Below are 72,089 nucleotides of genomic sequence, written 5' to 3' on the forward strand. Positions count from 1 at the left end.
AAATGAGAGAGAGAGAGAGAGAGAGAGAGAGAGAGAGAGAGAGAGAGAGACTGCATCGACAGGAGGTTTGCCGTGATCAAGACACCGCAAGCAATCGAGAGCTGCAACTGGGAGAAGCCTTTCAGAATTGTGAGTTTTTCCACAAAGTGTTTTGTTTTAAAATAGCAAGCGTAACTGTGTGTTCTCAATAAAGCTTGTGAAGGGGCCATTTTGTTTTATTTCTAGGCCACAACGTACCCGAGCTACGATTCAGGCCTGCAACAGTGTTTGTTTGTTCGTCTGTCTACATGTGTGTTACACGTGGGGCTGGAGTGCACTCCACTAGCGTTTATTTTGAATTGAATATATTAGAAGAGTACATATGAGTTAAATACAACTGAAGCATAGAGCTTTTAGTTACTGTTTAGTGACTTAAAAGAAGTTACATTTTGGGGAAAGTATTTTGTGGTTGGAATTGTTTATATTGTATGTACAATTTACTTACCTGCAGTTCATTATATTAGTTTAACTTGAATCCCCATTTATAAAGATTTTTTTTATATAGAATTCAGTACTGTGTGTGAGTGTGATTTTATTAGTTGTATATTGCTCTTGCTTAATTTGCATTTGTTATATGGTTGAATATAAGTTCCTGTGGACATGTGCCAATAATAGGGAAACCACGTGACCATCAGGTGGAGGCATCGCTAAAGAAGAAAAGTAAGTGTGATAGTTTATGTCTGGTAACAGTGTGCAAAAACAAAAGGACCATTGGTTCTGGGATAATAGATAAGAATCCAGGGCCCTTACTGTTAGGTGCAAGGCCTATTTGTGTAGGGGTAAGTGAGACAAGTGTTACTTATATATATATATATATATATATATAAAAAGTACCGTTACAGCCTGTGGCAATGTGCCCCGCCCCTGTGTGCATTTCTGTGTTATATGTTGTGGGTGGTGTGTTAATGTTGGTGTATAGAGATGGCTGCACGGGATATAAATGGGTGTGTGCAGCACGAGTTATTTAAAATGTATAATTGTATTTAGGCACGAGGTTGCACATAATTAATTCACGTGCTGGGATTCAAGTGAATAATTAATTAGTAACAGGCACAACATGCATGTTTGACTCACTCGGGGTTGTGTGTTCAGGGCGAAGGAACAGGAGAGAGTGAGGAGATAAATTAATAGTAAACAATTGCTACGTGGTACGTGTTTGTTTAGTGTTCGTCCCTGTGTGTCGGTGTCTGTTTGTTTTGTTTGTCTATTTATTGTATAAGTGCCGTGTCCTGTGTTTTGTTTTGATCAAACCTTTTATTTTACAATAAACCGGCGCAAGCAAACGCCTTCATCATTTCATCTCACCTGTCCTGTGTTTGTTATTCATTTCCTGGATCTGACGGCACCACTCAGCCAGCAGTGTGACACAGCCTTAGCTAATTTATGTAAGAATAAAAACTTTGTTTTGTTTAAAGTTTGTAGACCTGGATTTTTGGGAGTTGCCTTTTTTCCTTTCTGTGCCTCTATGGGTGTAATGGTACTTTTTTGGTGTATGTGTGTATATATATATATATATATATATATATATATATATATATATATATATATATATATATATAATGTGTATATGTGAAGGAGAAAAGTAATTGATAAACTGAACTCACTATCAACTACTTTTCATTAAGTAACACTTCATTAAGTATTTCTGGTGAGTATCCTGTTGCTGTTTTTGTACTCCTCTCTCTCTCAAATCCACAACCCATAGAATAACAGTCAGTGATGTGTGTTTCTCTCTTGATCTCTCCCAGTTCCCCCAGTCCAGTCCCGTTCTCGTTCCAGTGTCATCTTTGCTCTGGGAGCTGCAGTGTGTGTCTTACTGCTGGCAGTCATCGGCATGGGGATAGCAAGTAAGAACAACGGGTTTATACGGGGTACCTGAGGGCTTCAGTTTGAGATTACCAGTTAGTTCCAGGGCTACTGTTTAAATTCCATACTTCTCACTCCTATTGTAGAAGCTTATTTTTCATTTTCATTAAGCCATGTAATCCACTTATTCTTTAATAGTTCATAAGCCTTCACATGTGTGCATATATTCATATGAACATAATTAATTAAATGTATTGCTTTTCAGTTCTGCAGTGTCAAAGCCATGTAACTGAATTCAGCAATGCAGCTCAACTTTACATGAATGACCTCAGCAAAGCAGAGTAGCAGTACAAAATGAACCTCACTGCAACAGAGAATGAACTCAAGAACGAACGCCGCATCGCAGGGCAGTATAGGAATGACCTCAGGAGGGTGTTTTGCGTGGATCCCAATACTGGCAAACAAGGTAAATAGAAAATGCAACATGAAAGTTCCTGGAGTTCAACACACTCCTTCTCGTAAGTGAAATAAACAGAGCATTGCATGATCACTATGTTAACAGTTTGTCCAGACAATAAGTATCAACCTTGATTAAACTGATATCACTTTTTATTGTTACATTCCCTTGAAGTGTAAAGCAATTTTACAAGCTGCTTTTGATTTAGAACAATAATTCATTCTGGCAATTGCAGTTTTGCTGTAAGTGATGCTTCATAATGTTTGGATTTACTCTATTTTAATTAAATTAATCTGTGTTACTACATATTCTGAATGTTTAAAACTTAATTCTTATTACAATGCTTAGGCAGGCACCTGAAAGTCCTCTATTAACACAAATAAAAATAAATAAATGCATTCATTACAAAAATATATACTTTCTGTGAATAATTAGAAAAAAAACTAGAAAACTTGTAGTTATGCAGGTGGAAAGGTGGGCTGTGGAGCTCACATGGATTTAGCATTTTTATAATGTATGTTTCTCAGTATTTCATAGCTACCGGTAATTAAGATGTATTTTCCTGCACACTCTTTGCTTTGTCTGTCATACAAAGAATGCAAGAAAAACAAGTTCACTCTCAACATGATTAGTGGGAGCCACCAAACACATAGAAACTCTGTTATTAACACACTTCTTTACAGAACCTGTTGTGGTTTAAATATTTACAACATCATTTGAGAAATATAGCTAAACTTTGTTCTGTTATTTCTGGATCTGATGCAGAGAAGCTAATGCATGTCTTTGTTTCATCGTGAATCGACTATTGTAATGCTCTTTTTTCTGGGATTCCAAAGTATTTGCTGTCTCGCTTGCAGCTTATTCAGAATGCTGCTGCAAGAATTCTAACTAAAACCAGAAACGGTGAACATATTACTCCTGTCTTGGCCTCCTTACACTGGCTTCCTCGCAGTTTCAAATTGATTTTAAGATTTTATTTTTAACTTATAATGCCCGCAATGGATTAGCACCCAGTTATTTACAAGAGCTGCTGATCCCATACATTCCTAAGCGGAATCTTAGATCTCAGGATGCAGGGCTCTTGGTTATAAAATGTAACCACCAGGGGGTACCATCCACGATATAAAATCCCATTATTAGTCAATTACATTGCTAGATAGTCTCTATGTTCTACTCTGCTGTAACACAGAATAGAAGAATGTATTTACACATTGTTTCTCTGTTTGTAGAAGAGCAGTGTACAGTCTGTCCTGATGGATGGGTGAAAGGCAGTGGAGTTTGTTACTTTATTTCTAAAGAATCAAACTCCTGGACAGTGAGTCAAGATCGGTGTGCTAAAGCTGGAGCTCAGCTTGTTGTGATTCAGGACAGAAAGGAACTGGTAAGTGTGGCAATCTGGCTTGAGCGGTGACGTCAGACCCGGAAGAAACACGCACAGCACTGCGAGTGAAATGTGAATGCACTTGCTTGCATGTTTTAATAGATAAAAAGATTTAACAAAACACAAACACTGAACAAACAAAAAAGCACAATGGCCAAACGAACAGACATTAACAAGCAAACGAAACAAACAAGTATCGTGCTGGTCCTCCAGCACCTGTAGCAATTGTTTATATCTTTTGATTTTAATTATTTTCACCTCTCTCTCCCGTACCTCCTCACTGTACACCCAACCCACTTCAATCCCCATGACATATCTACCCCCTTATGTGCAGCACACATGGCCTCAAAGGCCACCTCCCCCCCAATAGTCCCGGTAATAGTCCCGGGCCAAGAAAGGAGGCTTCAAGGACCCACAGGTGGCAATGTTGTCAGTGGCCATGCTGTCAGCAGAAATGCTCCTCCAGCCTGGGCAATCCCTCCTCCCGTTGCACTTCTGCTGCCAGTGGCAATGCTGTCAGACGAAAAAGCTGACACCTCCCATGCTGACTCCTTCAGCTGGGGCAATTCCGGCTGTGGAAATGCTACTATGGGCAATGCTGTCAGCAGATGAGCTGACAGCGCCAAGGCTGACTCCTCCAGCAAAGGCAGGTGTGGCCGTGAATAGGATGCCAGCGCTGGCAGCAGAAAGACGGCCACAAACACAATAATATGGACAGGGATGGGACACCCTGCCACAGTAAGGCAGAAAACTGACCGTCCATCAGGCTTACGTATTGGGCTAAATTCTCAAAGCTATTTACTCCAATTTGCCATTAGCACATTTCTTTCAGAAAGGAGAAAAACACCCAATAAAGTTACTAAACCAGAAATAACCAACCAAGACTTTTAGTGTAGAGGCTTAAATGAAGCATTGCACTTTGTCTTATTCATTTTAGACATTTCATTTGTGTTTTTACCATTGAGAACAAAATTATGCTAATACCGATTTGGAGTAAACAGCTTTGAGAATGTAGCCCTTTGTGATCTGTCATACCTCTAGACTCGCTCAGCTCCATTGGTAAGATCGGATTGCTGCAATAAAATATGAATATTCCCAATCAAAGCCCCCCATACCTCAGAAAGACTGGGTGGGGTAAATTAACTTTAAAAAAAAAAAAAAGTGTTTAATATCAAAAAAGGTGTGGTATTATAATATTGCTTTTTCTGTGATAAGCTTTAGTAGCAACACCTGGTCCTGTAACTTTGGATATAATTACACTTTGCTGTTCCCTTTTCATTTTGAATCCATTTAAAAATGTCTTTAATTTGTGTCACTCCTTTGGGTGCTAGAATATCTGTTTGTCTTTCCAGCAATTCCTATATAATAACTTAAATTCTGGGATTTACTGGATAGGACTGCGACGAGTAGGGAGCGAATGGCACTGGGTGGATGGCAGTCTGTTGGATAGAAATGGGTGAGTCTCCCATTTATTGGATGCCTACAGTGTGTCTATGAAATAGCAAATGATATTAAATAACTCATATTATTATGATCTGCAGGCCTGCGAGGCATAGTATTCTAACATGATGCTTTTCATCCATTTGTGAAGTGTGTGTATAAATGGGATAGTTGAGGAGCAATAGGACCCTGAAGAAGGGAGAGCCATATTACTTGTAGGCTCATTTTAAACCAACATGTTAAGAATACACAGCCCTTAATTAAGGTTAATTGACTGAACCCAATATAAGAGGCTGGGATCCTCAGGAGGCAGTGTGGTGCAGTGGTTATAGTCCAGGGGCTTGTATCCAGATGGTCTCCGGATCAAATCCCACCTCATTGTGTGACCCTGCGCAAGTCACCTAACCTCCTTGTGCCCCATCCTGCGGATGAAATGTTAAATCAATGTCCTATTGTAAGTGACTGCACAGTTCACAGTCTACCTCTGTAAAGCATTTTGTGATGGTGGTCCACTATGAAAAGCGCTATATAAAAATAAATACATTATTATTAGTGAGGAGAGAGACCAGTAAGGTTTGCTAGATGAGCGCCCGAAGAAAAAGACTTGTAAAAGAAAAATATTTCTTTGTTCCAGCAAGTGTAAATGTGTTTGATTGTGCAAAGTGCAGCAAAGTTGAGCTGTCTGCACCATTTATGTAGAGATTGTTGTTTAAGTGTTAGTTTATTGTTTTGTTTGTTTGTGTATAATTAAAGTGCCAGCTACCTATGTTCTCATCATCTTCAATAAACCTATAAAGAACTGTTTTGTGTGCCTATGCCATCCTGACCACTAGGGGCACTGTTTCACACAATCCTTAACACAACACAGTTCACAAGTCAGTCAGAGGTCACACAGGCAAAGTGCCCTAATAGGATTGTGGGAAATGTTTGGCCTTTTACAGTACCAAGTCCAATTGATAGGCAATGGGAGAGTAAAACAAATTATAGAGGGGGAAAAAAAGCAGTTTTATATTTTGACAAGCTCATCTAAGCACCTTTTATTTAAATTTTGTAAAACACATCTGTTATAAAGCCATTGTAATTCACCGGAGCACGCGGTGCCTGGTGCACATGATGCTCGGTGCGCACGGTACTCCTGCACTCGGTGCACATGGTGCTCGGTGCACGCGGTGCTCGGTACGCAGGTGTGTGGTACCTCGGTGCAAATAACGCCGTCGGTGCTTGGTGCACATGATGCCTCAATGCCCTCGGCCTGCAGACGGTGCTCCACTCCGCTGTAGGCTTCGCGCTGCCCTGGTTGTGTGACTGCATGTAGTCCAGGCTAGACACCCTTGTCCAGTTGCTGTGGTCGAGACTGTATGAAACAGCTCTCTCTCGAGTTTTCTGGAGTTCCCCTGCAATTTTATTGTTGAAAGCCGGCTTGCCACTTCCCTGGAATCAGAAACTCTGCTTCTGCGCTGCACAACTGCGCTGTGTTTTACTCTTTTTCTTTTCAACAGCCTACATCGCTTGTGATTGTAGTCTGCTTTTCTAACCTTACAGAGCCTGCTGTTTTGTATTTCTAAGCTATTGCAGCTAAAAAAAAGAAAAGAAAAAAGAGACGCATGATCCTCCACCGGACCCCAGCTTTGCCACGCCCCGCTGTGGAGTTGACTAAAAATTCAGTTCATCCGCGTTGCCGTGGTGTCTGTTCTATTTACCCTCACAGCTTTGCTGTTGTGTGCTGTTTTCTTTTACTGCCTTGCAGTTTAAAAAAAAAGCACGATTCCTCTACCGGGACCCGGAATTCGCCGGCTTGTCAGTTACCCATATTTTAAAATATTTTTTTCTACTTTTGAATATAAAGCCATTGATAACCTGTCCCCAGTTTTCAATGTCATTACCGTACTAGACAGTGTATTGCACCCTAGTAAAAATATGCCATTTGAGCATGTGATCATGAAAAGAGATTGTATCATTTCCAACATGGCCACATGGTGAGTAGATCAGTTTCAAACATTTCTTTCAAAAAAATCACTTCAAGTACCTGAAAATCATTGATTAGGTTTATTATACGTCATTACCATACATGCTACTCTGCTATGATTAAATGTTTTACGAAACAAATGATAATAGGTTAGAATTATTTCATGATTTATATGTTCAAGGTTAGGCAAGGTCAGGATGTGTAGGCCTCAGATTTTTATAAATTCATAAAAATGCTTAAAATTGTCATTACAGTAACAGTCATTACTGTAACAACTTATTTTGTTTCGGTAATGATGGAACTGTTATGGACACGAAGTGACAAGCGAATGTTGAGCACCACGACAATATATATAGTGTATATATATATATATATATATATATATATATATATATATATATATATATATATATATATATATTCAGTGTGCCAAGAGGACTTTGCTGCCCTTCCTCTGACATATGGTAACCAGTGGAGTACCACAGGTCCTCTGTGCTTTCTAATCTACATTAATGACTTAGATTCTGGTATAGTAAGGAGACAACCCAAAATAGGAGGAGTGGCAAACACTGTGGCAGCAGCAAAGGTCATTCAAAATGATCTAGACAGCATTCAGAACTGGGCAGACACATGGCAAATGACATTTAATATAGAAAGGTGTAAGGTACTGCACGCAGGCAATACAAATGCGCATTATAAATACCATATGGGAGACTCTGAAATCGAAGCAGGAATCTATGAAAAAGATCCAGGAGTTTATGTTGACTCAGAAATCTCTTCATCTAGACAATGTGGGGAAGCTATAAAAAAGGCTAACAAGTTATTTTAGTGAATATAACTGCAGGAGCATTGGCAGGAGTGAAAATTATCAATGAGTTAAGGGGCTCATATTTAAAAAAAAATAAGAGTTTGGTACAGTTTTAATCATTGCTAACATATTTCTTAATTAAAAATGTCAGTACAAAACCTGATAAAAGTGCCAAAACTAAGTTTAACTTTAATTTTATTAGTCAATAAATATGAAAATCAAAGTTTATCTTTTGAAAAATGAAATAAATATTTTTACTAATGTGTAATGTTATAATGCCAGTTATATAACTTATAACAGTTTTTAGTTGTGTTATGGTAATGACAGATTTATGTGATAAAACGTTTTAGAACACAAATGTAAAAAAATACATTAAAATTTAAGCTCAGCTCGAGTTATGTTATAAGCAGCTAAGATTTTTTCTTATTTAATTTTAGTTGTTTCACAAAAAAAATATCACAAATTTCTCAATTTTCTGGAACCTCAATTTGTCCCCTTTCTGTAGAATGACGTTCGTCCAGCACACAGGAAGTATCTCCGCTTCACCTTTCAGGGGAATGTCTTTGAGTTTTCCGTGCTGCCATTCAGTCTCTCCTTAGCCCCCTGCACATTTTCAAAGTACATGGATGACGAGTGGCAGCTGCAAGGGATCAGGGTGATGAACTACCTGAATGACTCGTTGATCTGTCCCAGTCGCAGGAAGGAGCAGTGAACCCACACAGTGATTGTGATGAGGCTGGGTTTCACCCTCAGCAGAGCCTCTTGGGTCTCTGGCTGGATTCACTTACGATGCAAGCCTACCTGTAGCTGCCATTTGCAACTGTCTGGCCCTGTTCAACAAGGGTTCACAGTACAATTGGTGTTGTGTTAAACTATTGGGTCTGATGGACGCAGCTTCATCAGCCACCCAACTGGGGTTACTCCACATGCGCCAGATCCAAGTGTGGCTCAGTGCCTTTCGGCTATACCCCATCGGCTGACTGTGTCTCGCCTATGCTGGGAAGCTCTATGCTGGTGGAGGCAAGCCTCTCACCTGAGCAAAGGCGTAAGGATGGGAGTGATACACAACCATCAATTAGTGAAGACAGACGCATCCAACTCTGGGTGGGGGGCGGTCTGTGAAAGAAGAGGGGTCCGCGGACCCTGGTGGGGCCACTGGACATCCCTGCACATAAATGCGCTGGAGCTGACAGAAGTCCACCTTTCGCTTCAAAATTTTCTTCCTGTGGTCCAGAACAGACATGTCCTTGTCTGCATGGACAACATGTCAGTAGTGGCGTAGGTGAACCACCAGGAAGGGCTTCAGTCCCCGGGGTTACATAGAATAGCCTTTCGGCTGTAGTTCTGGGCACAGTGGCACTTACTATCCCTCTGGGCTGTCCATCTCCCGGGAGTGGTGAACCTCCTCTTGAGGGAGTGCACACATCTATCAGAGTGGTGGCTCCACCCTCAGGTGATGGAGCGTATTTGGGAATGGTTCAGGAAGGTACTCCCTCCACCGCTTAAGCAGTCCACTCGGCATCTACGCCTTAGCCCACAAGTGGCACAGAATGCTCCTTTACGTGTTCCCACCAATACTGTTGCTCCCAGCCTTCCTAGAGGAGGTCTGGTTAGAGAAAGCAACAGTTCTCCTAGTGGCCCAGGAGAATCTGGTTTTCGACCCTGTGCCAGCTCTTACAAGGCCAGCCCTGGGAGATCCCGCTTCACCTGGATCTCCTCAGTCAGACGAAATGCACTCTGGCATCCAGAACCGGTAGGTTCCAATTATGGGTCTGGTCCCTGAACGGGACCGCAGGTCAGCCCTAAGGCTATCTGACGTGGTCGTGGGCATGTTGCCGAATGCTAGGGCAGGCTCTACTAGGTTGTTATACTCCTACAAATGGAGATATTTTCAGAACTGGTGTCTGATTAAGGGTCATAACCCAGTCTCTTGCCCTATGCCAGTTATCTTGCAGTTTCTGCAAGAACTGCTAGATGCCGGTAGGTCACCTTCTACACTGAAGGTGTACTTGGAGGCAGTTTCTGCATGCCATGCCCCCGTTGGTTCTGTGTCTCCAAGGGGGGGTGTTCTCCCCGAACGGAGCTTTGATATTGTTCTGGACGCTCTCACGAAGGCCCTGTTTGAGCCCATACACTCCATAAAGTTGAAGTATCTGTCTATGAAGACAGCCTTCCTCTTGGCTATCACCTCCGCAAAGCTGGTCAGTGAGTTACAGGCGCTGTATCACTACGTACAAACCCTGCTTTCCTCCCTAAGGTGATCACAGCCTTCCACATGAACCAGTCTGTGGAACTGGAGTCTTTCCATCCACCTCCGTTTTCTTCGGAGGAGGATAGGCGATTGAACTTCCTCTGCCCAGTTTGGGCATTGAGGTGTTATGTGGATAGGACAAGAGCTACACGGTATACAGACCCTAGGACAGCCCCTCCTGAAGCAGCGACTGTCGCACTGGATTGTGGACACAGTCTCGACTGCGTATGATAGTGCCAGCTTGCCCCCACCTGGGAGGGTAAACGCGCATTCTACTAGAGGGTTGGCTACATTTTATTATTATTATTATTATTATTTGTTTATTTAGCGGACGCCTTTATCCAAGGCGACTTACAGAGACTAGGGTGTGTGAACTATGCATCAGCTGCAGAGTCACTTACAGTTAAGTCTCACCCGAAAGACAGAGCACAAGGAGGTTAAGTGACTTGCTCAGGGTCACACAATGAGTCAGTGGCTGAGGTGGGATTTGAACCAGGGAACTTCTGGTTACAAGCCCTTTTCTTTAACCACTGGACACACAGCCTCCATTTTGGTCCCTCTTCAGAGGGGCCTCGCTGTCCGATATCTCTACTGCAGCTAGCTGGGCTACGCTGCATACTTTCTCCAGGTTCTATCGCCTTCATGTGATAGATCCTTCCTTGCCTTCATTAGGCACAAGGGTCCTTGAGGGTGTAAGCTCACATCGCTAACCATTGGGTAATGCGGTTCTGATGCGTCCCTCATATGCTGCCGTTCCTTCTCCCTCGCAGCGGCTCTGGTATGCTTTCTCATGAATATGTTTTGGTGGTCGTCTTCGAATTGAAACGGAATGTTAGGTTACTTACCATTACCCTGGTTCCCTGAAAGAGAAGACGACCACCAACCAGCGAGGTCGCATCGGTCACCCTCATGGGTTAGATGCAAAAAGAGATTATGGCTTCCGTGGGCTGACGGTAGGCAGGACCGAGGACGTCACCCCAGGGAGGGGCCTATCGGCAGCTCTGATATAAAGAGCTCAGTGAATACCTACCAATAGGCAGGCATATCCCATAAGTATGTTTTGGTGGTTGTCTTCTCTTTCAGGGAACCAGGGTTACGGTAAGTAACCTAACGTGTTACTATTAAAATGATGCTAGTATGTATTGGTATAAGAAAAGGGTGTTTTTAAAAAATATCCACTTCAAATATGCAGATGCGCTTGTAGCTTGAACCTCAAACCGCAGTGTATCGATGACAACGTAAATAAACACCAAGCTCCAGACAATGAGTTTCAAACACTAAATGTTAGCTGTTTACAGGCAAGAACTCAACTTTACTATGATGAATATGATAATGTTCAGTATGTTAATTGTTTATTTATTAGTTTAAAAATGTTTAGTAAAACGTGACAGATTTTTTGGAACATTGATAAATAGAGATGCGAGAGTCTGTGCAATGTAATTAAACACGCAGAATAATTTAGAATCAGTAATATATCGTCATTAATTTTGGATACTTGTGTAAAAAGTGGTAATGTATTTAGTTGTTATTGATGTGTATATTTATTTGCACAAAGGTCATTTTGCTGTTTTAAGTTTACTGTTTCAGTTTAAAATGAGACGTTATACTGTAAGTAGACAGAAACCTCAGGTGATAACATTAGTAAATAACACAAGCTATGGTGAATTACAAACAAATAATTTTCCTGTGTTTTGGATACATCAATGTAGTCCATATCCTGCTCTGTCTTTGTCCATTTGTTTGTTATTTCTCCCCAACATTACTGTGATCTCAGGCTGTATACAAATTTGTCAGCCGGGTTCTTTAAACTATGTACCACGTATGTTCACTTCTAATTGGTCAGTTTCCCTAGTTAAGGTGTGTGCAGCTCCAGGATCGGAACAACATTACGGATCAGTGTAGCCTGATCCAGATCCTCGTATTCAAACACCATCTCAGGATCCGGCTCCAGTGATCCCGGATCCGATCCCATGTTTCTTCCCATTGACTTCTATGCTGACTAGTGATTATACCATTACATTTTCGTGAAATAAAAGTTTTAGTACTCCTGCAGTGTGAGGGGGACATTTACCCATCATTGAAAAAGTGAGGAGGCCATGTCCCCCGTGTACATTACAATTATGGTTCCTAGTGCATGTCTGCAGACTGGAGGCTCGTGATGAACTGTACAGCTGAAGATGGTTAAGACGTGTGGCATCAACTGGATTAAAATAAGGTAAGTAGTATATTAATTTGTAAACCTACTGCACGCACATATTTACCCCCAGGCTGTAACAGACCAGTTAGTTAGTACAAACATATTTTAATAGCTGAAAAAATCGCTTAAATATTTTTATATATATTATACTGTATGTAAACTAAAAGATAATTACTATGGAGTTCTTTATGATAGATTTGGTTCGTGGTGTGTATGGTTGGGAAACGTTGTATCTGCCATGTTCAATTTATGTAGGCCTATGTGAGAAATACCTGAATGATCCCTAAATAATAAATGTACAGTGCGATAAAATGTGCCGCACATCACAGTAATGTCAAGGACAGGTATGATCCCACTGCACTGTTGTAAAAATACACATCTATGCAACAAAAACTGATTAATTATTGGCCAAATAAGCTGTGTGTAACACAAGCAAATGGAAACTAACCAAAAAAAACAAAAAAAAGTGTAACACAGCAATCTCAAAATGTAATAAGTAATAAACCCAATTTTTTAATTGAGTTGATGGTTCTCCTCGTTAACTACGTATAAATATATTCGGTATAATACGTTTCCCAACCATGCACACCACAAACCAAATATAAAGAACTCCATAGTAATTATCTATTAGTTTACATATATTATATATGCCCAGTCTGTTACAGCCTGGGGGTAAATATGTGCATGTGGTAGTCTTACAAATTAATATATTACTTACCTTATTTTAATCCAGTTGACGCCACATGTGCTAACAATCTTCAGCTGTACAGTTCATGAACCTCTGGTCTGTAGACATGCATGAGGAAGAACAACAACATCATGAAGGCATGAACAACCTTTGGCAGCACTATCAATTGTAGATGCCCCCTCGTGTGATTGACAATGTTCAAACATAAGCTTTAAAAAGTTCAATTGCCAAATGAAATTGAAAGTTCAACTGGCAAACAGCTAATTTACGATTTAACGTAAGACTTGACAAATTAACTTACAAATTAATTTATAAATTTAAAAATGAATTTATACATTTAAAAAATAATTTATAAATAAGAATTAATTTATGAATTAACTTATGAATTGACAAATTAATTAAATTAACTATTTAATTTTGACCCTTATAATGCTCCATACCCACCTCCTCTTTGCATAGAATGCCTATGTCGAAGAGGCTACACTTACTGGATTGCATTGAGTAGAAAAGGGGGAGACTGGAAATGGCATTGGGTTGATAACAGTGAGCCTGATGAGAAGAAGTAATTCTCCCATCTCGGTTATTTATGTTTTTATTACTTCTACAGGAACCTCAATGAACGACATTAGTGGAATTTCTCAAATGAAAAGCCTTAGTGGCTTCTTCTAACATTCACTGTGGTTTCCAAACTGCTGGTGCTAATGTGTTCTTTCATTGTTTCTGACAGGGTTTCATTTACACCATACCAAAACCAGCATTGTGCATACGTGTACTATGGTTATTTACATTCAATGGAATGTAACTCACGTCAGCAGTGGATCTGTGAGCGGGAGGCTGTGCACGTTTGAGTGAATCCACAGACTCTCCATGTCAGGAACAAAGAAGATATTACTTCATAGGGCTAATAAAAAAAACTAACTGAATTCATTCAAAATTGTAATTATATAATGTGTATGTGTGTGTATGTAATTTAATACATTTTACATTGTATACTGTTTTAAAGTGTTGAAACTAAATGAATGAATGTAACACATTTAGGACAGAGTTGGTTTTGTATTGAATTAAATTTGTATACATATTCCTAGCAGTTAACATGTATCGAGTGCATATGCTTCAGTAGATTGTAAACCATTTTATTGTTTTTTATAATTATATGTGTTTTATAAACACTTACCACTGAAGCTGACACAGACAGGTATTAAATGTATGTAAATTAGAGTTTGTTTTGCATTGAATGAAGATTATATTCTGTATTTATATTTCAAGTACTTCAGGATTGTATCTAACACAATGCATTTTAATTTTACATTTTGCATTTTACTATACATATAGCTGTTAATGGTTTCTTTTTATAATGCTCAGCTAACATATTCATGTAATAAAATAATGTGTGTGTGTTTCCTGGTCACTAATAATGCTATTTAGCCTGTAGGAAGAATGAAATGGGTGGAAATACAGTTGTGGCCACATGTGTATTGACAGCATGTCAACCAGTATATTACCAGCCATTGAAATACTGGAAAACAGAGCACTGAATGAATAAGGAATGGCATCTTAAATCATCTCCAGCACCCTGTAGTGTTTAGAACAGACTAGTTACTTACTGTTACTGCCTCCTGTGCTAGGCCTATCCCTTCAATATCTTTACCAACAGAATAATCATTGCTTTTAGATCTCTTATTCACACACAGTGCCCCAGGTCATTCATGAAACCCATCAGATTTCCCTGCATACGCTGGTAGAAATGATCAGCCACTGGGAAACAAGGCCACTGAATGAATAAGGAAAGTAATCTTAGGGTTCTGGAGGAGAGCATGTTCCCATCAGCAATGTTTCTCTGCACAGATGGGGATTTCATCTCTTCTATATGGGTCTATAGGGATGACAGGGCACCCTGCTACAAGGCATAGGACAGGAGGTTTGCCTTGTTCTATTACATGTCATTGTGGTGAGCTGCTGGAGTCTGCAAGCATGGAGCAGGAAAAGGCAGAGAACCTGTGATAACACCAGAGACTTGTGTTGATTGATTGGGAGGGAACAGCAGATCAGATTACTAAAACAGGTTTAAGTACAACAGTCTATGCAATGGCTATATTACTATCCAGTATTACATTTAAAAAAAATTGGATCAAGCTATTTTACACAGCAAACTCAGTTTGAGTAACGTGTATAAATGAAACACTTAAGGAGAGAAGTCCTGGTTTGAGTATCAAGGGACTACACAGTGGCAGCAACAAGGGTCCACAGGTCATACTGTTGCTCCTCATTTAGAGCACAGATGATAACAAACAGCGTGTTGAAGAACAGTAGATATGGATTGTAGTTGTTAGGCCAAAGTCATCTCTGTTGTGGAAGAAAAATTAATCTGACAATTAAAAAAGGAAAGGAGCAGCTGGTTTGTTTGTGTAACAGGCTTGTTGAAGTCTGAAATGATTGGTTTCTGCAAGGCACTGCTTTATAACCCCAGTTCCCAAACATCCAATTGGATGATAGAATCCTGTTCAGGTCAGCACAAGCTAGGGGAAGGGCTCCTCTATTGGCTTAACAACCCTGATAAGCACCACCTGTGTGCAGCTGAGCTTTCCTAGCAAAACTACAGTTATGAGGCTTCCTGGCTGTCAGAGCAGGGGCTCAAACCCTGAACCCCAGCACTGAAAAAACATGTGCAGAGTTCAGTCACTCCATCAGAGTCACAGTCATAGCCTCCTTCAAAAGATTAAAATAAATTAACTGCACAGCTGAAATGCCCCTGCACAGTGAAAAGGGAAGTGGTCAGTGTTTCCTGTGTAAAAACAGAGATGCTGACCACACAAACTGTTTTAGCTTCCTAAAATGAAATTATATTTTTAAAAAATGTATGTTAATTTAACAAGGGCAAAATCACTAAGAGTACATCTGCCCAAATAATTGCATCTGCTCTCAGACGCTCAACAGGGTCAGGTCTGATCTGCTAATATTAGAAAGTCAGGTGGCGCTCTAGCAGATTTGTGCAGATCTGCGCAGACTTGCATAGATCTGCGACAAAGTCTGTTCTTGACAAGAATCTGAATGACCTTAGCAGACGGGTCACACAGGTACCTGGGTCGAAGGAACAGCTACAAAAAGTGTCTGTGAGAGAACAAACACAGAGGCAAACAACAAAGGAGTTCTGAAAAATCAACAGAGGCAAATAAAAACAATTGTATTTACAGTATGTTTACACATGCTACTGCCACCTAGGTAGTGGAGAATTACAGACACAATCTGTTCACTATATGCATTAATAAAATAATAAAGGTCTGTTTTGTAACCTGATATTTATCATACTGTGTTGAAGGAATACTATTCTTGAAATTCCTTGTTACAATAATTCTGATTCGTATTTCTGTGTTCGAAAATAGCCATTTTAAGGTAAGCTTTACAGACAATAAAACACACACACACACACATATATATATATATATATATATATATATATATATATATATATATATATATATATATAACACAGCTTGGGAAAAAAAACACACACACACACAAACAACTACAGCATGGGCTGGTTAACGTACTTAAAGAAAAAAATATGGACATTCATTTTACGGAAATAAGTCCAAAAAATCTCAATAACATTAAGGGAATTTTATGTCAGTGCAAGAAGTTTATCTGGGGACCAGTATTCAGTCTCCAGTTTTATAACGCTGAGCTGGACTAAATACATATTTTAACAGTATAAGTTTTAACATCTCTGCTGACAGCGAGTTTAAAACCAGCAATAATGTATTCCTGTCAGTCAGGAAAACTCTTAGAAAAGCAGGTAAAGACAAGGCCAGACCCCCCCCCCCCCCCCCCCCGAATTACCGGCCTGGACTTGAAGTGTCTGCGGGAAACTAAGGTACTGTCCCCTGACACCGTGGTCGGATTGGTGCGTAAAGTCTGGTTCGGTCGTCAACTTAATCTAGCACGACTTGGACGCGAGGGTGTCCAGCAACTAACAAAAACATATTTTGAGATCCAAAAGGATGAAAACATACTAGAATATGTGTGCCTCGCATATAACGAGTTAACAAACGTGTTATAAGCAGTATAAACCACTTCGGGTCATGCGGTTTCGATGATACAGTGCCTATAGAAAGTCTACACCCCCTTTTAAAATTTTCACCTTTTGTTATTATTTGCTTATTTAGCAGACGCCTTTTTCCAAGGTGACTTACAGAGACTAGGGTGTGTGAACTATGCATCAGCTGCAGAGTCACTTATAATTACGTCTCACCTGAAAGACGGAGCACAAGGAGGTTAAGTGACTTGCTCAGGGTCACACAATGAGTCAGTGGCTGAGGTGGGATTTGAACCGGGGATCTCCTGATTACAAGCCCTTTTCTTTAACCACTAGACCACACAGCCTCCTGTTGCCGTATAGCCTGGAATTAAAATGCATTAAAATTGTTTTTTTTTTTCATTTACCTACACATCCTACTCCACAACTTCCAAGTGAAAAAAAATATTCTAGAAATTTGTAGAAAATTAATTAAAAATAAAAACTGAAATAGCTTGTTTGGATAAGTGTCCACCCCCCTTGTAATAGCGATCCTAAATTAGCTCAGGTGTAACCAATCGCCTTCAAAATCACACACCAAGTTAAGTGGCCTCCACCTGTGTTAAATTGTAGTGATTCACATGATTTCAGGATAAATTCAGCAGTTCCTGTAGGTTCCCTCTGCTGGGTAGTGCATTTCAAAGCAAAGACTCAACCATGAGCACCAAGACACTTTCAAAAGAACACCGGGACAAAGTTGTTGAAAGGCACAGATCAGGGGATGGGTATAAAAAGATATCAAAGGCCTTGAATATCCCTTGGAGCATGGTCTAGACGATTATTAAGAAGTAGAAGGTGTGTGACACCACCAAGACCCTGACTAGATCAGGCTGTCCCTCCAAACTGGATGACCGAGCAAGGAGACTGATCAGAGAGGCTACCAAGAGGCCAATGGCAACTTTGCAAGAGCTACAGGCTTTTATGGCCAAGACTGGTCAAAGTGTGCATGTGACAACAATATCCCAAGTACTCCACAAATCTGGCCTGTATGGTAGGGTGGCAAGAAGGAAGCCATTACTCAAGAAAGCCCATCTTGAATCATGTTTGAAGTATGCAAAAAAAAAAAAACTCAGGAGATTCTGTAGCCATGTGGCAAAAGGTTTTGTGGTCTGACGAAACTAAAATGGAACTTTTTTGCCTAAATGCAAAGCGTTATGTTTGGTGCAAACCCAACACAGTGCATAACCCAAAGAACACCATCCCTACTGTGAAGCATGGTTGTGGAAGCATCATGTTATGGGGATGTTTCTCATCAGCAGGGACTGGGGCACTTGTCAGGATAGAAGGGAAAATGAAAGGAGCAAAGTACAGAGAAGTCCTTGAGGAAAACCTGCTGCCCTCTGCAAGAAAGCTGAAACTGGAATGGAAGTTCACCTTTCAGCATGACAACGACCCAAAGCACACAGCCAAAGCTACACTGGAGTGGCTAAGAAACAAAAAGGTAAATGTCCTTGAGTGGCCCAGTCAGAGCCCCGACCTAAATCCAATCGAAAATTTGTGGCATGACTTGAAGATTGCTGTCCATCAACGCTCCCCAAGGAACTTGACAGAGCTTGAACAGTTTTGTAAAGAAGAATGGTCAAATATTGCCAAATCTAGGTGTGCAAAGTTGTTAGAGACTTATCCCAACAGAGTCACAGCTGTAATTGCTGCCAAAGGTGCTTCCATCAATACAAAAGTGCTTGATATATTTCATGCTTGCTTACTAAAAAAGTAAATTTAGAAAAAAAAGCTTATTGAAACAAAGCAGTACAAACACAAATTTAGTGCTAAATTTAGAAATCTAAACTGAAACTTAAATATCAATTATAAAGAAATAATGTAAATGTTCCAACATTTACAAATCGAAGATAACATCAATGGTAATTTGCAGGCTACACACATAGACCTGTTTTAGATATTCTATAGCAATAAACAACATTTGTTTTTGTTACTTTATTTACAAGGTGGACATAAAAAATAAAATTTTCTATAATTTAGGGGTACGGTTCACTTAACTCACACATTCAAAAATAGAAAATTCTGACAAATGTTTTACTCAGTGAGTTTTAATAGGTCATTTAAACAACAATAAAGTGAAGAAAATACAGACATTGTGAATTTATTTATGAAATATAGGTGGAAACATTGCGTATTACCTTTCAGTTAAGTATGGTGAGCCTCTATGTAGTAGCCACTAGTGGCCGCTAGAGGGTGCAAAATAATTTAACACTTACCACACACTCAAAAACACACAATTCTACCAGGTTTCTCATTCTTGACCATAATTATATTAATTTAAAGGAAAAAAAATTCTAAAGTAATCTACAAAAATATAGCAAAACAAAATACACCTGCAACTTCAGTCCAAACCACATCATATGCGACTTACACCTACCCTACATCTAACCGCTAAACTTTACTCTTACCCATAAGCAGAAGGCGCACGTGCTCCCACTTCGAATATGGAGGAGGGTCAAACTATATATCCCCCCCCCCCCACACACACACACACACACTTACACTTTTTTCTTTCATTATTTATGTGTTATACCCTGTTGTGTTTGGCATTGGTTTGAATTAAAATCTTTAAAATAGAAGATAACAATGGAAAGGTATTCAGAGGTTGGACCATATTTATAAACAATCACAATAAACCCCCCCTACACGCACGAACACATTGGTTTGACCCAAGGTCTGCTGCGTGGGTAACGTTAGCATCAGTAAAAAAAAACGTCGGTAAGTGAATGTGAACTTGGCAGGCGGTCAGAGAGATAGATGACAGCACGAAATATTAATACTGAAATATAGGCATATCTTTTTTATTTATTACTCGCAAAAATTTGTGAAGGAAGAGAGAGTATAAGACCATTATTGAAAGAAAAAAGGGCAAGGAAGAGAGAGTATGACCATTATTAAAAATGAAATAATGTTGGGTTTTAGAATTCAAAATTAGGTTAATATTGTCGCGGGGCCATGAACAAGTTATTCCCACCAACGCCTTTTATTTTTAACTTAGATAGTAAATATATCAAAAAGTGGCATTTTACAATCACAAAAGTCTGATTTTACTTTAGTGAAAACGTTGTCTACAGTTGTTTTTTCCATTAAAAACGTGTAACTTAGTTGTTCTTTGTTGATATCAATGTTCAGCTTTCATATCGAAACGTGTGTACTTACAAATAATTTAATCTCACATTATGTTATGCCCCTGAATGAGTAAAAAAACATAGAAATAAATGCTGATTGATAAAAAGTGCAACTCAGTATTTACCAATGTAGCTCATGATCACTAGCGCAGCTACACTAAATTATGTATGTATTTATTTACTTTTGCCAGGGGCCGTTGAGATTTTTGGGGGGAGAGGGGTCAGGATAGCAGTGATCCCATTGGATGGATATCCCCGTCTCAGCCAGGGAAACCGTACACTGTACATTTCCTTAAAAATGGTTTCACCTGCTTGCCTATTAAGTGACTGCTAATCTGATTGGCTGGATGTACGTGGGATATACGTTCACCGCCGACTCCACACAGTTTAAAAACATATATTTACACAAAGTACAGTGTAGTGTGTATAGTATATTTGTATTTGGACTAGTTTAAATTCTACATTCCAAGTAAAAATAAATGTATTTTTTTAGCACATTTCAAACAGCCATAACTGTAACTGAAATTGTATTGCGTTAAACTGAAAACGGTATCAAAGGTACATGATTAAATGTTTATTTTAAATGTAGGGCCTCTATATGTTGTGGGAGACTTTATTCTCCCGGATCTGACTGCCCGAATGCGTCATATGTACTAGTCATTTCAGAGGAAAAATGCAGCTGACTGCAAAAAAATGCAAGCAGTAAATGCTTAGAATAAGCAAAGAAACTCTTTTCTAGGGGTGAAATGAAGAATTAAATACAGAATATTTGAGGCACCCATGCATTTGTGGGATAGATTGCTTTTTTGTTTTGTTTGTATGTGAAGATAGGAGTGGTGTCACAGTGTACAGAGACAGTGACACGTATATCTCTTGTTCTATCTCTTTCTTTCTCCCAGTTCCACCAGTCCAGTTCTCTTTCCAGTGTCACCATTGCTCTGGGAGCTGCAGTGTGTGTCTTGCTCTTGGCAGTCATCAGCATGGGGATAGCAAGTAAGAGCAGGTTTAAATGTTGTTATTTGTAAGTTAAATATAGTTAAATGGGATATCAATCTGCAGTGTTATATATGCAATAACTCACTTTAAAATGTGATGCAGATGGTAGTTGTGCGCACCTGAACCACAGGCAAGAACAAGTGTGCACCATTTAGACATGTGAAATCTTTATGTAACTGATTGTGGAAAGGTGGTGGACAATTCACTGACACACACGGGAGACAGTGGTTAGGGCTGTGGACTCTTCACCGGAGGGTTGTGGCTTCAATCCCCAGTGGGGGACACTGCTGTTGTACCCTTGAGCAAGGTACTTTACCTAGATTGCTCCAGTAAAAACCCAACTGTATAAATGGGTAATTGTATGTAAAAATAATGTGATATCTTGTAACAATTGTAAGTCGCCCTGGATAAGGGCGCCGGCTAGGAAATAAATAAATAAATAAAACGCCGTTTGGCGCACTGATTTATTTTCGCCACAAGGTGGTGCTGCTGCAGAGCTCAACCTAGTACCAGCAATGATAAAAAGGTTGGAGCACACACACACAGGTGCTCAAAATAATAATGAAAACAAAAGGCGAAAGAAAAAGAAAATAAAACACTGTAATAAAACTACAAAATAAAGGTGTTGCACTCGGCAGCGTTACCCCGACTGTCGCTATCCACATGGCCCGGGTCTCCGTCCTACGCTCACCCGTTCGTTCACCCGGCTTATACTGTTCGGGTTTCTGCCCAAGTTTTTCCCTGCTACTAAAAATTCCTTTTCTTTTTCTTTTTAATTAAATTGTTGTTGTGCTCGTTCTTCTCCTGCCGTGCTCGGTCCGGCAGCAGAGCTTCCGCCAGCTGACTCGTTTTGTCTTAGAGGGGCAGGCTGAGGGAACAGCAGAGCGTTATCTTATAGGGTCAGCAATCCCCCAAGGCCTGCTTCTGAGACACTCAGAGAGAGGGAAAGCCAACACACCCTCTTCCCCACCTCTCCGTGTCACTGCCATGACTGACAGGCGGATCTACGAGGCTGCTGCCCCCTTCTTGCAGTACCACGCATGCGCCAGACAGTCAGCAGAGATCTCCCCTGTTACACAGATTTATTAACTTTTTAAAAAAAAAAAGGCTTTTTGTGTGATTTATTTTTTTAAGCTAGACATTCTACCTCAATTTTCCGCAGTCCCTCTAAGAGCGCTTCCTGATTGGTCGATGAAAGTTCTGAGGTTTCTATGCTAAATGGAAACCTGCATCGCCAGCACTGGTGAATCAAATACTATTTGTTTTTCAGTTCTGCTGCATCACAATCATTGCAACCCAGAGAACAACAATGATGTCACCAGTGACCTCAGCAAGTACAAAAATGACCTCAGGAAGATATCCTGTGGTGATCCTAACACTTGTATGAAAGTTAAAGCTCATTTAATATTTTGTTACACCTAAAAACATGTAGATATCTTGTCTTTAGGAAAATGTAGATAGAATTAAAATTGTATTATAGAAAAGTACAGTTTCTGGACAAAATTTAAGTTATTTGTCTTTTCAGTATTTTACTTGTTTCAGTATTTAAAACTATTTATAATTATGGAAAAGTTGTCCTAATGTGTTTATTTATTTTTGAAAACTGGCGTTTCAGGTCATTTCAACAGGTGGCAATAATGTGTTCAGTTTTGTATCTGATGAATATAGGAGGGTGTCTGTTAAATACAAGTTCTGACAGAAATCAAGGTTCTAAAAGTCTCTTTTCCTACTACAAGGTGAATTATTAATAATTGTGGTTGTGGTTATGGACAGAGTTTGGAGGGTTGTTTCTGTAAAGGGGCACCATTGAGACAGCTCAGTGTATTGGTGAGTCTTTATTAATGAAGGTGTTCTCAATCAGGGTTGTTAGGCTTGGCTACAGGAGTCTGTGCATGATTTATATAGAACTGCAATAAGCTACTGTAAAGAAGTGTCTTCACGCAGACAGCTACAGTATTATTAAAATTAACTCGGATAAAACTGTGGTTTGGATCACAACTTTGTTTTTGGTATAGTTAACAGATTTACCCAAGTGTGACCGGACGGCTGGGTGGTGACATCCCCAGACCAGGAAGCTGACAGACACAAGTACTGTGAGTTGATGCGCTGGTGTGCGTATTTATTAAAGAAATAAACAAAAAGGGTATAGGCCTACAAAAACACTGCTCACAGAGCCAAATAAATGTTTAAACATAAAGTATTTGATCTGAAAGGTATTGACAATGTCGACCCTGGGGACTTTTTCGACCTGAAAAAAGAAACAAGGACCAGGGGTCACAAATGGAGATTAGATAAAGGGGCATTCAGAACAGAAAATAGGAGGCACTTTTTTACACAGAGAATTGTGATGGTCTGGAACCAACTCCCCAGTAATGTTGTTGAAGCTGACACCCTGGGATCCTTCAAGAAGCTGCTTGATGAGATTCTGGGATCAATGAGCTACTAACAACCAAACAAGCAAGATGGGTCGAATGTTCTTATTGTTCATTTCACCCCCAAATACAACTTTCTGGGTGTGATACTAGCTCCAGTTCCACATCGAATGCGGTACTAGGCTTGGCAATAAGTCTCCAATACACAAACCTGTTATTATGTTTTTAAATGAAGACTAGATTAGCGTTGCATGGCTATAAGAATACGTGCGTCAGTGAGTACTCGCGATTGCACCCTCAACTTCTGGGTATTGGTACCACATTATCCACTTAAATAAGCAGGAAGAAAATCATATGCTGTCACTTCTTTTGTCTACCTGCAGAAGCCAATCAGGCTAATACCGTAAGATTTTCCAATTTGAAGGATGTTATATACCACTAGTTTTTCATCTGCCCAACATCTATTATAGGGGATCATATGTAAGTGCAATACCATGTTGATTTTATCCAAAATGAATATAACTTCTTGTAGAATGGAACAGAAACACTTTGACTGAGTTCTTAGTTATTCTTTAAATAAACTGGAGAGGCCTGTGTCTTTACTTGCAGCAGAGCCATGTGAACTCTGTCCGGAGGGGTGAAAGAAGGGATATAATGGAAGGTATTACTTCATTTCCACTGAGCCGAAATCCTGGGAACGAGTCCTGTTCCAAACTCGGGGCTCATCTTGCTGTGATTGAGGGCAGGGAGGAATTGGTAAGGGCCACTGATATCTTTCTAAATACAGACACTTATAATATTGGATTGTAAAATAGTAAACCAGTTCTCTATCCCAGGGGTGGGCAAGGTCAGCACTTCCAGTCCAGATCTTTGTTCCAACCACATCCTTCATTATTAAATTGAGCCTGATAAACCCCTGACCTGGTCCAAAAGCACCTAATCATTTAATTTTACTCCTCTCAAACCTGGACTGTAACAGCAGTGCAAGCATATCCGGACCCTACAGCGCATCTATTACAGTGAATCCACCACCACGCGACCCAGTACAGCGCAACCTCACCATCGCATCACGCAGTACAGCGCAACCCCATACCGCTCGACCCCTGCGGGGGGCCACCTTTACAGCGACAGACCACCACAAGATCCCCGTTACAGCGCATCACTGCACACAACTTTGTAGCTATACTTGCTGTCTGCCTGAGATGCATTCAAGTTATTGTGAAGTAGCTGCATGGTTTGTTTCAAGTTATTGTTATTATTTATTATATACAGTGCCTTGCGAAAGTATTCGGCCCCCTTGAACTTTGCGACCTTTTGCCACATTTCAGGCTTCAAACATAAAGATATGAAACTGTAATTTTTTGTGAAGAATCAACAACAAGTGGGACACAATCATGAAGTGGAACGAAATTTATTGGATATTTCAAACTTTTTTAACAAATAAAAAACTGAAAAATTGGGCGTGCAAAATTATTCAGCCCCCTTAAGTTAATACTTTGTAGCGCCACCTTTTGCTGCGATTACAGCTGTAAGTCGCTTGGGGTATGTCTCTATCAGTTTTGCACATCGAGAGACTGAAATTTTTGCCCATTCCTCCTTGCAAAACAGCTCGAGCTCAGTGAGGTTGGATGGAGAGCATTTGTGAACAGCAGTTTTCAGTTCTTTCCACAGATTCTCGATTGGATTCAGGTCTGGACTTTGACTTGGCCATTCTAACACCTGGATATGTTTATTTGTGAACCATTCCATTGTAGATTTTGCTTTATGTTTTGGATCATTGTCTTGTTGGAAGACAAATCTCCGTCCCAGTCTCAGGTCTTTTGCAGACTCCATCAGGTTTTCTTCCAGAATGGTCCTGTATTTGGCTCCATCCATCTTCCCATCAATTTTAACCATCTTCCCTGTCCCTGCTGAAGAAAAGCAGGCCCAAACCATGATGCTGCCACCACCATGTTTGACAGTGGGGATGGTGTGTTCAGGATGATGAGCTGTGTTGCTTTTACGCCAAACATAACGTTTTGCATTGTTGCCAAAAAGTTCGATTTTGGTTTCATCTGACCAGAGCACCTTCTTACACATGTTTGGTGTGTCTCCCAGGTGGCTTGTGGCAAACTGTAAACGACACTTTTTATGGGTATCTTTAAGAAATGGCTTTCTTCTTGCCACTCTTCCATAAAGGCCAGATTTGTGCAGTATACGACTGATTGTTGTCCTATGGACAGAGTCTCCCACCTCAGCTGTAGATCTCTGCAGTTCATCCAGAGTGATCATGGGCCTCTTGGCTGCATCTCTGATCAGTCTTCTCCTTGTATGAGCTGAAAGTTTAGAGGGACGGCCAGGTCTTGGTAGATTTGCAGTGGTCTGATACTCCTTACATTTCAATATTATCGCTTGCACAGTGCTCCTTGGGATGTTTAAAGCTTGGGAAATCTTTTTGTATCCAAATCCGGCTTTAAACTTCTCCACAACAGTATCTCGGACCTGCCTGGTGTGTTCCTTGTTCTTCATGATGCTCTCTGCGCTTTAAATGGACCTCTGAGACTATCACAGTGCAGGTGCATTTATAAGGAGACTTGATTACACACAGGTGGATTCTATTTATCATCATTAGTCATTTAGGTCAACATTGGATCATTCAGAGATCCTCACTGAACTTCTGGAGAGAGTTTGCTGCACTGAAAGTAAAGGGGCTGAATAATTTTGCACGCCCAATTTTTCAGTTTTTTATTTGTTAAAAAAGTTTGAAATATCCAATAAATTTCGTTCCACTTCATGATTGTGTCCCACTTGTTGTTGATTCTTCACAAAAAATTACAGTTTCATATCTTTATGTTTGAAGCCTGAAATGTGGCAAAAGGTCGCAAAGTTCAAGGGGGCCGAATACTTTCGCAAGGCACTGTATATATATATATATATATATATATATATATATATATATATTTTTTTTTTTTTTTTACATTACATTACCTTAACAAGTTGATCTTCTTCATTAAAGACGTATTTTCCATGCAGGATCAGAAGCAATTCATGTTCAAAACACTTTCTTCTTCTTATTATTATTTGGCATACAGTACCATTGAATTCACACTGAATGCATCTCGGGCAAAAAGGTGTCCCGCGGTAAGGGGTCACGCGGTGGTGGGGTTGCGCTGTACTGGGTCACGCGGTGGTGGGTTCGCTGTAATAGACGCGTGGTCATATCCTGTAACCGTTTGAAAGCTCAGTGACTAGTGCTGTTTGGTGCAGTTCTACAAACCTGATCACTGCCCAATATCAAAGTGTTCAGTTCAGTTACTGAAACATAAAACATGATCTGTTAATATAACCAAGAATGTCCCAGTGTGAGCATCGTTAGCTGTGTTTTCAAACTTTCCCATGGCACATTCTTCAATAAACTTGTCTGTCTATTTCTACAGAAGACCATGGACAGTGCTACAAGAAGAGGCTTCTATTACTGGATTGGACTGAGTAGAAAAGGGGGAGACTGCAAATGGCGTTGGGTTGATAACACTCAGCTTGATGAGAAGAAGTAAGTCTCCCATCTCAGCTCTTTATGTTTTTATTACTTCTCAGGAACCTCAATGAACGACATTAGTGAAATTTCTCAAATTAAAAACGTTAGCTGCTTCTTATAACATTCACAGTGTGATTTCCAAACTGCTGGTTCTAATGTGTTCTTTCATTGTTTCTGACAGGATTTCAGTTAGAAATGCAGAAAACGAACTCCAGAATTGTGCATTTGTGCAGTAGGAGTCAGTATATTCAAGGGAATGTAACTCAACTTTGCAGTGGATCTGTGACCAGGATGCTGTGCGCTTGAGTGGATCCACAGACTCTTCACTTCAGGAACAAAGAAGATCTTATTACATAGCACTAATAAAAAAGTGAATTAATTACACAAACGCATCGTATATACATGGATACTATATAGGTATATTGTAGGTTTGTATTCAAAAGTATTTTTAGGACATTGCAAAAATAAATCTATCCTGTTCCTTAGTGCAAATGACAAAGAGGCTGTTTACCAGAAGTTAATTGTATCTTTTTTATGTTTTATATTTCTCATACCATTTTCCCAAAACAGTATTATCATATTGGTAGTGTGCATTTCATTTAATTGTTCTAATAATGAAGCTGACCTATTTTTAATAAAGGATGAGGTTTACTTTGCAATACAAGAAAAAGAAAAAGCCCTACCTCCCGTGTTGCTTCTGTTGTTCCTAGCAATAAGATGCCTTTGCGTGTTCGCATATGTGACTCTAAAGCAGGCCTAAAATGTGAACTGTTTTTTTTTATTTATTTATTTTAAATGGAACAAGAGCCTGCACTCAAAATAGAATAGCTCCAACGCTATACAGTAATCCTTGATTTGTAAAAATATGTATTGTTTCTTAATATATATTTTTTCATTACAGCACATTAGCAATTTTATGGTATATATTAAACTATACATATATGTATTATTTTGACTTAATTCTATCGTGCATCAATTATCTTAATATTTGTGGATGAGAACAGTATTTTGTGCAAGGTAATTGTGACAAATTAAGCTTAAATTATGAACACACTGCAGTTCATATTATGTGAAAGAAACAACCAGAACATTAACCCGCTATATTTAATTTATTTTTATAATTAAATTTGTATGTAGAAATAATTCCACTTATTTGCTTGTCATTGTTTGTAGTTTTATAAAAAAAAAAAAAAAAAAAAAAAAAAAAAAAAAAGAGTACAATAGTAAATGTTAAAATGTAAGGCTGTAGTTCATGCATACCCGATAAGTTAGCATTAAAGTAGGTGCAGTATTTATTGAAATAACTAATGACTTAACATAAATGTCGCATTTTACTCACACAAATACATTTGACCCAAAACCTTATCTGAAACACAGTGCAGGATTACAAACCAAGCAGAGACAAATAACCTCTTTCGAAGGCATTTATTCATTTTCCAATCCATTGCATTTCACATTAGTTTTTTTTTTTAAAAACAAAAAACAAACAAAGACAAACATACTGTACACAAAACAAATGTTAAAATCCAATACACAAGAAATAAGTATGGAGCTTTCATCAAGGGAAATTTAAGAGCTGTGTAGGCTAAGCAAAAATGCAGCACCCCAGACAGTGTTTCTCATTAATCACAAGTGCTTGGCCACAAACCCAAAATGTTCAGGCAGACACAAGCTTTCCCATAAAATGTCTGTCCCTTCTATTCAAATAGATTGCAAAGAGTTTTTGAAACAGGGGCATCGGTCAGCAAGGGCCTATCATAACAGCAGCCACATCACTTAATGGGCATGTCATAATGTACACAGCAGAATTTAGTTTAAGACCACAGTAACATTTGGCAACCAGTTGTAAATGTTTTTGACCATATTCCAAAATATAAGTGCTATCTTACAGATGGCCACTGGATGGCAGTGTGCACAAAGTTAAAAACCTCTTTCAAAATGGAGGATCCCGGAATGGTTATGTATTTAAAGTAATAGCAACATTAAGATTTCCAACCCAAAAGGCATTTCCAAGACAATGCTATAGATGAGAAGTTTAGTCACTTCCTGTAACCTACAGCAATAGTACCAGGATGCAGGAATGTGTGTGTTATATTGGAAACATGAATATCCTGCATTAAAATACTGGGAGGTACTCATTCTTTTAATAATGGTAATAAGAGCTATGCAAATTGAAATTAGTACTGCCACTCACTTTTGCCAACCTCATTCAGTTGGCCTTACCCGAACACAATTTGCAAAGCCGATTAAGATTGATTCTAGAAAACAAATGAAGATCCAGCTGTTCATTCACCACTACAATTCTGTCATACTAAGCAGTCTCAGTTCACCAGTAGACTTTGTTGGAGTTTTGATATTGGAGTACCGGAGTCCTTCGTTAAATCTAAACCTGCCTGAACAAACAAAAACTACTTTAGATAGATGTGTTAAATCCTGTACATGGATTCAGCCATCAGTACATACAATCGGTCCCTTTCAAGCAGTCTGGGATACAGATTTTCCTGTGGTTAGCTGTAGGATGTGCACATCAGGAAAGTTATCATATATGCGATCTAGTTTGACCCTACTAATATCAATTCAATGGAACATTTTGTACTGTGAATATTTCAGACAATGTATTTCATAAAAATTATACCAGTACAAATTGTATCAATGTAACCCTTGCTTTTCCAGAAGGAGCTGCAATGACAATGCAGTATTATACAGATAAATGTTTGACACAGTAATCGTTATAAATAAAATCCACCTCCCCCCCCCAAACCAACCAACTAACCCATTTACAAAACTTAAATTGTGCAACTGCACTTAAAATTAAAGTTGTATTATTCAGTTATGACATTCTCTGGAAAACAAAGGGTTAACATGTTACGGAAACAACGTAGCAGTAATCTTACAAAAGCTTCTCTACATGTAATACTTTGTGATGAAAACCTGTAGGAGGTCAGGCCAGAACAAGAAAGTGTTAACGCATCAGATTTATTTCTTCAAATAGTCATTTAAAATAATTTGCATGGTTGTTTGAGTAAAACAATTCTTTGAAATATCAAGGTTTAGGAGGGTGTTGCACACCAACTTTTTTTTTTTTTTTGTTCAATAAGCAAATGTAGATGCTGTGTCTGCATTTCATAAAAAGCACTAGAACGCATTATATTATAGCATGCTCCCTACAGCAGAAAGGATTGCTTTATAAAAACGGCACCATAACATTTTACATTTTACGCCTTTGATTGCAAGGCCGTGACAGAAACGTGTATTAATCGTTATGAAACAAGTTATAGCATTTACTACAAAACTCATTTAAGTCATGACCTCCCACGTAATGTTTATTGGTGATAGTCACTATCAGCCGCTTGTGTCCAAATAAAGCTCCACTACAGCAAAGCAGATGTTCTTGTGTGCATGTATGTTGGGCTAAGCATTTAATGTTACGGATGAACTAGCAAGAGAACTTTGCAGTTCTGCGGATCCGACCCGCAGAACACGCACACAGAGTCAGACCTGGGAAGTTTTAGGGACCTGGCCTGTCCTGTTTGTCCTCCAGTGGCTTCAGGTACTGTCAACAAGGGTGGAGCCAGTTCTGTAGTTATTAAAATGTATCAATGTCATTAAAATTTGAAGCACATTCCACAACATAACTAACCATGCCAGGGATCTATTTACCTTTGGTGTGTGAAGCTGCTGTTTTGCTTACCAGCCTATCAGTTGTCAGAATGTCATGCAAAAAAAAAAAAAAAAAAAAAAAAAGACAGCAGTTCCCCAGAGTGTTTTACAGCACACCCTAACTGCACTGAAATGAACTTCAATACATCTATACAATCACCCCTTAACTACACATAGATTGCTTCTTTCTTTACACAATGCATTACTAAAACGGCAGGTTCCTTAAATAGGGATCACTCTAGCTACCATAAGAGAAAAGAACCTCGAAAAGGGGCTTCCAAAGACCTGGCCCTACCCAATGATTGGTAAATATGGCTGGATCACAAGGGAATTTGGTTTTGCCAGCAATAGCAGACACCAATCTGGGCAGCATGCCAAGTTATAAAGCAGCAAAACAATCAAAATAACCATGCGGCGCTAGCCTGAAAACTGGGTTTTAGCGAGAGGAGACTCCCATTGCAGAGCTGTTTGAGCCATTCCAAGTTTCTCCTAAACTCAAAATAGGCTCAACAGTAAATCCAGGAATAGCTCAGATTGATATGCAATGGCTTAGTTTTGAGATGGAGGTATTGCATACAGCTCCACGCAAAAAGGCAGGGCGTAGTTAGGGTTGTGGAACATTCGTGAAATGCGTATTTCAATTGAAGTGGTTCTTTTATGGTATCGGGGTCAAGCCAGGAGAGTTGCCAGTTATTTAACTTCATGCTGCATTATTCCACCAGGAGGTTGAGCTGATTGATGTTATTGATATTAAAACTAGCTTGCTGCAGTTGCTGTTCTTCATTGCTATCCAGGGACGTGTTGGACAGCCCGTCCCCAGGAAGGACGGGGCCGGGGGGGTCTGCCTCCTCGCTGACCTCGCTGCTGGTGCTGGACACCACGGACAGCAGGGACATGCGTCTGGTCAGCAGGCCCCTGCAGGGCAGCAGCGAGAGCGCGTAGTCGGCAATGACCCCGGCCACGTCCAGTCCACAGACCCGGTCGAAGGCGATGAAACCCACATTGGCATTCGCCTCGCACACCATGAAGGAGCCATCCGATTTGGTCAGGAGGTCGATGCCACAGACGTCCATTCCCAGGATGTTGGAGGCTTGGACAGCCAGCTGCTTGCCTTGCTCACTCAGCGAGCACATCATGCCAACACCACCTGGAATAAAGGAGGAGCATTAAATGAACCAGTCTTGCACTGGGATTTATTGAGATGCAGTTATTGATCATCCGTTCTTCCATTTCACTTGATGCATTAGTTCACCAATACGTAGAGCCGCAGTTGAAGTCTCCCATTGCCTGTTTGCATTGAAACATTGTAGTTACGCGCTTATAGTGCTTGTATGGCAAGTAGCAATATCCACGTGTTGCTAAGATAAAATTTTGGCCACTGGATTTATGTTGGACAAGTCACAGGAGTTGAAATATTGAAAGCCCCCCCTCCCCCCCAGGACTTAAATGTGATTTGAAGGTTGGTCATTTTTGGGGGTCAGTAGGACAGAAAAGCAATGCTTGGCAACTTATTGGATTTAGTGTAGATAGCAAGTGCTTTCAACAAAATGTTAAGCATATTTTAGATCGAAATGACTTCTGTGAAACAGTATTGATGTATTATTAATTGTCTTAAAAAAGGACATACGGTGAAGACACACACATTCTTTTCAGTTAATTGAATTCAAGTACCAAGGACTTTTTTCACATTTGAATGCCAGTTATGCCTTGATGTTTAACTATTGGGCTCAGCAGCGTTTTTAGTTACTGGATCCAATACCCAGAAAGTTCTTGATTTAAAAAAACAAAAACACACCACATTTGTTGCTGCATCTATTGCTATCAATAAATGCATGTGACAGAATTAAAAAAAAAAAAAAAAAAAAAGTTTTCTAAAAGATTTAATAAAAATCTACCACAGCACACAGAATGGCTCTGCATTCTTACCGAGAGAGCAGTTGCTCTGCATTCTCCCGTCGGTGGCGCAGCGCAGCATAGTGCCCACCACCCGCCCTCCGACCACGATGACCCGCACGTCCCGCCCGTGGCTCTCCTGCACGTACTGCTGGAACAGGTAGGGGGCATCGTGACGGATCAAGTGAGTCAGGTCCGACAGGTGAGGCTTGTCACGAGCCAGGAAAACAGCTTTGCCTGGATAGGGAGGGGTGGGGGAGGGAACAAATACCATGTAGAAAACATTTACCCCCGCCACAGCTGTGAACTCAATTCAAGCAATCGCCAATACTCATGGGAGCATTGCTTTTAATACAATTGCTTAATCTTCATGCATGTTTGGCAGGTGGGAAGATGCCTTTATAGCCTCAATAGCTTACACTGTATTACCAAGTTGCTTTATAATGGTACAGGCAGGTTGTCTCTATACAACCCCATATTCTGATATTAACAAGTCCTTTTCAGTTTCTGCCAAACTGCATCTGCGATGTGGGGTAATAAATCTCGGTCGCGCATTGTTCATTTGAAATACACTAAATGGCCACCAGAGGGTGCCTTTTCAATTCTGTCTGCAAAAAGGGAGATCTTTGGACTGATCTTTACACTGATCTTTACCTCGGTGTCCTCGTGTGTTTTTCACGACTAGGGGGAATTCCAACGCTTCTGCCTCGTCAATCATCTTAGCAAAGTTTTCGTGACCGCCTGTACAGGACGATACAATCTGGGTTAGTCAAGACCAGTAACTATTTACCATCTAGGGGAACCAAGAAAAAAAAATGGAGACAACAAAATGACTGTATGAGAAGGTCACCAATACCCTGGAAAATAAAACAGAACACATTAAAATGGAATTACTCCATTAGCTAAATCAATGCATGCTACAGAACGGTCCACACACAGGCATCTGGAACTTACCAGCTGAAATAGTCCTTTTAGAAAAAGAGGAAAAAAAAAAGGGGGGGGGGGACAGAACAGGCTATCCCACATTCTTCAATACTCTATTGCAATATAATCCAGTGGGAATGCTAAAAATCTTCACTTCCTCCCACATGTCTGTCAGAATGCTAGGACTGCAACGGAAAACTGAATCCATTCAGCAGTAAAACCAGAGTTTTCTGTAAACAAAAACATTCCCGGGGGACATGCAGAATGTCATCCAATTTGTTTCTAAAATGTGCGTGTATTGCTTATGGCCAAAACAATTTTAGATAAATAACATCCACACACCATAGCTAGTTGAACATGAAGCCAATACCTCAAATCATTGGGTTGGGTCTATCATCCTCATTGAAAGAGCTCATTGCAACGGGACAGTTGGTTTGCTGTAGGATTAGCTTTTGATCTTACCATAGGAGAAGGTATCTGGCAGTGGAACTCCATGCCCAGCCAGCTCTTGGAAGGTCCAGAACTTGTTGACACAGTTCAGCACGGCCTGCGGCCTGTTCATGAGGCGACAGCCCATCTTCTCCAGGTGTCTCAGAACGGTAATGTCACTGTCGCTCTGAATCCAGGGGGTGGGAACTCTCACTACTGCCACCTGGGGGTAGGAGGACACTGATTCCCCATTGACACGCAGACCTGCGGCAGAGATGACAGCCAGAGAGGTCAGGCATTAGTGCTGCAACAGGAGGAACAAATGGTTTAATCCAGTACACTTTATTCTCATTTCATAATGGTTTTATCAAAAGCCTCACACTAAACAACTGGTCTAGCCTTCAATTACAGTAATTCATTTGTATTTAAGTTGCCATTGAATGTTTGGAACAATTATATTTCAATGCATGCCACAAATAAAAGGTCTTTCCACCACATTTTAAAACGTACAAGTAGAACATTCAGATTTTTAGTATCAGTTTATGGATGTACTTTTTTAAAACTGCCAGGGAGGCAGCATGTGCAGATTGATCTGTTCTTGCATCACTTATTGAATGCATAACAGTTTGGCAGTCATCCAACTAAATGTGTTGAATGGTAAAACATGGTACCATTGCACATTAACATATGAACAGCAAACTATTCAGGAGATCACACTATCTACTTGTACAGCTGAAATTAACATGCAATAATGGCAATAAGAGCAATCATTCTTAGCCAAGCATCTATAGCTGAAACCATCACTACAATCCAACCCTATTAACGATGGCCTATCTGGAAAGGAAAAAAAAATAAAAAAATCAAAGCCACAGTTCAGAGCTGCCGTTAACTAGACAGCATGTGTGCATGGCGCGAGAGAGAGAGCAGTGTGGAAAAGAAATGGGCGAGAACAAAAGACTCCATTCTGGGATTGAATATCTCCTTGAGGAGGAGCACATTCCCTAGACACCCCACCCCCCTCCCCGAAATCATTTACAACCAGAGCTGCACCGCCACAGGGGAAAGCACTACCAGCCGTGCGCACTGAATACCACCGAGCATCTGTCCTAGGAGGTCATTGCTCCTTAATATAATACATAACCACGCCTTTGCCAACTGTTCCGACTAGGGTTTCTGCAGACTCCATAGCAGCACAGGGCTACAAAGATCACACCTCAAATACAGCAATTCAAATGCTTTTGGGCAGCAAGATTCCTCACAAATGAAAAAGCTTTTCTAGCTACATCCAGAAATGCAATGGTCCGACAGCCTCCATCTGCCTCAAGTTATTAACTGAGCAGTGTTTTTGTAAATGGTAGAAAGACATTAATAAGATAGAGAAGCATTTTGTAACTTGGATTAGTTCAGCAGTCACCCCATACCCCCCCTTTTATTTATTTTTTTCTCCCCCCCTAGAGAAATTCTGCAGGAGTAGCTGCAATTCATTGCAAGAACTAGACTAAACTGGTTAAGATTCCCTCCTTCACAGGCTCTGAAACACCGCAACACCCCCCCCCCCCCCCCCGCAGGGCTTGCAGTGCAGCTCAGCATTTCAATATTGATTTTACATACCGACCAGTTTTGACACGTCAGGTGATCGTATGCAAATATCGTGAGAGGGATCAATTTAACCGACGTATAGCTTCTGTGCAATTAAGTGGGTGTGAAGAGTAGCACTTTTTTTGGAGATTTCATTTTTCAGGCTTAAAGGGATTTATTTAAAATAACTTTTTTCCCCTCCCTTTCAGTTTAAAAATTGCTGTTGCTGTGGGGAGCAAGCTTGGCAAATCCATTATTTAAAAGATGAAGTGCGCTTTGGAACACGCACATTATCCTTGTTACCAGGAGTACAATTCTAGTAGAAATCCCAATGCGGTAGTCACTGTATGTGGAACTGTACTATAGATGTGCAGGTCACAGTTAGCTGTAATGTTTAAATTGACTTGTATGAAAAGTCAGTTTCTACAGGTGCTATTGGCATGCATTTTATTATGATGTTGAGACGAATTCCCAGAAATATCTTCCCCACCCCCTACATTCATTTTTGTGCATCAGGGAGCGGCTTCAAAAGACACAGCTGGCCTTCAAAGCAACTAGAGGCGCTGTTCCCATTGGCTAGACAGACACACCCACTACGACATCACTGCTGCTGTTAGACAGGCATGAACACATTCTGGCCAGAAACAGAGGAAAAACATTTCATGATTTGGCAGACTCCTTCATCCAAGGCAACTTCTAAAAAGTCTTGCGTTTAGGTGTCTGCAGACTTCACCTTACCTTGTTTTTTGCGTCTATATCACATTTCAATTTGTAAAATCTCAAAAAGAGAACATGAAATGAAAAGAACTAACCCGACAATGGAGGATGTCATCACTGCTCTAGTTTAAGCAATCTCATGGTGCACCTTACTCACCGAGCCGTGTGTGTGCGCACACGAGTTAGAAAGACGCGATGCGTGGGCGGAATAGAAATATTAATTGGATTCAGAGCCATGCCTGCTTGCGTTTGTCAGAACAGACAATGTAGGTCAGACAGGCACGATTTTCAGTTCTAAAATAAAAGGGTGGTCACAAACTGGTTAGCGACTTAGGACTCTGGGCAAACACACACAAAAAAAACACAACACACAACCCACACACCTTCAAAATCCTAGCGCAAAACAGTGGCGTTTAACCCCATAGAACTCAATGTTAAAGCCAGGTTGCCGTATAGCCAAGTTAAAGTACAACGCTACAGTGAACTACAAATGACTGGGATTACAACTGCAAACAATTAAAGGTTTCTCAGATATTCTTAAGTCAAGTGGACGAAAAGAATGCTTTCTTTGTACATGATTTTGTCATTGCATATAAAAAGCATCAAAATGTCTTCAGGCAAGATCTATGGAATCGTATTAGTTATTAGTATTAGTTATAAAACAAATAAGGACCAGGTGTCACAAATGGAGATTAGATAAAGGGGCATTCAGAACAGAAAATAGGAAGCACTTTTTTACACAGAGAATTGAGAGGGTCTGGAACCAACTCCCCAGTAATGTTGTTGAAGCCGACACCCTGGGATCCTTCAAGAAGCTGCTTGATGAGATTCTGGAATCAATAAGCTACTAAACTAAATGAGCAAGATGGGCTGAATGGACTCCTCTCGTTTGTAAACTTTTATGTTCTATCCCTTTACACTAGACTGTTCGATATCTCGGAAAATCGCAGGCGATTACCAAATCCTCAGAGAACCCAAACAATGACATAACTAAAACCTGCAACAATGCTCTTACGAAAACTAAACACGTTGCCAACCTTAAACCCTCCTCCCAGCTAGCCTTTTAATTCCAGTCATTGCAACTGCAATTCCAATAGATCAAGCCTGGATAAATAACTAATTAAAAAGGGAGACAGGAATGCCCGATGACAGCTGTGAATTCAAATTCAGAGCCATCAGTATCATGAAAAAGGCGGATTAATATGAACTGGCCTTCATATTTGCACAGTTTAAAAAAAAAAAAACACCACATCTATCTATCCATCCATCCATCCATCCATCCATCCAATAGCCTCTATACCCCCAGACAGTGATACTCTAGTGAAAGTCTGTCCTGAAGTTTAATCAATTAGAAAAAGGGGTGCACTAGAGGCATGTATTTATATAAAAAATAACTGCAACTACACAGAAGGACAGCGTCAAGGGTTCACTAAACATTTTCACCAAAGAGTTGTATTCATTTGCACATTAGTATATAGTCACTGTACACTACCTCCGATTAACTGGAGCACTGCAGAGTCCAGTTACATAATTTTGGACTGGTAGTTTTACTCTACTGCGTACACTGGTCCCTAGTCTGTGCTTATCAATTGTGATTTAAAAAATGGAAAATCTCTATAAAAACCCAGTTTCCAAGGGTGCAGGAATCTTATTAGGAGTCTTCAGAAGCAGACCCAGTAGTTCCAATTCAGATTATTTTTTATTTTCTTAAGTGCATAGTTAATAAGCCAGGTTAAGAAACAAATGGAAATTTAACAATCTGCTTAGGTTGGGGAAATAATGTAGTGTAGACAAATCATTGCTTGGTCTCCAAAGTCTTAAATACTGAAAGAGCTACAGGATGCCTTAGCTTAATTTATGCAGGATACTTCTTTAAAAATTGGCTTTTGTCTAGCTATCCAAGTCCAACTGGATTGCACTTAAACCTAAACAGATGTGTTCAATAAAAAATAAGGGAAAGAAAATATATAAAACAAACAGCGATCAGTAAGCAATTAAAAATCAAGTTCACATAAGCCAAGGTATAGTTTTACACTTAACCTAATGGAGTCTGAATCCAAACACTTGCCCACACTACTGCATTACTGCATGCAATGGACATGCGGTCCTTATTAGCAACATCAAAATTGGTACACACATTTCAATATATTCAATTTTGAAGACATAAAAGGTTATTGTACAAGAAGTTTGAGGTAGTAGCATTATTTTTTCAAGGGAGCCCACAAGATTGCTTTTGGAGATGCAGAACTGCGTATTGTGAAAAGGGGGCCATTTTGGGAAGAGTAGTGAGGTTCGACACAATATTACACACACAGCAGCACTTTAAATGGTAGTACCAAATTCCTCATTAGCTTTACATTTCAGTGACGATTTAACAGACCTGAAGGTTTTTTTTTTTAACAAAATTACAGCAAGGTGGCAATTAACAGCTCCCAGCATTATTGATCAGTCACCAATTAGGTAACAAATCAAGTTTAAGATATGAAACATATTGGACTGAATGCAGTCATGAATGTCAATTAAAAACTACACAATACTAAGTAACGCTGCAGATTTTTATTTCACTGAAACGACTAGGGTGGCTATCATAATCCTGACTGTTGTCTTTTGGTATACAACAGGCTTCTAAATGACCAATAACACTGGGTTTGTGTTAGCTTTACGATTGCTAGCATCGGATCACTTCTGCAAGACTGATAAGGAAGGCACATCTGAAAAGCTGGGAATGCATCCAGCTCCTCCATGGAACTGCCCTATAATTAAAAGCAGATCTCCCATCCCATGTGTGAGTTTCAGACAATTCTTCACACACAGCCAGGCGTGCAGCAGGAACTAGGTCAGCCGGACGCTCGTGACATCACTGCACTGTTACCCTTGCCAGCTTTTCCGGAGTACAGGAATGTCAGATGTGTTGGAGCCCAGAGAGATCTCCAAGGCTTACAGAATGCAGCCATAGGGGTTTCCATAAATCAAGATGGTAAACAAACAGAAGATCCAATCCAGTAAATTGGCTAAAAGTATGGCTGGATGCATGTTGGATTTGTAATTGACTGCATGAATACAAGATTTTAAACAGTTGAGCCAGGCCTCCATTACACAATCCTATGAAACAGCAGATCGGGGGGGGGGGGGGGGGGGGGGGGGGGGGTCACTTTGCTGGAAACCTGCTATTAGGCCAGTCAAGGGAGTAAAACAGGTGCATTGATTATTTTTTAGCAAATCTACCATGTGATTGTTAGGAACGTAAAAGGCTTAAGAGACTACTTGTTTTGAATATTTTCTAAAATGTTCCTCTTATTTTCTTCAAATCAAAACAGTTGTGATTCATAGGAAGATGTGCAAATTGGGGGAATGCAATGGTTAAACACTCTAGTGGAAATACTGTACCCCCATGGCTTTGCCACAGGTAATGCTGGGAGAGAACAGGACCTCCCTTGCTGGTCTGCAGTGCTTGAGGGGTGGGGCATTAAATAGATGGTCTGTTTAACACGTCATACCCTGACCCCTTACTGAATATATTGGTATTCCTGAATAGCCAATTTCTCAATTAAACAACTGATTTTAACGAGTAGATGTATGTTAACGTGTGCCCATTTTCTACCTATGAAAGCAGAATAATGGAGTGTGCTGTTAGGTTTAACCCCACAACTGATTTCAAAATGGAAGCTGGTATTGCCCTTGCAACGTTTTGCCTAACTAGTTTCTTATTTTAAATAAAATGTCCCCAAAACACCAAAAATATATTGTATTTTTTTTTAATTGTTGGCTATATGGTGTGTGTGCAAGCAATAAGAAGCCATACATGCAGGTGCATTTTTTGTAGTAAGTAAACAAAATAAATTGAACAGACAGCAATTAGAGATCTCGATATCTTTCATGCAAACTACCAGTATCTTTCCAAGACAAGGCACTAAATTTTAAACGCCAAACATCACATTTTGCATTTGTAATGCTGGTATATTAAAAAAGCCATCAGTTTAATGTTAATAAATCCAAGTTAAACAGATTATTTGAAATTCAGGATATTCATTAATTGTTAAACGACCAATTTTGCAGTATATGCACGTCTGCCATGATAGATTTAGAGCTCGTAAAATCACACCAAGGTCGGATTAATGGAACATCTGTGTGTGTGCATATTTAACACATTCGTTCACGGAATACTTAAATATTGTACAAGTGCATGTGAATGCAATTTCCGAAAATCGGAGTAATGCACATTGTAGCCTACTTACCCAAAAGCCCCTGTTCGATGGTAATCACAATCTCGTCCATTAAAACCCTTTTGAATTCGATATCTTCATCGCTGCAGCGCGTCTGTAGAGCCCTGAGGATTTCTTGCTGCGGGTACTCCTCAACAATCCTACGGTCGGTGATGAACCAAAGTCGGTTGCACATTATAGCAGTAGCCGGAGGTAACCGCGGAGGATCGTTGTTCTCTACGGTGGTACTAGTACCCGAACCCTGTACTCCCTGACTCACCTGCTTTGTATACTCTACAGCCACGCTGTGTACCACTAACTCTTCATGCAAACGAGCTTCCCTTCAACAAATAACTTGGCTTCTTTTAGAATCAATGGCTGTCGCTTAACTTGCACGATAACGCTACGCTGTTTGCCTTTGTTATTCAAATATCTACACTCGCTGTTGCAAGAAAATGGAGCGCCCGTTTAAAAATGCCTATCCTATCCACTTCTGCTGTGACTTAAATGAATAGGCTGCTGCCAGCTTGGTGCGTTTTTATAGGATCCAACCCCCAGACAAGAAACCGGTTCGAAGCGGTTTCTGACAGAACCCTGCAATTGGCGTTGCCTTTTTCCTCCTAAAACTACCGGTTTGTCTAGTTTGGTTGATTAAAAATGAAGCCACCAACTGACAATAGAGACAGTACAGGCTTAAATAATATATATATATATATATATATATATATATATATATATATATATATATATATAATCACAAGACGTTTTTCGACAGATTCCGTTAACACTAATTATATAAAAAATGTATCCACATATAACTAATTATCTTTATTTCACTCAAAACGTTACCCATAGAAGTGCAAAAACACATGAACGACAACGATAAATAAGGCTACATCAGACAAACATAATAAACATGTCTGAATTAATTATGTCAAGCGCGCAGTTACGTAGCCTACCGTAAAACAGTGGTAAGCGTCGCACTGAAATTGACAAATATGAAACGTAGCAGTAAAAAAAAAAAAACGTACAAGATATAAACAGAGTAAACTGTAAAGATAAAATCGTTTAAAATATGAAGGAAAAGCCTGTGTTCAATCTCCCTTGACAAGAGTGAGCATCTAGTGTGTTAGCCATCGGCGGCTCTTTGTCTCACTTGTTTAGGCCTACTTGCTTTTCTCCGTGATTGCTGCCTCCCGCCTCTCTGTGTGTGAGAGAGAGAGAGCAGGATCTGGTGAATAAATAGCACATCTGTGTACATTTAAGAAAATGGAGTACTGTACTGAATTTGTGAACAAACCGTCCCAGTATTTTTTAATCTATACATATGGAGGGAAGATGGATTTTATAACACACAAATAATAATAATAATAATAATAATAATAATAATAATAATAATAATAATAATAATAATAATAATAAAACGTGAACCAACTTTAAAAAAATACTGTTAATAACCTATTATAATTATTAGTAGTCGTAGTAGTAGTTGTAGTCATAGTAATATACTAACACTAATAACACTATGTAACACAATTTTTGTTCCTGGGTAGTAAGTGTTATTTCCTAATTGCTTATGCCTCAAAAGTATAGAAAATGGCTATTATTCCCCACAAACTTTGCTTTTGTGACCAGGACAGTGATTTTTTGAAATGTACCTATTTCCAATGAGAAAACGGGCAAATTTGTGTCTTTTCGTTCACATAAAGTCAGAAAAAAACAACATATGAATCCAAATTAACATGTATTTATACTAAAGTAATACAAAAATGACTACAAAAGATTTAGAAGTGAGTAGTTTTTCGAGATTTACGATTATACTGTAAATCACTTTCACGAATCAGCCCCCAAATGTAGTCTCCCATCATGTTCTCGTTATACTGTCCTTGGTAGCGGCGTTCAAAGTCCAGTATATCCTGGTAGAAGCGCTCGCCTTGCTCCTCCGAGTACGCTCCCATGTTCTCCTTGAATTTATCAAGATGAGCACCAAGGATATGGACTTTGAGGGACATCCTACAGCCCATTGTGCCGTAGTTCTTCACCTTCAGTCTCAACCAGCTCCACATAGTTTTCGGCCTTGTGATTGCCCAGGAAGCCCCGAACCACTGCGACAAAGCTGTTCCAAGCCACTTTCTCCTTACTAGTGAGCTTCTTGGGGAATTCATTGCACTCCAGGATCTTCTTTATCTGTGGTCCGACGAAGACACCGGCTTTGACCTTTGCCTCAGACAGCTTAGGGAAGAAGTCTTGAAGGTACTTGAAGGCTGCCGACTCCTTATCTAGAGCTCTGACAAATTGTTTCATAAGGCCCAATTTGCTTACGATTGTAAGTCGCCCTGGATAAGGGCGTCTGCTAAGAAATAAATAATAAAAATAATAATAATTTGATGTGCAGTGGTGGCATCAGCACCTTCCGGGGGTCCACCAGTGGCTCCCACTTGATGTTGTTCCTCCCCACAGAGAACTCGGTCCACTGTGGCCAGTCCCGCCTGTGGTAGTGCGCCTTGGTGTCCCTGCTGTCCCAAAGGCAAAGATAGCAGGGAAACTTGGTAAAACTGCCTTGGAGACCCATCAGGAATGCCACCATTTTGAAGTCTCCTATGACCTTGATGCCATCTCAGAAAAATGCAGATATGTATCCACTTAGGCAGCTGGAACTAAACTGAACTGGTGGGCTTAAGGCCCCTGTATTTATACTACTATTTATATTACTGGAAAGTTCTAGAAAGTTCTAGAAGTTACTCCAAGTTTACACAGCACTGGATCTATCTGGAATGTTCTGGAAAATAGGTAAATTTCAAAATATCACTGTCCTGGTCACAAAAGCAAAGTCTGTGGGGAATAATAGCCGTTTGCTATACTTTTGAGGGATAAGTAATTAGGAAATAACACTTACTACCCAGGAACCAAAAAAAAAAAAAAATTGTTACACGGTGTAATTTGCTTTTTATTCCTATTGGCATTAGTCATACCCGTAATTTGTTAATAGTCAGTTTAGATGTGTAAAATGAAACGTGTCAGTAGGCGGCTCTTAGTACATTGACTAGAGAGGAGGTAGAAAGATGTCAGCTGTAGTGAACCGATGACATCTTCAAACTCAGTGATCGGTCACGTAGAAAAAAAACGAAAATATTTTTTGTTGTTGTTATGTTCAGAACATGGTTAATTTTATACAGCATCATGCACCTCAACGTTCCAGCTTAGTAAATACGTCATCTAGCGGTCATTATAATTAGGATTGACGGTGCGTTGTGGACCACACTGCAGTATTCACCCTGCAGTATTCACACTGCAGTATTCGCCTGGGTTGCTGCAGTTTTCGTGTTTGTCCACGTGGTGGCAGTATTAGTTATATAAATATAGACGAATTTCCATTCTCAGTATGGAGATTCTCTAACCGTTCATACCCGATTAGTCAGTCACACGTCACAACCCAGTTTCACAATGTGTGCTACACGTGACATGTGCTTTTATGTTATGTCTAACCTCGGCATGACAGGCAGACAGGTACACAAACTAGCAAAGGGTAAGAAGTGCTTTTTATTTGAAAATTGTTTTGTTTTAGTACAATGAGCACCATCTTCTCAGGATGTTAATAATAAAAAATATATATATAAAAAAAATAATGCAAAATGTAATAATGCTTGCCCTAAAATATGTTTCAGTTATTGCTGTGAGTACAACAATGTAATGCTTGGTAATTAATTACAGTATTGAATATTAAGACATGTGTTTTTTTTTTATATTAAACTGATTATTTGAATTCAATGATAAAGCATGGTCAATGCACAGCAATTATGATTCTTCAAGCAAGCTCAAAGCCAGGTAGATTTAGAGAAAAATTATTATAACTCAACACTAGAGCACAAAATCCAGAGTGGCTCGGAATGAATGCAAACACCATGAAGTAGTAAGGGCAATGTTACACATATTAAAATTGCCTTTTTTAAAACTAACTTGAAGTTCCTCATTTCAAAGTCACAGCTGTTGTACACTGTAGACAAATTTGCTCTTTTCAAAATCCAAGTAGCTTGAAGGCATCTCTTAGATCATCAATTTCATCCACAGGCTGAAAAAAAAAAAAAAACACAAACAATAATTTAGGTCTTTCTCTGTTACAGTGCCTAAGAAATTAATAATAATAATTAATTACAGTGCCTATAGTAAGTATTCACCCCCCTTGGACGTTTTCACAGTTTGTTGTGTTACAACCTGAAATCTTGATGCATTTAAATGGGATTTTTTTTCCTTTGATTTACACAACCTACTCAACACTTTCAATGTGTGAAAAAATAAAAATTAAAAATTAAAACCTGAAAAGTCTTCATTAGATAAGTATTCACCCCCTTTGCTATGACACTCCTAAATAAGATCAGGTGCAACCAATTGCCTTCAGAATTCACACAATAAGTTAAATGGAGTCCATCTGTGTGCAATAAAAGTGGTTCACATGATTTCAGATTAAATACACCTGTCTCTGTAAGGTACTACCATGAAGAATAAGGAGCTTTCAAAACAACTCCGGGATAAAGTTGTGGAAAGGCACAGATCATGGGAGGGGTATAAAAAGATTTAAAAGGCATTGAATATCCCTTGGAGCACAGTCAAGTCGATCATTAAGAAGTGGAAGGTATACGCATCACCCCGAATCTGCTTAGAGCAGACAGTCCTCCCAAACTGAGCAAAAAGGAATTTGCAAAAAGTCAGCTGGGAGACTCTGAAAAGATGTGGCAAAAGATTCTGTGGTCCGGCAAAACAAAAATTGAACTATTTGGCCTAAATGCAAAGCGTTATGTCTGGCGCAAACCCAACACAGCACATCACCCAGGTAACACCATCCCTACTGTGAAGCATGGTGCTGGCAGCATCATACTATGGGGATGCTTTTCATCTGCAGGGACTGGGAAGCTTGTCAGGGTAGAGGGCAAAATGGATGGAGCTAAATACAGGCAAATCCTTGAGGAAAACCTGCTTCAGTCTGCAAAAGACCTAGGACACACAGCCAAAGCGACACTGGAGTGGCTTAAAAACAAGAAAGTGTTTGACAGTGCTTGAATAATTTTGCCAAGAAGAATGGGCGAATATTGCACGATCCAGATGTGCAAACCTGGTAGAGACTTACCCCAAAAGACTCACAGCTGTAATTGCTGCCAAAGGTGGTTCTAACAAGTATTGACTCGGGGGTGAATACATTAACTGTTGTTTCACAATAAAAATTCATTTAAATGCATCAAGATTTCAGGTTGTTACACAACAAACTGTGAAAACGTCCAAGGGGGGTGAATACTTACTGTAGGCACTGTAGCTTTCATATTCTTTTAATTACTTATACAATGATTATGCAATTATATCTCTTTTTGTGTGACAATATTGTGTTGGCCTGAAGCCATAGCCCAAACCATTTTTTGTTTGTATTATTAGTATCTGTTAATAACTTGCTTGCGTACATGTCAACAAATGTGTTTCATTATTTGTTAAAAGTTAGGTAATGGAGTGTTTTCTTACCTCTTATTAGGAGTCACAACAATACCCCCCCCCCCCCCCCCCCCCCCATTAAAGGCGTGCTAACCATCAATGTTCTGATATTTTATTAACATTTCTCTTTTTTTGTCTTTTGGTTCATTGCTTGTATTTTATACTTTAGTTTTGAATATTCAGGTTTCCCTTGTGATTCCATGCAACACTGCGCCCTCAGAGTTCAAAGGTCACAATACCACATTATTTCACAAGGACCCAGAACAAAATACTATGGTACAACAACACAGGCCTGCATGCAGCATGATTTAAAAAAATAATAATAACATTGTCGAGTATCATGCAAATACATAAATCTATATTTCAGTGCAGGGTGTCAACACTGTGTTCTAAATTTCACCACCTTTCTGTCATTCATTTTTAGATGAGGCAGCAACAACAGATATGCAAGCTGGAAAATAAAACAACAGCGCCCCCGACTGGGTAACACTTTACTGTAAGTGACTCTAACCGCATAGCAATTGCACTGTACCAACACAGTAATTGCATATATGGGTGTGTTAAAATCAAACAACATGCTTGATTGCAAATGTAAAAGTGCATCTACACTTGTGATTATGCATTTACAGTGTCATTACCATGTAAGTACAGCTGCAATTGCAGTGTAATTAGGGTGTAATTGGACACAGGTACTGTAAAGAGCTCTGGATTTAATGCAGTTTCTGTGAAGAGGGTACCTGGAGGATGCGTCTGAGTTGTCGAGCCAGTCGGATGGAGTTTGCGTTGAGCCCCTCCCAGGCTTTGAACGCACGGTCTCGACTGGCGACGAACGTGTGCCAGCAGTAGAAATAGTCTGAAAAAAAGAGATGTGTGAGGTGGGGAAGCCTATCAATGTTACACAACTTCAGTGCAATATTAGGAAGCTCAGAGGATACGACTTATGTCTTTAAAGAGCTACTTCTTTTAATAGTTACAAAAGAAGAAAATTACATTTTCGTCTTTTTTTTACTTTTCCCTCAGCGATTACACGGATATTGTGTTTTTTTAATTTCAAGCCTGTGTTATGGTGCTTTGACAGTGAGTTCAGGAGCTGCTCTTCAGTTCTAGTTGCCTACTATAGATGTATGTATATTAGTAAGCACCAGCACCACCTAGTGTACAGCAGTGTATTGACAGCAAAACAAAAGGAAACTACTATAAAGACACTTTGGCTGATCTAGCCCAGGTTACATATATCTATTACAGGCAACTAGAACTGAAGAGCAGCTCCAGAGCTCAAGTGAGAGCACCTTAATATAACTAGAAATATAATATACATATAAATACTGTGTTTGTGTAATTGCAAATAGAACCACTCAGAATATTTGCAAACATCAAAAAAAGGTAGAACAATTAATTAGACTATTTTTGTGCGTCCTTTTTTTCTGTTTCCCCTTGTTTAGCACTGCGCTTGCCTTTGAAGGTCATGACTGCAATATGCGCCCCTGCAGCTTTGAGTCTCCTCAGTCCTTCAGGCTCCGAATTCTTGTCCTCGCAGAAATACAGACGGGCCGCGAAGATGCGCAGGCGTAAGTTGGGGTGCTCAGACAGGAACTGAGCCAGGTGGAGCGCGCAGCCGAAACAGGGAGACCAGGAGCAGAACCAGGTGACAGAGTAACTGAGACGAGGGTCGATCTGCCAAGCACTCATATAGCGCAGAAACAACACCTGGAATCACACCCAAAACAAAATATAGACATATAGTGAGAACCAGCTGTGACAATATACAGCTAAAAGTGTTACCTCACCCTGTAGAATTAATGAATTTTGCTTCATAAAGTCAAATGAAACCTGCTGAATAATGTTACGTTAACATATTGAATTACATACCGCTTTGTAGTTTTCCATATTCTTCAAAAAAACTGACAAAAATTGAAAAATGTGACATTTCGAAATCTGACATGAAATACTGTACTACTATTATGGCTTCCGGTAGACAAGGCCCAGCCTGGGAAGTCTTTGCCCAGATTCGTAGGGCGCCTGACCAGTAGGGGTCATTAAACAGCAATGGTAAGGTGAACTATCCCCAGAGGATTTAATCCCTAACCCTGCAGTGATGCAAAAGACAGACAAGCAGACAGGCAGGCAGGCAGACAGACAGACAGGCAGACAGACAGGTAGGCCGACAGGCTGACAGGCAGGCAGGCAGACTGGCAGACAGACAGGCAAACAGGCAAACGGACAGGCGGACAGACGGACAGACAGGCAGACAGACAGACAGGCAGGTAGGCAGGCTGCACCTCGACGTGGCAGCCGGAACGATTGCGAAGGAATCCAAAGTCTAAGGAGTCAGAAGTGGGGCTGTCTCTCCTCTTCACAATGTAGCACAAGTAAGTCTCATGACGCCCGAAAGCCCAGCGCAGGTTCCTATAGTGGTAGATGAACTTCTTCTGTTTCATGAACACGCTGTGTGCGACAGGGAGGGACATTAGACAGTGTACAAATCAGAGTGTATTCAAATCAAATTGTAAGACTTAGGACAGAGGGAAGGAGACACTTCTTCATACAGAGAGTGGTGTGGGTATTGGATATTGGATGGAGTCATGCTGTTGAGGCTGAATCACTTAGATCCTTTAAGACTCGACAAGGTTTGGAGATCAATCGGCTACTAGGAACCGGATGAGCTTAGTGTTCTTATGTTCAACAGTTGACAGGAAAACCAGAGGCTGTTAATTAAATGAGAATATCCTATACCCTGCAATGTATGTTTTTAAGGATTCAATCATGTTCCCTTTCAATTCGAAGACGACCATCAACCAATACTTTTGGGATATGCCTGCCACAGGTCAGGTATTCACTGAGCCTTTTATATATTTATACAGTCCGTAGAGTTGAAATATCTCACTATGAAGACAGCCTATTTATTAGCCATCACTTCTGCTGTCGTTACGCACGAACCCTGCATTCCTACCTAAGGTGATTACAGCTTTCCACTTGAACCAATCGGTGGAGTTAGAGGCGTTCCATCCTCCTCCTTTTGATCAGAGGAGGCTAAGAGACTGAATTCCCTCTACCCAGGGCGGGCATTGAGATGGTATGTGGATAGGACGAGAGCGCTGCGTCAGTCTGACCAGCTCTTCGTCTGTCATGGTGAAAGGACTCTGGGTCAAGCCCTCTCGATTGGATTCGATTGGATACTGGATTGTGTACATAGTAAAACTGGCCGCGCACTCTACCAGAGGAGTGGCTACGTCATGGGCCACTCTTTAGAGGTGCCTCATTGATTGATATCTGTACTGTGGCTAGCTGGACTACTTCGCATACATTCACCAGGTTCTACCGTCTTAATGTGGTAGATCCCTCTATGCCTTCGTTAGGCGAAAGGTTCCTTGAGGTTATTATTATTATTATTATTTATTTTTTAGCAGACGCCCTTTTCCAGGGCGACTTACAATTGTTACAAGATATCACATTATTTTTATATACAATTACCCATTTATACAGTTGGGTTTTTACTGAAGCAATCTAGGTAAAGTACCTTGCTCAAGGATACAGCAGCAGTGTCCCCACCGGGGATTGAACCCACGACCCTCCGGTCAAGAGTCCAGAGCCCTAACCACTACTCCACACTGCTGCCCCACTACTCCACACTGCTGGTGTGAGGTTGCACGCTCACACCACCAACATTAGTTTGCGGTAGCTAGACGTCCGTCATATGCTGTCCGCTCATACTCCCTCGTGACGGCTTTGGTATACTTTTCCCAAAAGTATTGGTTGGTGGTCATCTTTGAATTGAAAGGGAACTATAGGTTACTGATGTAACCCCGATTCCCTGAAAGAGAAGACGACCAACAAACCTTGCGAGGTCACCTCACTCGCATTCGTGGATTCGATGCAAAAGAGAACAAGATCTCCGTGGAGTGATTATTTATTACCTTGGCAGGCGGGAGCGAGGACATCACTCCCCGGAGGGGCCTATCGGCAGCTGTTACATAAAATGCTCAGTGAATACCTGACCTGTGGCAGGCGTATCCCAAAAGTATTGGTTAGTGGTCTTCTTCTCTTTCAGGGAACCGGGGTTACATCGGTAACCTATCGTTTTCTGTCCGCTTTTCTTCAGTTTTTTATTTTTTTGGTTCTTTGCTTGTATTTTATACTGCATATGCAGGTATTTTGAAGACATTGCTTTACAAGTAAAGTTGCTGTTTCCTGGTACCTAATCACTTCCTGTGCTATAGCTGAGTTTTACTCTATTGGTCTAGCAGCAATCAGGGCATGTGACTTACCCCACAGGAAGTGATTAGAATACAGTTCATGTTTTTTTTTTTTTTTTTTTTTATCTACTTGAAAAATCTATGTAGTGTAAAAACAACTTAGATCTTCAAGACAAGAAAAAAGGAGGGAAGGTAATATGCTAAAATGTTAATAAGAAGAAAGAAAATTGATTGAAAAACTTTGGTAAGCACTGCTTTTGAAAAGGATGCCACTAGTTGTAATAAAAGATAAAGAAATGTGTTTGAAAACTTTGGTAAGCTTGTCTCTAAAGTTAACAGTGATAATGCTGGTAATGCAAATAAGAGACACAGCAATGGATTTTAAACTTTGGTTAGCACTCCTTTAAAAGGAGATCGTGGTATTGTTGCTTGTGCAAATAAAAAATAAGAGAAGTTAACTATAGTAAAAGCATAGCAAAGTGTAATAAAGCATAGTGAAAGCATGGTAAAGCATAGGTAGGCACTGTATATAATAACAATGCATTGTAAAGTATATTAATAAACATGGCAAACCAGGGTAAACTATTGTAAATGCATAGTATAACCATAGCAAATGCATAGTAAAACTGGCAAAGATACCATGCAAAAATACAGTGGTAAACTTTTATAAGGGACCATTGGTTTAACAATGTGGTTAAAAGCCTTTGAAATGTGATTGAAGAAAAAGAAGCAAGCTATTGAATAATAAATAAAAAATAAAAATAAAAACTATGATAAAGATAATTGAGAACAGTTTGGGAAACTTACAGTTTCTTTTGTTTATTTCTTTAGTATATATATATAGATTTTAATCTAGAGGGAATTGGAGTTAAGATATTATTATTCATGAATCTCAATAGGCGAATATTTCAATTTGTTTTTTTGAACTGTAGTCATAATGTACATAGATCTTAGATATAGCAAATTTAGTCTAGTCTACTTAGAACTTATTGGGCCATATTTGAAAAACTTTTACTCTTTAACTCCTATTTTTTGAAAGAGGTAAAACACCTGTTCATTTTACAAAAGTTACATATTTCAAGCCTACTTAAGCCCTCGCAATGTGTTTTGTATCTCATTTTGTGACATTAACATGATTTTCTTCTCCTTACTGTACGGGGGATCTGAAAACCAGCAAACAAAAAAATAATAATTTACTAATATTCTCGAAACACTTAAAAACCAAAATAAACACAAAACACCCTGTGTTGCTTCAGTAGCTAACTAGAAAAACAAAAAGTCAGAATTGAGAACTGAGAGTTGGGCTAACTCGACACTGGCAGCATGGCTACTCAAACCGAGACTCTTTCTGGCTAGATAATTTTAGCCGCCAGTCTCGGACTGAGTCACCCAAGACAACTAGAGAAAGTTTTCAACAGATGCGTAGTAACCATCGATTGATAAAAAGAGAGAGAAAGAGAGGTCAGATTCAAATAGTATTTTTCACTTACCTGTCCATCGTTTTTTGAGTCATTGAGTAATCGCAATGCAGTTTATGGATGAGTGTGCGAGAGAGAGTGAGAATGAGAGAGTGTGTGTGTGTGTGTGTCCGGTAAGCGAATTGAATACTTGGGGGGGGGGGGGTTGGGGGGTGGTTACCATTATCAAATGATCTACAGTGGCAATGCAATAGTTCTTTACTAAGATGCAATGGTACTGTACTGCAAACATGTAATCGCACATACAGTGTATATGTGTGTACAAAGAGTTAAACAAGCTCCTACTCACTTTTTCTAAGACATGGTCTTATCAAGTTTTATACCACTGGCATAATCTATTCTACATATGGTTGTAAAAATGGAAGAATGAAAAACATTTGTTGTAAAGAGAATATTTCTCAAACGTACATCGAACACCCAGCATTAATAATCCCATAGTGTGGAAGATAAATCAGTTTTTGGAATATTACTCAGACTTGTAAAATTTTAGAAGCATTGAGTTATACAAGGAATGCACATTATATAGAAGGAGCGTGGTTTACTCGTGTGCAATCTACAGCTATGGCCAAAAGTTTTGCACCCCCCTATAGAAATAACTAATTTTGCTTTATAAACCTGCTGAATAATGTTACATTAACATACTGAATTACATACCGATTTGTAGTTTTCCATATACTTAACAAAAAACTAACAAAAACTGAAAAATGTGACATTTCGAAATCTAACATGAAATACTGTGCTACTATTATGGCTTCCGGTAGACTTTTGCAATTTTGTAGTTTCTTTGATTGCATGTTAAATAAAAGAGATCAATTATATTCATATAATTTATATATATATATATATATATATATATATATATATATATATATATATATATGTCTCAATCCTAAAATTCTAAGTGATTCAAAACATTTGGCCATAGCTGTACATGATCTTGATCCTACTTAGTATCATTCCTTGCTTAACCCTTCTGATTTTAACATGCCAGAGGAGCGTGTTTTAAAGAGGCGTGCTTTTTACATGAAGTGTATTTTATACAAGGGATGTAAAATGGAAACTGCTCAATTACGCAGACAAGGCACAGAGGGCATGCAAAACACAGGGTGTGTGTCATATTCTGAAAATTACGATTTATCATTTTCACATGGCTTAGGGAAATTGAAAATGACTTGAACTAAAAATGAGTCAGGCCTAAAGCAGTGGTAAAGGACATTTACATTGAACTAATTAACTTAAACTTTGTCAATTGAACAATCTATCTGTAAGTTTCATTAGTAATGGCCATTACAATACAGTATGCTACAACACAAGGTGTAGTAAAATGTCTTGGATTGGCTTCCAAATACAGGTACATAGTTACACTCCAGGTACTAATTTACTAATATTTACTATATGGACTTAGTACGCAATTCTGTGATTGAGAGGAGAGTGCATTAACAACATGCATAGTTATTTTTACCATCATATCATTTTGCTATAAGTGCACCTATTAAACAATGTAACAGCATTGTGAAGAACAATGCTACTATGCCCTGGACTTGTCTGACCTCAGCACCACATTACTGAATCCTCAGCTCAAGCACCATCCTTGCACTACTAATGTCTTTGTAGATATAACTTGCTGTAACCTTGCTTGTTGCATCCTAGTTCATATTGTACTTTAGTTGTATTATTTGCACTCACTGTAAACTATACTGTATTAAATATTAATCTTGCATTGTAATACTGTACTGTCCTGTAACACCAGTAAGTTGCTGTGGATAAAGCTGTCTGCCAAATAAATGAATAAATAATAATAGTAATAATAATAATAATAAGTACACTGTAGCTACAATGTAGTTAATGCACATGTATTTTCATGTATATCCCACTTCTTAAAGCTCTATTCTTTCAAGCATTTTCCCTTGAAACTTACCTATCACTGTTGATGCAATGCAATGGCAACATTTGAACAGTGCGCCTCTCTCCGTGCTTAAATTTGACATTATGCCCAATTCACCTCTTTCCCTGGCTAAGCTTTCCAGACTGCCAAGGCTACAGGTGGGTCGATCCATCAAGCCTGGCCCACTTCGCTCTGTATAGCCAAGTAATCATGCCCCGCTCCTGTTTATTGTATAAACAATGCATTTTAAAACCTAGGGGAAATGTTTGAATCATTTTGAAACAACAAGTTGCAACACTGAGTCTGTTACCCCCTGTACTACATTTTTTTGTTTTTGTAACTGTTTTTTCTCTGTCCTCTGAGCACTGCTAGCTATAAAAAGATCAAAAGGTATATGTGTTTTCATGGGGGGTGTCAAACGTTGTTTCCTGTAAACAGGGACTGCTGTGTCACATTTTCCACCCCCCTCCCCCCAACAGATACAAAGTAAATTCAAACTATCGCGCGCTCCGCTGCTACACCGACTGAGACAGACACCTGTTTCCTCTGGTTTTGGGAGGCCTGTCAGCAAAGTTACTGTAACGTTGAAGTCAAATTTGAACTTATTTTGCCACCCACACTGTAGTTTCATACACCTTCAATGGCACACAGACAGGAAAACCGACAGCATAGCACTACACCTGCAGCTTTGCACTAAATGGCATTGCATTGGTTCTGTACCATATTGTATTAATTAAATGCCAACTGTGGCACAATTTGGAGCTACAAGGGGATGAGGCTGCCATTGATATCGGTAGGGCAAAATGCGTACCATGCCCTTTGGCAATGCAGAAACACATACAGACAGACAGTGACGTTAAAATGGCAATGCACTGTTGCTGAACAGTTAAGGGTTAATGTGCTTGGCGTTGTAGTGGAACCAGCGCTAGCAACATCCAGGCAATGTGGTAAGGGAATTAGAAATGCAAACCAGTGCAAATGAAAAAGGCAGGGTCCTTGATTAAGGGGTTAAAATAGTAAGCTGGTCTAAGATTAGAAGGGTGAGGGGCTCTCGCTCCTGACCCCTAAACCACACAGGTTTCAGTAGTTTTGCACAAGTCTTGGATGAACTGCCTATATGGCTTCACATGGCTCCACACAACCAACACAAGAACAAACAGTTAGCTACTGTTGAACTCATTACATTGTTTGACGAAGGCACTAGCAGAAAGTTTGCCCTTGTTACTAATTAGTTGTGCAGAGTTTAGCATTGAGTATTTGAACAGGTGCTTACTGTTAAATGCATTGGCTGAAATGTTTGCCTAAACTTTAGTTTTGTATACTTGTTTAAGATTGAGTGTTTGAAGCTAGGGATAAACTACCTAAATGACACAGCAAGATTCAAACTACTTTCTGCTGAACACTACATGACTAAGGTTTCTTAATCAGTTTACTAAAAAACGAATAACCGAAGATAATAAAAAAATAGAACTACGTCCAAATTCTTTTTTTTTTTTTTTTTTGTTTTCTAAAATCGAGATTCTCTCTAACCGCTGGCCTCTCAGGTGAGGGGGATGTGGCTTTTACCAAAATGACTCAGCTCACAGCTCACAGCGAGAGAGCGAGAGAGCGAGAAAGAGAGAGACAGTAGAGAGAGTAGAGGGAGGGGGTGCTGGGCTCTCCAGATGCTATCTACAGTTTCAGAATGCCATACAGTAATGCACGCTGTGTTACAAGCACACATGCACCCATATAGAACAGGTGCGCTTGCAAAAGCAGATCAGCGAAAAACTGAAAACAGTAACCAAAAACCACAGGGTGAGCTACTGTATAAACTTTCTGTCTCACCACTGGAGTGTGTGAGAGAGAGTTAGAGAGGGAGAGAGAGAGAGAGACTGGAGTAATACAACCTGCATGGGTGTATTTGTTTGGTGGCTGTTATTCTACAGGGTTTTATCATGTTATATAGTGTGATCACGCCAGCACACAGCAGGCAATGCCAGTGTAAGATACAATATTATATATATATATATATATATATATATATATATATATATATATATATATATACACACAGCTCTGGAAAAAATTAAGAGACCAATGCAAAATTATCAGTTTCTCTGGTTTTACTATTTATAGGTATGTGTTTGGGTAAAATGAACATTTTTGTTTTATTCTATAAACTACTGACAACATTTCTCCCATATTCCAAATAAAAATATTGTCATTTAGAGCATTTATTTGCAGAAAATGACAACTGGTCAAAATAACAAAAAAGATGCAGTGTTGTCAGACCTCAAATAATGCAAAGAAAATAAGTTCATATTCATTTTTAAACAACACAATACTAATGTTTTAACTTAGGAAGAGTTCAGAAATCAATATTTGGTGGAATAACCCTAATTTTCAAGCACAGCTTTCATGCGTCTTGGCATGCTCTCCACCAGTCTTTCACATTGATGTTGGGTGACTTTATGCCACTCCTGGCGCAAAAATTCAAGCAGCTCGGCTTTGTTTGATGGCTTGTGACCATCCATCTTCCTCTTGATCACATTCCAGAGGTTTTCAATGGGGTTCAGGTCTGGAGATTGGGCTGGTGTAGTGCAAACAATTTCGTCTGCAAAATCCAAATTGCCTAGCGGCCAGGCAGTTATTTTGCACTACGGCCTATGCAAGCTGAAGAGCAATGCAAATTACTCAACACGCACAAAAAAATATGATTTACATGAGAGTAGGTGTTAAAACTTCATGCTGATATTGGACTCAGCTCTCGCCAAGATAAGCACCAACTAAAACATGAGCTTCTTTTACTATAAACTAATGTGAGCCATCTGTGTTTCCTTCCATCTTATGATGTAGATATCCTTCTGCCTGGTGTTGATGGCTGAAGTGTAATGCTGGCGCCAGGGATCAGCCTATTTTGTCTCCCTGGTGCATCAGCACACACAACGGCTGCAATGCTGGCTCCAGGGATCAACCACAGTGTGGCCTCCCTAGTGCATCAGCATGACAACTGTCTGGACTGAGCTGACTAGGGTACTTCTCTGGGGTCTTCAAGTGGGCACCTTCCATCCCTGGTGTTTCGTCAACTAGCCCACGACACCTCAAGAGGGCTTGACTGTGATTCTGGCGTCCCAGCAACACAAATAATGAGCCACAACCATGATAATGAGGGTTGCAATAGCAGCCGCTGCTTCAGCCCAGAGGTGAGGTGAGTTAGGAGTACAGAGAGCAGTAGGCTCTGTATGAGATTTTACAGACCTTTTTAGGTGTATACATGAGGGCACCCCTACTATGGTCCAGGCAGTGAAACCGGCTCTTCAGGATGCCAAAAGTTCTCTCAATGACACGTTGCGTTGCTACATGGGCATGGTTGTAGAGAACTTGAGCTTCGGTTTCTGCATTGCTCAATACTGTCATCACCCAGGGTCACAGGTCATAGCCACTATCCCAACATAGAAAGGTGTGTCCTATTATGTTATAATTAGGGACAATGCGAAAATTACATTTTTAGGGAGTCCATTACTAAAAACTTATATTAAATAATGCATTTGTCGTATATACAGTTTTTATTTTGTCTTATAAAAACAATTTTGAATGTTTTGGTGCATTTTTTACACTTTGATTAGATGCAAATTAAATACTGAAATAAAGAATTAGCTTTATTAAACAAACTTTACTCAATAAGGTAAATAATTAATAAAAAAAATCTCACAAGCTTTCCGTCAAGGACATTAATTAAACAGTACTTTGCAATAGATAAGACACCATCCGACGTTACTGACTTTACCCTCTCAGGTGTAGATGTACTAAAGTGTTGAGCCTGTCGCAATAGTCACAAACCAGCTGCAAACAAGTCGGAAGTCTAGGGTGAAATGTACTCTACAAGCGCAATGCTGTTAGCGACTTTTTAGGGAATGCTTTGTGACAGCAGTTTTTCTTTGCGGTTCAGCCTTAGATTAATATGTAATTATTATTAAAAAATTCGCAGAAATGGGGTGGAGATAGTGCAAATGAGGATTCTCAAATATTATAATGAGATGTACTAAAACTGCTGGCAGTTGCGACACTTACAATTGGATCAATTTGTTAAGAACTTTTGAAAGCACGTTCTAAATAGTCGCAATTAGCAAACCTTTAAAAGGCAGTATGAAAAACATTATCCCCTAACCATGGCCACTGTGATTGCAGCAAGAAGGAGACATTGTCTTCAGCAAGAACGAGTGATTTGTAGGATGAGAAGAGAAAGGGTATTTCGTAACGACAGTACTATCTTCGATTTAAATGAAGACCAAATTAAGCACAGGTACAGGCTCGGCAGCCACATAACTCATGAGCTGCTGTCTGATTTAAAAGATGACCTGGAGTCTGTCACCCAGAGAAGCCATGCTATACCTGCAGTGGTCAAACGATTGTCCACCCTTCATTATCTTGCCTCTGGGTCCTGTCAGGGGACTATGGAAGCTGTTGCTGGCATTTCCCAGTCCATTTTGTCTCGTGCGTTGCCAGTTGTGCTCAATGCATCTTTGAAGTGAACACTCAAACACCTATTTTTCCCTAAAGGCAGGGTGTACTTACACACTTTGAAAACAAATTTCTATGAGATTCCTGGCTTCTCCAACATGTTGGGAGCAATGGACTCCACAAATGTGCTGCTAACCCCTCCAGCTCATTCTATTAATGTGCAGGTGGTTTGTGACTCGGTTACTAATCACAAATGTAGTAGCCAAGTATTCAAAACACTTACCTCAGCTCGAAAAACACTGTGTTAGGTAAGAGTGGTTGTGAACAGGCTGGCTGTAGGAGTGATGTCAGGCCAGAAAGGAAACACACACAGACAGTACTGGCATTGAAACTGAGACACTGCGGCACTCAGTGCGTTTTAATTGTAACAATAAAAGGTTTTAAGCAAAAACAGCACACGGCACTTGAGGCCAAAAATAACAGACAAACAAAACTGACTAACACTTAAACAAACAGTGGACTAACAGACAAGCAAACACTGTGAGTCAGAACAAACAAGTATTGTGCTGGTCCTTCCAGCACGAAATAGCAATTGTTATTAATTATTCTTTTACTTTATTTTACTGTCCTTTGCTCTCCCATTCTCTACTCACCGAACACCCAACCCCTAGTGAGTAAAACATGCATCTATATATACTGTTGTGCCGGGATTCAACTACCAATTAATTATTCACTTGAATCCCAGCATGTGAACTCATTTGTGCTATCCCGTACTCACATACTTTATCTGCACGTGAAGTGATTATGCATCCCCGTGCCAAAATACAACTATATATTTTAAATCACTTGTGCTAACCAGACCCATTTATATCCCGTGCAGCAATATCTATACACCAAACATTAACACTTCACATGCAACACAGAACACATAAATACATACAGGGGCAGGCACTTGGCCACAGTGGTGTATAGACGTTATCCTTAGAGCCCCCTCTGCTGCAGCAAACCACAACTCAGCTCCCGCTATTGATACAAAAAAATGTCGCAATGCTAGAGCTCTCACTAAGATGACGCAACAAATATTTTAATTAGTGTATTGCGTAATGGGTACGCTCTTAATTACTCGCTTCTACCCTGGTTTGTACCTTGTAAGAGGAGGTGCAAAGTTTTTGGAGGGTCAGTGTAACACCTGCAAGGTAGCCCTGACTATGCCCCCGAGGGAATTGCACCCTCCGAAAAAAAAGAACTTTAATTCTGAGGGTGCAATTCCCTCGGTGGCGTAGTCAGGGCTACCTTCCAGGTGTTACATCAGCAAATGCAAAAGTACAAGGCTAAATCTTTACATCTCATTACAATGTTCGTGCCTGCTATTCTAGATCCCCACCCAATTCCACGCTCTTTTCTTCATTTGAATACATTTCAATACCATTTAAATGGATTCATGATGGCAAAGTGCTCATCTGATAGAGAGTGCAGAACGGCAGGTGAAAAACATTCTTTACATACACCGCGTTTTCAATGACCACTAAGTCCCACTTTACACCAGTGTGACAGGACAGCTGAGGTTGGAGACATCAGGCCAAAAGCAGGAACTACACAGACTCGGGTGCAAAGGGCACTTTTGCATCGCCTTTTATTTTATTTTTATTTCAATAAAAAGGTTTTACTAAAACAATGCTCACAGAGCAAAGTAAAAGTTTAAACAAAAATAAATCACAAACACAAAACACAAAAATAACCTTAAGGTCAGGCTGGACAATAGCTGATCCTTATTTTTTCTTCCCTTCCCTTCCCTTCCCTTCCCTTCCCTTCCCTTCCTCGCTCCAAAACACTCCACTTCACACACAGAAACATACAGGTTTATATACTGGTGCATTTAACAAAATAATTACAAACACTTAAACAATAATTCAATAAATGGCACCAGCCACATTCTCACGAGATGTCTGGCAGATAAGAGCTGCTACCATCGCATCTGCCAGACCACATCCAAACCACACAATAACATAGAAAACATCCATTCAAATCATACAATACATTAAATCACCTGTTTAAATAACCAAAACTGTACATTTGAAATCCTAACAATACATTCACCTGTGCTAAACAACCACAACGCATTTATTTACATGTAGGGCTTTGCCCTGCCCCCTCTCTTTAGGTGCAGGGCTTCTCCTCTGCCCTGCCACAGCCAGCTACATTTTTTGACAGCAATATCAGTGTTTTGCAGCTGCTAAACTTCTTCTTAGTGTAAGAAGTGTGTTTAATTAATTAATTAATTGTACTAATGTGTGTTTATTTATTTTATTTAATTATGCTACTAATGTGTTCACTTGGTTTAAAATAATTATTTCATAGTTAGTTTCTGTGTTTCACTAAGTTAATATGTAGTGTTCCTTTTTATCACTCGGTTTGTCAAGTTAACTGCACTTTGTGTTGCTACAACCTCCCTGGTTAAGTAATGAACAACACCTGTCCCTCATTATCTCTCTTTCATCCAGGTGAAACGCTCCAGGTTAAACAGACCACGGTCACGCAGCTCGGGGAGCAGGAGGATCTCGCAGCACTGGGAAAACCAGCAAGCGTCACAGATATTCAAAACTGTAGAGTTCCTTTTCAAGTCGAAAATAACCATCAAATATGTGATATTGCCGCCAGGCAGTAGCGATTGGCTGAGCTTTATAGCAAAGCTGCCGATAGGCCTCTGCGCTAGCTGCCATGTAAGCCCGCCCCCCTGGGAGCTTACTATACGCAGTGCGCAGAGACTCACTTCCTCTTTTGTCTTCATCATTGGTAGCGGTAGGTCATTAGAGCTTGTCGACTGACTGTACTCATTAAGCTTAGGCTTGAGAAGCTGGTTTTTGCCCCTTCTCCGAGTTTATTTTAGTTGCACTCTTTATAGTATTATTATTTTGTTACTCGGTTTATATAATTGTATATTATTTATATTACATTATATATTCCTTCACGCTTTGCTTCGGCATCGCGTTTTTGTTTACTCTCGTGGTCTTCATCTTTCCTTATTACTATAATTATTTCATAATTATTATTGTTGTGTTTTGGGGTTTTTGTAATATATATATTTGTTATATATATTGTTTAGGACGCGCGTTGCGTTGGCCTTTGGCCACGCGTGCATTGCAGCCTCGGTCTTGCCTCTGGCTAGACCGCGTGTGTGTGGAGCCTGCTCTGTAGTCTCTATATATATAATCCACTGCGGTGTGTTCCAACCCTACCGCATGGTAGCTGTACGGCCTGCCCCTTACAGTCACTAAGCACTATATAGTGTTGCTGCAGCGTCCCAAAAAAAAAAAAATCCCTTTTTTCACTATTAGGAAGACGACCACCAAGCACATACTCCCTTAAGCACCTAGGTATGTATTTTAACTCACTATCAGACACTGTACCAGCACTAGCGTCTCCGCTCTGCGGGTCAGCTGACCCGTAGGCGTCTCGTGCTAGCGTCTCAACGCTTGGTACTCGCACTCCGTGTGGTGTCAGCGCCTCGGCGCTTGGTGCAGCACTTCCGCGCTTGGGACTCGGTGCTCGACGCTCGACGCTTCAGCGCTCGGTGCTCGACGCTTCGGCGCTCGGTGCTCGGTGCTCGACGCTTTGGCGCTCGGTGCTCGGCACTTCGGTGCTCGACGCTCGACGCTTCGGCACTCAGTGCTCGACGCTTCGGCGCTCGACGCACTCACCTCGGTGCTCGACGCTCGGCGCGTCGCACGATGATTGTGTAACGTGTCTGGGGCCAGAGCACGCCACATCTGCGTTGGCGGATAGGGCTTTTTGCCATCTCTGTGCCGGCTTCCAGACATGCACCCTCCACCAAAGGGCGAAGAAAGCAGTGGGTGGACACTCTCCTTCTTCGGGATCATCCCACACCATTTCTGCCCCGCCGTCGTCTACGGTGACGCCGCCAGGGCAGCTACAGCTCTCCAGGAGCCCGTCCTCCCAGCTAACAGCTGGTCAGAGGTCCCCCACCGGACGCGCTCGGGAACGCAGCCCCTCCCCTCGTAGGGTACGCCCCCGTCAGGAGTCTAGGTCGCACTCCAGATCGCCTCAACGGAGGGGACACTCTCGCTCCCCTCGTCGGGACAGGCGATACAGAGACAGGTCGGGGGTGGCGGAGCTAAGGGGAGAGTATAGAGGCTGAGGTAGCCTCCCAGCACTCTGAGCAGGACATCTAGCTCGAGGTGCTGGATACCGATGACCCGACGTGGTCTGTGGTGGAGAGAGCAACCCGCCACTTGGGCATCGAGTGGCCTATGGCGGAACTACTACGGCGTTTCAGCCCAGCCCCATCAGTCCAGGATGCTTCCAGCATTCCCAGACTTTGTTAAGGAGGTGCAGTCCACCTGGGGGGCTCCGGCCTCTGCCCCTGCGACTTCTCGCAAGGCCTCGGCCTTTAGCATGCAAGGGGCAAGTGAAGCTGGGTTGGCGTCCTTCCCACCGGTGGACGCTGCGTTCGCCGCGTTGGTGAAGACGCCAACGTTATCGGGGCTGACAAAGGATCTTGCATGCCCCAATAAGTAGTGCAGGACCACAGAGGTACATTTAAAAAAGGGGTACGTTGCGGCCACAGAGGCGGTCAGACTGTCAAATGTGGCCAGCTTGCTGACAGTCTATCAAGCGGCACTCATCAGAGTCCTGCCTGAGTGCCCTTCTGCGTCCCTCAGAAGCAAGTTGGAGACGGTCAGTCAGCTGCTGGTAAAGCTGGCCCAGCTCAATGCGCGGGCTCAGGACAGGAGCATTGCATCTCTGGTGGTGGCCAGAAGGCAGCTCTGGCTCTCGCAGGCGAGAGTGCAGGAACCTGACAAGGCCCCGTTGCTGGATGCCCCAATCACACGGGGCACACATTTGGCCCGGCGGTGGAGGAGATGCTGCAACGCTCCGCCAAGGCGCGGGAGACGTCGCAGCAAATGGCGAAAATGTGGCCAAATAAGCCGTTCCAGCCGAAGCGGCCTCAGGAACAGCAGTGGCGCAGGACACCACCACAGCAGCAGACGCAACCACGGGGTAGTAAGACCTCCCCTTCAGGTCCATCAGCGCGCGGCCAACCCGTGTTTGTAAGACCGCAGCGCGGAGGGTGGCGCCCTAGAGGAGGTTGCAGGCCACACCCTCGTGGCTGTGGCCAGGCCTCTCGCGAACGAGCGCAGCCGAAACAGCCCTGAAAACTCCAGGCAGCTGTTAACCCACCCCTACACTGTCCCACAGCTCCAGTTCTGGCAACAATGCACCAACGACATCTGGGTGCGCAAAACTATATTCACCGGGTAAACCCTTCAGTTCCAGTTAAAACCTCCCCCCTTCCGGGGAGTGGTGGTAACTGCAGTGAAGGACTCGGTTTAGTCCTCAGCTCTGAATGTGGAAATACAGGCATTGCTCAGGAAGCGTGCCATTCAACAAGTAGACCCTGCTCTGATCGACCAGGGGTTCTATTCCAAATACTTCCTGGTGCCCAAAAAGAACAACGGGCTCCGCCCTATTTTAGATCTGCGATACTGAACAAATACCTGCGGGTGTTATCGTTCAGGATGCTTACGCACAGGCACATCATCCAGTCAGTCCGACACGGCGACTGGTTCACCACCGTGGACCTGACAGATGCATACTTTCACGTTCCCATCTGCCCGGGTCACAGGAAGTATCTGCGTTTTCGCATTTCAGAGCAGGGTATACGAGTTTTGTGTCCTTCCATTCGGCCTGTTACTAGCTCCTCGAACCTTTTCGAAATGTATGGATGCCATTCTAGCTCCCTTGCGGGCTCAAGGTGTCCGACTGCTGAACTATCTGGACGATTGGCTCGTCTGCGCGCAGTCGAAGGAGCAGTTGGCACAGCACACAGTGATGGTTACAGACCATCTTCAACGGCTAGGTCTGAAGGTCAATTCAGAAAAGAGCCGCATAGTGCCGAGCCAACAGACCGAATTTTTGGGTCTGCATCTGGACTCAGTGTCCATGGAAGCGACCCTGTCGACACAAAGAGTTGCCTCGATGGAGTGGTGTCTCTCCCTATTCAGGTTGAGAGAAACAGTCAGCAAGGAGCGGTGTCAGCGCATGCTGGGGTTGATGGCTGCCACCTCGCAAGCCCTTCCCTTGGGCTTATTACACCAGAAACCTCTGCAGGCCTGGTTCAATGCCTTCGTGTTGCATCCGCGGAGAGACAAACACCCGCAAGGTTGACGGTATCCCGAACCTTCTGGGAAGCGCTGCGCTGGTGGAAAGTTCCGTCGAACATCCGCCAGGGCGTACGCTTGGGTCCCATCTTCCGAAGGAAGGTTATCATGACCGACGCTTCCAACCAGAGCAGGGAGCAGTCTGGAACGGCTCAGGGACCCGCGGAGTGTGGTCAGGACCCTGGAGGTCAGCCCACATCAATGCTCTGGAACTCAGAGCGGTGGACCTCGCCCTCCGACACTTCTTGCCAGTGCTTCTAGGCAAGCACGTGTTAGTGCGGTCAGACAACACCACGGTTGTGGCGTATATCAACCGCCAGGGCGGCCTACGGTCCCCTCGCCTTCACCGGATGGTAACACGGATGTTGCTATGGGCACAACCACGTTTGACCTCTCTGTGTGCAGTTCATCTACCGGGCAGAGTCAATTATGCAGCGGATCTCCTATCCAGAAGAGGCCCTCTTGTGGGGGAATGGCGTCTCCACCCTCAGGTGGTAGGGCGCATTTGGGAATGGTTCGGCATAGCGCAAGTAGATCTCTTCGCTTCGCGAGAGACCACGCACTGCCCCCTATGGTTCTCGGTGAGGGACCTCGACAGCCCCCTAGGAGTCGATGCACTGGCTCACGAATGGCCGCCAGGGCTCCTACATGCGTTTCCACCGATTCTGATGCTCCCCGCCTTCTTAGAGAATTTCAGGGTAGAGCAAGCGACAGTGATCCTGATCGCTCCTCGGTGGCCTCGGAGGATATGGTTCCCGAGCCTGGTGCAGTTGCCCGAGGGAGCTTCCCCTGCGAGCAGACCTATTGTCCCAGGCCCAAGGAGGGCTTTGGCACCCGAACCCCAAGCTCATGCAGCTATGGGCTTGGCCCCTGAACGGGAACGCCTGTCAGCCTTAGGGCTCTCAACAGCGGTGATTTCGACCATTCAGAGTGCTAGAGCGCCCTCTACTAGGTCGCAGTATATGTACACGTGGCAGTTGTTTCATGATTGGTGTCTGGCGGAGAAACTGTTAGATGAAGGGAAATCTCCCTTTACGCTTAAGGTGTATTTAGCTGCCATATCGGCTTGCCATGTACGCATTGACGGTTTATCACCAGGTTGCCATTTTCTGGCATCTCAGTTCCTGAAGGGCGCAAGACACCAAGGATGACCAGTTTACTGTCATGGAGCCTTGACGTGGTGTTAGAAGCCCTTACCAAGGCACCGTTCGAGCCTCTCCACAGCGTGGATATGAAGCTTGTGTCTATGAAAACTGCGTTCTTCCTATCAGTGGTATCAGCAAAACGCGTGGGCGAGTTACATGCACTTTCAGTGCATTCATCATGTACTCGTTTCGCAGGAGACGGTTCTAAGGTCTCCATGCATCCAAATCCGGCCTTTTTATCCAAGGTCATATCCCCGTTTCATATGAACCAACCAGTCGAGTTGATGGCATTCCATCCTCCTCCTTTTTCTTCCCCAGAGGAAGAACGGTTACACATGCTGTGCCCCGTGCGGGCATTGAGGTGTTATATTGACCGTACAACGACTGTTAGGCAAACAGAACAGTTGTTCATATGCCATTGTGGGTACTATTGTAGGCAGTTAATATATTCTTAAGAGCAATAAATTAATGGACCTCCAAAAACTGTAGGGGATAAAGAGATAGCTTCGATAGTCAAGATCTTGGTGGGACCTCTACAATAAACGGTGTCCTATTATAATGTACAAACCCGTTTTTAATATCGCTCTCTGAAAACGATGGCGGATTTACACATTACAACAAGCCAAAAATAGAGCACATTCCAGACTGTTCAGAGTTCATAAATCGTGTTTGTTCCACATGAGCGAATGATTCAATACTGGGAATCTCTTCTTAGAAAGATGGTATTTATTTGAAAATGTAAGTTTGAAAATCACACAAAACAGTTACACAATTAATGTCACATTAAAAGTATTACAATGAGAACTAAGGTTTAAAACAACAATTTACCAAAGAAATACTAGTACATACTGACACAACAAGGGGTCACACAATACCTGAATAGATATTTAAGAGTATTGTTACCTAGCCTGAAAAGCAGTCACTTTCAGCATTCTGTTACCTTGTGTTTCTCCGAGTGTCAGGGCCCCCAACCTTGATGGATGCTGAGGGCTCCAGGTGCAGTCTTGTAGTTTCTTAGAGTCTGAGTGAGCAGGGCTAGCGCAGGTCTGGGGCCGAGATTAGAGGGCTCACGCAGATCTGGGGCAAGCGTAGCGGGGTAGAGCTGGGGACTACCGCAGAGGCTAGCGTAGGGGGCTAGAGCTGGGGACTAACGCAGAGGCTAGCGTAGGAGGGTAGAGCTGGGGACTAACAAGCTGGGGCTAAAGCAGGGGGTTTTATACTTTTCAAACAAAGAGATTATTTGAATTTCCCGCTGCATGCTCCGATTGGCTATTTGGTAGCGAATGGGCTTGAAATCTTGATTGATTGCTCCCACCTTCCTCTGTCTGATTAGTTCTTTATCATAATCTGGAAAGGGGAAACCTTTCCCTTAACTTTTGCTAAATAATAACTTTTGCTAAATAATTCAGATTTTATTCTGAATTCCCGTTATTTTTACCATAAGAAATTACATTTCTTTAGACACCAAACATGTTGGGTTGCGACTTTGGTTAGACATTGCAAACAGTTTAATTCTCTTAGGGATTTATTACCTGGGTTATTCTATACTTGTTAGGCAATTTAAGAATAGAAACACTTGCATCTTGTACTCATAGTGGTATTAAATCAATATGATGTGAAATTTGTCTTAAGTCTCTGAATCTCTAAGCTATTTTTCTCTCTTTGAGACTCCTATTCTAAACCACCACTCTCACTAGACGGGTTAATTAAATCATGGAGACGGTTTTAGCCTTTTGTTTCCTGAGTGCCTGGTGCATTCAAGGTGTTAGGTTGGTCGTTATCTCTAGGCAAAGCTAGACAAATTAGATTAAAGTTCATTCAATGTAGATTCCTGATACAATATCATAAGAACATAACATAAGAAAGTCCATGACATTTGCAATATATTTGAGATGACAATGTCTATAGAACCTTGTGACAGGAATGGCTGAGTGGTGACGTCACGGCAGAAGAAGGGACAACAAAAACAAAAAGGTAGGATGCAGTGGCGCGGACGCCGTTTTATTTAAAGCAACCAAAAATAAATAAATAAAATATCCAAACAGAAAACACTCGCTCACAGAGCAAAATAAATAGTTAAACAAAACAAAATCACGAACACAAAAATAATAAACAAAACCCAGGTCAGGCTGAGCATTTGCCTTCACTGTTCCTGGAGTTTACTTTTAGTTTCGTTTTAATCCTCTCGCTCACTCTCCTTCCAACACCCACCCAGATCTAAAGAGCTGCAGGCTTTTTATAACAGGTGACCATCTCCCGATTAGCAACAAATTAAACCACTTAATTCATTCGGGAGATGGCCACCTTCTGCACGAGTTTTAATTAATTACTCCTGGCAGAGGACGAGCACCGATCTCGCCTCTGCCAGGACACGTTTTAAAAATAAACAAAACACGGCGCTACGCCGTCATAAATACAATACAATAAAACATACGGCGCTCGCCGACATAAATACAATAATACAATAAATCATAATAAACAAAAACAATACTCTGCACAGGGGCGGAGGGGGAGACCCCGATCTAAAAATAAATAAACAACGTACAGGGCTGCTCGCCCTGTTACATATCCCCCCCCCCCTTGTGCGAAGCACACATGGCCCCAACGGCCACCTCCCCCCTCAGTCTCAATGTCCCGGAAGAGGGGGAAGCAAATTGTTTCCGGGGGGTGGCCATGGTGGAATCTCCGGCACCCCCCAATTTTTCGTGGCCGGCAGCTCCCTCTTCCGGGGCTCCCTCCACGCTCTCTCCTGCCGCGAAAGTGCGGCTGGGAGAGCTGGTCTCCTGACCTTCCCCCTCCTCTTCATGGCCAGCAGTTCCCCTCCGTGGGGCTCTCACCACCCAAACTCCTGCCGCGAAAGTGCGGCTGGGGGAGCTGGTCTCCTGACCTCCCCCCCTTTCTTGATGGCCGGCAGCTCCCCTCCGTGGGGCTCCGACCACAGTGTAGGGACCCCAGGTGAAGCAGGATCCCTGGCGACCCCAGGCGACGGCAGCGGACCCTCGGGAGGCGACGGCAGCGGACCCTCGGGAGGCGACGCAGGACCGGCAGCAACCCTAGGAGATGCAAGGGAGACACAGGCGACCCTAGGCGATGCCGACGGCGGGAGGGGAGCCCCTGGCCATGAAGGCGGCAGCAGGAGCTCCACTTCTCCCAATGGTGGTGGTGGAGGTAGAGGTAGCTCCTGCTCCTCTCCTCCTGACGGTAAAGGTGGCAGGGGCTCCTCCTCTTCTAGCGGCCAAGGCTTCTCCCCTTCAGGCGGCCAAGGCGGCAGGGCTTCCTCCCCTTCAGGCGGCCAAGGCGGCAGGGCTTCCTCCCCTTCAGGCGGCCAAGGCGGCAGGGCTTCCTCCCCTTCTGGCGGCCAAGGCGGCAGGGCTTCCTCCCCTTCTGGCGGCCAAGGCGGCAGGGCTTCCTCCCCCTCAGGCGGCCAAGGCGGCAGGGCTTCCTCCCCTTCAGGCTGCGACAGGGAAACCAGCAGGCATATTCCCTCTGCTGGCGGTGGTGGTGGGAGCGACATGTCGTCCTCCCATGGAGACGGAGGTGGCACCAGCAGGTATTCTCCCTCTGCTGGTGGTGGGAGCGACACGTCGTTCTCCCACGGCGGTGGAACCAGCAGGTATGCTCCCTCTGCTGGCGGAGGTGGGAGCGACACACAGTCCTCCCACGGAGACGGAGGTGGAACCAGCAGGAATGCTCCCTCTGCTGGCGGAGGTGGGAGCGACTCACAGTCCTCCCAGGGCGGTGGAGGCGGAACCAGCAGGAATGCTCCCTCTGCTGGCGGAGGTGGGAGCGACTCACAGTCCTCCCATGGAGATGGAGGCGGCACCAGCAGGTATTCCCCCTCTGCTGGCAGGTACCTGGGCTGTGGACCTTCAGCCTTCCCCTTCTTGGGCCGTGGACGCACCGACTCCCCCCTCTCGGGCCGTGGACGCACCGACTCCCCCCTCTCGGGCCGTGGACGCACCGACTCCCCCCTCTCGGGCCGTGGACGCACCGACTCCCCCCTCTCGGGCCGTGGACGTTCGGGCTCCTCCCTTTTAGGCGCAGGACGTTCGGGCTCCTCCCTTTTAGGCGCAGGACGTTCGGGCTCCTCCCTTTTAGGCGCAGGACGTTCGGGCTCCTCCCACTCAGGCGCAGGACGCACCAACTCCTCCCTCTTGTCTCCCCTCCAGCAGCTGTAATCCCAGTCTTCAGGGAGGGGGCAATTAACTGGGAAATGCCCCCGCTCCCCACAGATGCAGCAACAACTCAGCTGGCTTATGCTATGGAGGAGGGCTTCCCAGCTCATCTCCTCCTGTGCCTGCTGTTGTTGCTGCAGCGGCTGCTGTCTCCTCATCCTCCTTCTTCCTCCCATCTTCCTTCCTCCCATCCTCCTCTTCACTCTCCTTTTCTCCACACAAAAAAACGAAAAAACCTGCAGTACCCTCTTCTGCCTGCGTCCTGGAGGCGCTGCGATCCCACGCAGGACACCACGTGTGACAGGAATGGCTGAGTGGTGACGTCACGGCAGAAGAAGGGACAACAAAAACAAAAAGGTAGGATGCAGTGGCGCGGACGCCGTTTTATTTAAAGCAACCAAAAATAAATAAATAAAATATCCAAACAGAAAACACTCGCTCACAGAGCAAAATAAATAGTTAAACAAAACAAAATCACGAACACAAAAATAATAAACAAAACCCAGGTCAGGCTGAGCATTTGCCTTCACTGTTCCTGGAGTTTACTTTTAGTTTCGTTTTAATCCTCTCGCTCACTCTCCTTCCAACACCCACCCAGATCTAAAGAGCTGCAGGCTTTTTATAACAGGTGACCATCTCCCGATTAGCAACAAATTAAACCACTTAATTCATTCGGGAGATGGCCACCTTCTGCACGAGTTTTAATTAATTACTCCTGGCAGAGGACGAGCACCGATCTCGCCTCTGCCAGGACACGTTTTAAAAATAAACAAAACACGGCGCTACGCCGTCATAAATACAATACAATAAAACATACGGCGCTCGCCGACATAAATACAATAATACAATAAATCATAATAAACAAAAACAATACTCTGCACAGGGGCGGAGGGGGAGACCCCGATCTAAAAATAAATAAACAACGTACAGGGCTGCTCGCCCTGTTACAAACTTACACCATGGTTCTAGGACTTTGGGTCAGCCGTTGTCTAAACAACGCCTTTCCCATTGGATAGTGGATGCTATTAAATTAGAATATGAATCTGCAGGCCTTCCGCCACCAGGGCAGTTGAAGGCACATTCCACTAGGGGTATGGCGACATCCTGGGCCCTCTTTAGATGGGTGCCGGTGTCTGACATTTGCGCTGCAGCCAGTTGGGCTACACCGCATACTTTTATGAGGTTCTACCGTTTAAATGTACTGGAATCCTCTGCTCAGTCATTCGGAGCATCCGTGTTACACTCTATGACGCCCTAGTTGACGGTCATATTGAGTATTGTCACAATATGGTGTTGATTATTCCACCTTAGGACAGGTGTCATTGCGAGCATAGACGCTGAGGCGCGGTTCCGCATACGCGTAGATGTGTTGCCTACACAATTGCGTTATGACGTAAGTCTGTCCTACTGCCGAGAATCCTCCCTCGCGACGGCTTGGGTACACTGTTCCCATACCTTGATGGTTATTTTCAACTTGAAAGGGAACGATAGGTTGCGGATGCAACCCCGGTTCCCTGAAAGAGAAAATAACCATCAAGCCGCGATGTTGCTCTGGAAGCCTTCACGGCCTGAAGAGCAAAAGAGGAAGAGAGTCTCTGCGCACTGTGTATAGTAAGCTCCCAGGGGGGCGGGATTACGTGGCAGCTCGCGCAGAGGCCTATTGGCAGCTTTGCTATAAAGCTCAGCCAATCCCTACTGCCTGGCGGCAATATCACATACTTGATGGTTATTTTCGACTTGAAAAGGAACTCATGCTCTACAGTTTTGAATATCTGTGACGCTTGCTGGTTTTGTGTAGCTTTTGAATAGTTTTTGAATTGTGAAATACTTGTGCCTGCTCATTGACGTAATCCTCATTGGGCTTAGTTACATAATCATTGCATAAACGCATTTTAATTACTGTTGCGATCTCACGATCCTTGTGCTGTCTGTTTGCATTTTGAAATCCTCTTGCTTCTGGGTTGCAGTTAGCAATTAACTTACTGCCCATTGTAATTGTTGTTGTATTTCTTAATAAGTAGGTGCACCTATTTTAAGCCAATAGGCATTTTAATGTGTGTCCTGTTTGACGAGTGGGATCTTGGTAAAAGAACAAGACCACCTGTATGCCTTTACTTTTTTAATCCTTATACTCCTGAGAAAAACAAGATACTGAAGAGTTTGTGCAATATTGTTTGTCAAGAAGGTTATTTAATTTTGATTAATAAAATATTGTTATTAATTGAATCTGTCTCTTGCCTGGTGCATTGTGGGGGGAGGGGACACTAATTTAAAGTGGGGAACTTTAAATTAATTGGAGGTCTTCCACCTCATATACGGGAGTGGCATGGTCGGATTACATTTTGCTCCCCCTATAGTAGGAGGTCACATTGCATCACACCCAGCTAATAGCATTACATTAGCACATGCAACATAGTCACTGATTTCCCATGGTGAACACAAGAGGGCACCATACACTATCTCCTGCTGTGTCTTACAGCAATGCACGCAGTTATATTATACTCTTATAGCCAGGCAACTTCTTGGTTTCTGTTTACTATGTATTCTAAGAAAGAAAGACATACAGACGGGGACAGTCAAGTTTGCTTGTTCTAGTTG

At 41.7% G+C, this 72,089-nt stretch overlaps 3 protein-coding genes across 3 annotated transcripts; 1 reads left to right on the top strand and 2 right to left on the bottom strand.

Annotated features, from left to right (window-relative positions):
• Positions 1 to 24,204: 24,204 nt before the first annotated feature.
• LOC131698892 (C-type lectin domain family 7 member A-like) lies at positions 24,205 to 27,749 on the top strand. The gene is made up of 3 exons (XM_058993575.1): positions 24,205 to 24,357; positions 27,018 to 27,130; positions 27,297 to 27,749. The coding sequence occupies exons 1-3, from the start codon at positions 24,256 to 24,258 to the stop codon at positions 27,349 to 27,351; spliced, it is 270 nt and encodes an 89-aa protein (XP_058849558.1). The 5' UTR covers positions 24,205 to 24,255; the 3' UTR covers positions 27,352 to 27,749.
• Positions 27,750 to 28,525: 776 nt separating this feature from the next.
• Positions 28,526 to 41,191, bottom strand: LOC117425213 (beta-citrylglutamate synthase B-like). The gene is made up of 5 exons (XM_034041998.3): positions 40,552 to 41,191; positions 34,055 to 34,285; positions 33,323 to 33,409; positions 32,702 to 32,905; positions 28,526 to 31,922 (listed from the first exon to the last, which is right to left on the bottom strand). Exons 1-5 carry the CDS (start codon positions 40,712 to 40,714, stop codon positions 31,486 to 31,488), a joined length of 1,122 nt encoding a protein of 373 aa, XP_033897889.1. The 5' UTR covers positions 40,715 to 41,191; the 3' UTR covers positions 28,526 to 31,485.
• A 2,857-nt stretch (positions 41,192 to 44,048) lies between these two features.
• Positions 44,049 to 51,751, bottom strand: LOC117425258 (single-stranded DNA cytosine deaminase-like). The gene is made up of 5 exons (XM_034042082.3): positions 51,677 to 51,751; positions 48,273 to 48,438; positions 47,448 to 47,700; positions 46,731 to 46,846; positions 44,049 to 44,587 (listed from the first exon to the last, which is right to left on the bottom strand). The coding sequence occupies exons 1-5, from the start codon at positions 51,697 to 51,699 to the stop codon at positions 44,534 to 44,536; spliced, it is 612 nt and encodes a 203-aa protein (XP_033897973.1). The 5' UTR covers positions 51,700 to 51,751; the 3' UTR covers positions 44,049 to 44,533.
• Positions 51,752 to 72,089: the final 20,338 nt, after the last annotated feature.

Source organism: Acipenser ruthenus, chromosome 20 (genome assembly GCF_902713425.1).
Source record: "Acipenser ruthenus chromosome 20, fAciRut3.2 maternal haplotype, whole genome shotgun sequence".
Taxonomy (NCBI): Eukaryota; Metazoa; Chordata; class Actinopteri; order Acipenseriformes; family Acipenseridae; genus Acipenser; species Acipenser ruthenus.

What these genes read in the sequence shown, in the direction of transcription:
- LOC131698892 (XM_058993575.1), top strand. Translation starts at nt 24,256, where the DNA reads ATGGAAGGTATTACTTCATTTCCACTGAGCCGAAATCCTGGGAACGAG. An exon ending in TTGAGGGCAGGGAGGAATTG is followed by an intron (nt 24,358 to 27,017) that starts GTAAGGGCCACT and finishes CTATTTCTACAG; the next exon opens with AAGACCATGGACAGTGCTAC. An exon ending in ACTCAGCTTGATGAGAAGAA is followed by an intron (nt 27,131 to 27,296) that starts GTAAGTCTCCCA and finishes TGTTTCTGACAG; the next exon opens with GATTTCAGTTAGAAATGCAG.
- LOC117425213 (XM_034041998.3), bottom strand. Translation starts at nt 40,714, where the DNA reads ATGTGCAACCGACTTTGGTTCATCACCGACCGTAGGATTGTTGAGGAG. An exon ending in AAACACACGAGGACACCGAG is followed by an intron (nt 32,906 to 33,322) that starts GTAAAGATCAGT and finishes CTCCCTATCCAG; the next exon opens with GCAAAGCTGTTTTCCTGGCT. An exon ending in GCAGAGCAACTGCTCTCTCG is followed by an intron (nt 31,923 to 32,701) that starts GTAAGAATGCAG and finishes CCTTTATTCCAG; the next exon opens with GTGGTGTTGGCATGATGTGC.
- LOC117425258 (XM_034042082.3), bottom strand. Translation starts at nt 51,699, where the DNA reads ATGACTCAAAAAACGATGGACAG. An exon ending in GTTCCGGCTGCCACGTCGAG is followed by an intron (nt 47,701 to 48,272) that starts GTGCAGCCTGCC and finishes GTGTGATTCCAG; the next exon opens with GTGTTGTTTCTGCGCTATAT. An exon ending in TGCAGTCATGACCTTCAAAG is followed by an intron (nt 46,847 to 47,447) that starts GCAAGCGCAGTG and finishes TCTTTTTTTCAG; the next exon opens with ACTATTTCTACTGCTGGCAC.